Source organism: Bacillus rossius, chromosome 17 (assembly GCF_032445375.1).
Source record: "Bacillus rossius redtenbacheri isolate Brsri chromosome 17, Brsri_v3, whole genome shotgun sequence".
Taxonomy (NCBI): domain Eukaryota; kingdom Metazoa; phylum Arthropoda; class Insecta; order Phasmatodea; family Bacillidae; genus Bacillus; species Bacillus rossius.
The window spans coordinates 1,236,513-1,302,989 of NC_086344.1; the positions used below are offsets into that span (position 1 = coordinate 1,236,513).

A 66,477-nucleotide genomic window follows, 5' to 3' on the forward strand; every position below is an offset into this window, starting at 1 on the left:
CGAAGGCGCAGACGTTTTGTGTGCCTGGTTGCGTGTATCCAGGGGCCTGTTGTCGGAAGGAGGGGAGGTTGATGGGGGGGGGGGGGGGGGAGCAGATAGCAGGAGGCGGTGGAAGTCAAGGTGAAGGTGAGAGGGTTTGGCCCCGCCCAGTGGGCGGGGTGCAGAGGGGAAGTGTGTGGTCTTGTGGAGGAGGGGCGGCGAAGGGGGAGGGGGCCGAGGTCGCTCGCATACCAATCAGCTGGGGTAAAACCAGAGCAACTCGACTCCAACACTTGCTGCCCCCGAGGCGGCGTCGGCGCGGCTGCCTGACCCGGGCGTTGGCGTCCGTGTACGGCGGCGCTCCCGCGGGATGCGCCCGCGAGCTCCAGTGCGGTGCTCACGCGAGAAGGTCCACGCGCATTAAGGCCCCCGCCCACCCGGGAATACACACGGTGCGCAGAGCTTCAGTTGAAACAACAGCGATTTGAAAACTACTTGAGATATCCGAGTGGGGGTCTGCTTACGAAAAGCATTTAAGAGTTCGCTGAGGGCCGAAAAGTACTTTTGATTTTGGATTAAGTTTTCAAACTGTATTTTTAGAAGAGTTAAAATGGCTAAAACGCATGTTTTCAGAGTAATTTTTAGGCGTTAAACAAACAGTACAGATTCTTGAAAGCACTTAAGGGACTTTGCATTACACCTTTATCTTCATTTCTCGGCCATGTAATGTTACGGTCACCGCTCAAATTCCACAGTTGTCCTGTGACGACGAGAAGACTGCGCGCCGGTCCAGAGGAGACACCGCGCTAGAAGCACCAGCGAGTGTCGCGCTTATCATCCCGCCTCGCTGACACACATACACCCCTGACGAGGCAGGTCCCTTAAGGTTCGGTCTCACGCATAATGTTTAATTTTTCATTTCCTCGTCATTACCTTTGTATTAAGTTCCAAAACTGAAATTCTCATCACGATACCTCGCTTGCATTTGCTGAATTGTAAGAAATATTTCCATTAACTGTGTAACATAAAGGGTATAAAAATGTTGCGTAAGTATTCTTGAATATTATTGAAATTGTTTATACTTCTTTAGGATCGTTATGAAAAATTGTGAGAGAGAACATTCACGATGCGCGCGCACCATGGAACGAAATTTTAACATTATGGAAAAAAAGGTTACATACAAATTAAAATTATATATATATATATGTGGTTTTAAATCTTAGACTTTAGTAATTGGTATTGAATACTGGCCCAGACTATTAAATACATGTGTTTATTGTAAATATTACTGATTTAAATTTCGTTTGAAAACATTTGAAGTATATTTTCAATTGTTTTTATGTTAGTGATATTATATTTACGTATTAAGAATTAATTTGCATTATACATTATAAATTATTACATTATTATTTTGGATTAAGTTTAATTATTAATTAAATTTACTATATTACCAAAATAATAATTTATTTATACACGTGTTAATATTAATGTTAAAGGAGTATTTACTAAATTACTTAATTTGTTTAAATTTTTACTTTACAAAGTGTATTTAAAATATCACTCCAATAATGTTATTATTTTATTTATATTTATGATTTATATATAAAATTAAGGATAGTTTTAAATACTACGCCAAGATACTATAAATTCTAACGCGTCTGCATAAATACACGTAACTATTTAATTGTTGTTACTTGCACTACCTGTTACACCCATTATCTTGCACTTCGTGAATATCTATTGAAAGTATTAGTGAAAGAATATTAAATGCAGTGGAGGAATCAAGGTCAGTTTTCCGATTTAGTCTTCAAATAACGGCAATGATGAGAAAATAAAATTTTGGCAATATAGTATGTGAGACTGTCTCGACAAATTTTTCAAACACTATTCACAGACGTGATACACGTTAATCAATCATAGGTATCGGATGATCAAAATGGTTTATCCCTTAGTTTTGAATCCAATTGACAGGAAAATATGTTTACATAACACATAATTAAAACTAAGAAATTTTCAAACTTTAAAATCTTAATTCCGTTTTCAAGTCTTAGTGATTTTATTTATGTTACTTTTGAAAGCCTGCGAAATAACGACATATAAAACTCGTGGTTACATTGTCGTTCGTAATGTTTATGATACGGTGGCGCTCTCAATACATACGTTAGCTGAGGATACATTTGGCCTTTGATTAGAAGAAAGGTTGAAGACCAATGGTTTTAAACACGGGCGCAACAACATGAGGGGGGGGGGGGGCAAAGGGTATTTTGCCCCCCCCCCCCCCCCTCTGAAACCTTAAATTGGGGGCAGACGGGGGCAAAGAAAGTGCTGTGTAATCAATTTTTAGATAACAAAACTGCTTAAATAGCACCATTTTCCACCTTGAAATACAAATTTTCCCGGGGGAGGGCCTCCGGACCCCCCGCTTCATTAAGGGGGCCTTTGGAAATTTAGTTGTTGTGCCCCTGGTTTTAAATGATTTGCTACTCTGTGTTGCAATAAAAAAAACATTTCGTACTTTTACAAAGAAATTGCTTGGCAACGCAAAGTTTTCAACGAGATCACGTGTTAAACTAGAAGCCACAGCATTGAAACTAAATTACAAATACTACTCTGACGGGTGATAGCGGCCATCTTTATGTACATGTTACATATGTAATATAGCAATGGCGTATGTCCAAAAACTTACATCAAGTCATGCACTCCCATTGCACAAATCTTTCAAAGATAACTGTAATATAAAAGTTTCAAATTTTAAGCTACTAGACTAAACGATCATCCAAGAAGGAAGGTTAAAAATAAGAAATATGTTATTTAAAAGCCTGCTTTAAACCTCCGGGTAGATATAGTACTAGGATTATGCGAAAATAAGGTTTTTCACCTTTGTGACATAGCACGACATGCTACTGTTGCGACCTTTAGCGACTGTCTGTAACCAAGGTTCATAAAAGAGTTCATTTTGTGGCGTTAAAAGCATTTATTTTATAATTGTGTAAGTAATTGTTTTTACATGACACAACTGTTGTAAATTAATAAGGGCTCTTGAAAGCAGAAACAAATTTCGTATAAATTTTTGATTTTTGTGTTAGTGTATCGTTCACCTGTGTCGCTCTCCCACGGCCAGCAGCGAAAAGCAGGGAACGTGGATGGAGGAAGCGAAGGAATAAAAAAAACACAGAACAGAAACGACGTGAAACGATAGCGGATCAGAAAGACGGGACACGGAAAGATAAGGAAGCTAGCGGCTACACACGGGTATGACCATTGTACAGGCGATGACGCCGTACACAATGTCCTGACCGCTGGGAGCCTATGTGGAGCAAGTAATGGAGGAGGCTCAGAGAGAGAGTGAGAGAGAGAGAGAAGAGTAGAGAAGGTAGCCGGTGTAATGAAGGAGAGAGAGAGAGAGAGAGAGAGAGAGAAACTTCAAGCCGGCAGGCATAAAACATCTCTTCGTCTCTATCTTGAGGTCACATCGATAAAAACCCGCGGAGGAGATCATGTATAAAAGAAAAACGTCCTTTCCTTTCCTCTCGCCACCGGGGTCTACGGGTTTGTGTGTGTCTGTGTGTGTGTGTGTACACAAAACAAGAGCAGATAAAATGGCGGAATGACTTGTGGTTCTGTTGTCGTGCCTTCGTGTACCTCTTTTGTCTTCCCTTTTCACTCGGGCCTTCCTCCGGCCAGGGGCTGAGGTCCTTTGCAAGCCATCGCCTTTTGCCCTGCTGCCGTTCCCCGCGTGACTTAACGACCCCTCAAGGTCAGGCGTTGCACTTGTGTCGGTGGAGGCGAAATGATAAGCCTCTTTTTGAAGTAAAAACTTCTTTAGCCGCGTTGAGCGATTTTCGGTAGGGGCAAAACTTATGGGTAGAGACCGGAAAAATTCGCGGATTCATTCGGCGAAAGGCTAGAATTCAAATACATATACCTCTTAGATGATTTTGCTATTGGCTTACTGTTAATCTGGACGCATCTCAACCAATCTGAACCAGTCATAAACCTTGAACCAAAGAAGGATCGAATCACAGACGAACCAGCCGAGACGACTCACAGTCGGCAGCCAATGAACTTGCGTTTTTTGCCCGAGTGTACAGGGGAATGTGCAGTCTATCCTGAAGGCCATCGAAACCGCGAATTTTTCCGGTCTCTACTTCTGGGTTCGCGTCACCGACATGCTAGTGACGTGTTGCGCCAGACTGGCGACGCGCAGCGGCCTGTGTACATGTATACGCATACATAAACTAATACATTGTATAGAATCGACTGTATCATGTGCGTGTTGGACTCTTTTTTGGATGAGGAGAAATCTTGTGAGTTCGCGTCACCGACATGCTGTAGTAGCAGTAAGTGAAGTTAAATTAACCTCATTCAACGATTTTCTTTTTTTTATTTATTTACGTAGGGAATGTTGATTATTTGTGGATTTAAGTTCACAGTTTTTATTTTTTATTTTTCAAGGATAAAACTTAATTTATTCTATTTTTAAAGATACAAGTTTTTAATTTTATCTTTATTTTCCAAGGAAATTTTTAACGTTATTGTGTGGTGCATATTGCGTTTATTGGATGTTTTTTTAGTAGGTAGTTAAGTTGAGGTTATGTTTTTTTCTTTTGTTTAATTATTTACGATGTGAATTTTTTCAAATGTCAGGTTATTGATTTATTAAAAATAATGTTGAATATTTGTAGATTTAAGTTTATAATTTTATAATTTCTTTCAATGAAAAAATTTAATTTCTTGTAGTTTTAAAGTTACGTATTATTGGTAGGGGCAAAACTTATGGGTTCGCCTCACCGACATGCTACTGACATAATACCAAAATAATTTTCTTGAGTACATTTGACGTAGAAATGATGTCATATTACAACATTTAAAAAATAAAGTTTTAAGTTTTCACTTCTGTTGACAGTTCCCATGACTGGCTATTTTTTTTTAGAACACGTGTCAGGCATGAAACAACTGGTGAAGTATCTTGAAAGCACTCAAGGGACTCGCATTTACCTTTGTTTCTCCACCATTTAATTTTATGGATAATGCTCCAATATCATAGTTGCCCTTAGGGTTTCCGGTCATGAAGGTACCGCGAATTCCCGGTACTTTTGATACAGTAAAAAGAAATTGGGAATTTAAAATAGATTCCAGGTTCTTTTGTACCTTCGGGACTTGACATCGACACATTATTAGGTTCACACCTCATGAATACACCAAAACTCCACCAGGCAACTGATCCCGATTAGGGCGTAGTCCTGGTTAGAAGAAAGATGGGTCTTTTACACGCCAGACACTGTTGCCAGTGCCCAACATGGGTTCCAAGAACCGGGAAATGGATTCGCCATTTCCATTCGCGGCATGTTCTTGACATCGACAGCATGATATTTCGTTGTTACTGCGCGCTAAGGTTGCTTCACTCGCTGCTCTGCTGTGGCGAGGCGACCATAGGGCGCTCCTCAGCCAGTCTGTGTCAGCTCTGCTGCCAGTCTGTGTCAGCTCTGCTGCCAGTCTGTGTCAGCTCTGCTGCCAGTCTGTGTCAGCTCTGCTGCCAGTCTGTGTCAGCTCTGCTGCCAGTCTGTGTCAGCTCTGCTGCCAGTCTGTGTCAGCTCTGTTGCCAATGCTCCTACATCACCGTTGTCTCTCTTCAAGTTTGTTATTTGAAGTTATTTTAAGTTAATAATTCTATGTTTTTGCATGTGTTAAAACAATCAGTCGTTTAAAAATGTTCTTTTTTTTTCAAAGTTAAAGACTGAGAGCAAGGCTAAGAAAATTTTTTTTTTCACATTAGTATATTTTTATTTTTTTAAATTAAAAAATTGTTAAAACAAATATGTATTTCATTTTTACTTTTAGTAACTAAAACTTATTTAATCTTCCAAAACTACTTCAATCACAGACTACTGTACCATTAATAACAAAATAAAATAAACTACCTAGTACCGAATGTACCGGGAATTCCCGGTTCCGTTTGGGACTGGTACCGAAATTCCCGGTTCTGAACATCGGTTCTGTAGTTGCCCTGTACGCAGTTCCGAAGAGAACTTTCGTCCAGATAAGCAATGGTGATCGGCTAAGGGACATGCAGATTTCGCGAAAAGATTTAGAGACTAGATAAAAGTTAAAACACTATAGCACCTTCTGTGTTTTGTGATCGGGTGAGTTTCTCCCAGGTACATATCGATTGTAACAACACCAATCACAGTGATTCAGTGCAGAAGTAAACGCGTCCTGAGTGGCTCGTACCTAATAAGTCAACGACTTCCCTCGCTAGACGGCCGCCTATCACAAGAAAGAAACCGGTGGTGCGGGTGTACCTTGTTGCAGTCTAATAAGTGTTGAAATCTTTTCGTGAAAAATGCCTGCCCCTAGTGATCGCGGATGCAAAGGGAATAAGTAGAGACCCGGAAATTTCGCGAATTATTCTGGCCTCAGGATAGAATTCAAAGTTATAGGTGTGCTCGACCCATGTTTTATTTCCCATTGGTTGAATTCTCAGCGAGAACATTTATATTCTTGTTATTTGGCACTACCTGATTCGCTTACTTCTCTCCTAGCTGGACATCGTTGGCTCACGGTCGTAGACGGGCGTGTCCAAATAACTGCGGTCCAATCATGAACACAGTGCGACAGTGTGGAGGTTTGCATTCTAGCTTGCGACTAAATGAATCCGCGAAATTTCCGGGTCTCTAGGAATAAGCGAAACATTCGCGGCTCTGATCACAAATAAGCACTGGTGAAGGGGGCTGGTCGGTGACGGAGCCGGTGCGGCGCGTGTTGCAGAACTTCAGGGAGCAGCGCATCGACGGCTCGGCGCTGCCGCTGCTGACCGAGGACCACCTGACGACCACGCTCGGCATGAAGCTCGGGCCCGCGCTGAAGCTGAAGGCGACGCTGGCCCGCCGCCTGGGCCACTGCGCCGTGTGCCAGCACTGCGTGCACTGCCACTCGGCCGCGCCGCCCCCGCCGCCCCCGAGCCCCGCCGCCGCCGCCGCCGCCGCGCTCGGCCGCCCCAGCAGCACCGGCAACTGAGCCCGACTCGGCCAGCTTCCATACGAGACTTCAGTCGCTCTCCCACCCCCGTCTAAGACGTCCCATCTAGACTCGGCCAACTACCGCTCAGACTTCAGTCGGTCCCCTGCCTTGACTCGGCCAGCACCGCTCGCACTTCAGACGGTCTCCCGTCCTCGTGCTAGACTCGGCCAGCTTCCATACGAGACTTCAGTCGCTCTCCCACCCCCGTCTAAGACGTCCCATCTAGACTCGGCCAACTACCGCTCAGACTTCAGTCGGTCCCCTGCCTTGACTCGGCCAGCACCGCTCGCACTTCAGACGGTCTCCCGTCCTCGTGCTAGACTCGGCCAGCTTCCATACGAGACTTCAGTCGCTCTCCCACCCCCGTCTAAGACGTCCCATCTAGACTCGGCCAACTACCGCTCAGACTTCAGTCGGTCCCCTGCCTTGACTCGGCCAACACCGCTCGCACTTCAGTCGGTCTCCCACCCCGTCTCAGACATCTCACATATAGTCGGTATAACTTCCACCCAGACTTCAGTTGGTCTCCTGTCTTGACTCTGTTTAACTTTACGCAGACTTCAGTTGGTCTATCGCCTAAACTCGTCAAGCATTCAGTAGTACATCTACCCAAACTCTATGCTGGTTGATCTCCCACTCGTATTTAGAGCAATTTTTTTTTTCCTGTCGTCACATCCAGAACTCTGGCAACATTTGCTTGAACTTCAGTTGGTTTCTGCTGGCGTGCTATGCTGGCATCTACCAAAAATTAAGTTGGTCCACCGCCCAGCCTGCAACTGGGTTTTTACGAAAACACGCCCGATTTCCACTTAGACTCTGTTTATATCGCTCCTCAAACTTCAGTTGATTTTCTGCTTAAAACTCCGCCAGTTTTCGGGTGACGTAATTTCAGACTGAGCCAACCATTCCTGATATTTAACGAGACCTCTGCCAAGAGTGTATACAGAATTCTCCTGAACTTTGCCTGGTCTCGATTTATCTCAACCGAAACTTCAGCTGTCCTCTTCTCTGTGTTTGACTAAGTCTACCACCCTGGAGCTTAATTAGGTTTACGCTTCATAATACATGTTTTTACTCGGACATGTCCCAACATGTGTCCAAATTTAAATTGTTATCTGGCCGAGTCTTTGTCAACCGTGGCTTTTACATGCGCACTTTATTGGATCTCTTGCCAGAACTCAGAATAACATATCCACATTAGCTTGGCTTCTCTTCGTGCGTAGCTCGCGATCGCACAAACCCTCATGTATAAAAAAACAATTAAGTACATTCATGAAGAATAACAAGCCCATTTTATTGCATTACTGCTTCACATTTCATAGCGTGTAAGTAACAACGTCTGAGAGCGATTGTGGTTCACATTGAGTCTGGTTTTGTATCTAAACACCAATGAGAAACCAACTATGATATGAGATTTTACATCGTTTTGAAATATATTTGCTTTTAAATTTTAAACATCTAGCCTCCAAACATGATCCTGGAAAAAAAAATACTCTTGTTCTTGAATGTGTTACATTTAAACTGACTGAGCGTACATATCTTACGTAAAAAGTAAAACATTAAAACTTGCCGTACAAAAAAAAAAGGAGGTACGATGATCATTTCCAATATAAATATCAAAAAATTATAAATTATGGGAAATAATTTTAAATAATTAAACTTTTATATTAACATACCATTTGGTTTTCTGTTTACGGTTGCTCAAATTATTTTTAGACACATTTAGTTACATTTTGGGCTCTTTAAAGGCTTACATTCTGCACTGACTATTATTTTAACGTTACCTTAGGGATCTTCAACTTTATCATTAATTTTTTTTCACACAAGTTCATGACCCAATGTTTTATCAGTATAATGAATGGTGGAGCTAGATTTCTAATAGAATTGTTTCTTTCTCACTTAGTTTACATTTAAAACTCATTTAACATAAGTCTTCCTTTATTTGACGTGAAGGAAAAAATTTCTAGTGTTAAATTTTTCAAGACAACGAACATTTTCGCATTTGAAATATTTGACTGGGGGTGTTTGTGGTATTTGGTGTATTGAAAGTTCATAGAACATCATTTGCTTAACAATAATATTCAGTGATTAAACGTGTGCAATGTGTAATTTTTTTAATATGGATAGTATTTATTTGTTAAAACGTGCAGTCTCTAACACTTGATGCGTGCAAATTTGTAGTCTTTAGCAGTATTGAAGACTGGGCGAAGAACACATGATGTGGTGTCGAAAAACAAGTGACACGTGTAAATAAAAGTAACGCTGTGATAAAATGTTCGAGAAAACGCATGTATGTGAGTGCCTTAAAAAAAATCAGAGTATGAATTTAATGTTTCACACGTGAGTGAAATGTGTGTTTTTTTTTTTGTCACCGCAAAACGTTCAGTATTGTATTACTTAATTTAATGTGACCTGAAGATTTTCGTGTTATGTACTTTGTAAGCTATGTACTGGAGGTTCATCTGTGTAATCGTAATGTGCCTCTTACAACTGCAGTAATACCACACGGAAAAAACCAACTCTTTCAAACAGTTTGCAGTTTAAATGCACGAGACTTGCATTTGTCAATTTGTAGGCATGGGTAAATCGTCAAAGCTGAAATGTTCCAGTAACGAATAACGAAATGAATCAACTATTTCTTGAACCTGTGTTAGTCATGTTTGCTATGTTAATTCTTCTCTGCTTAGTATTTTTCATAAAACTGAAACAAAATCAACTGTTATTTATCTTCACAAATCTACTGTACAAAATATGTACAAGTGAGAAGATTTGTTACTTCAAAGTAATAGTTTTGACCGAAAAGAACTCATTATGAACAGAATTTTTTTTACTGTGGTTTGTGAATTAGGTAGATTCACAAATTTAACAACAAAAAAAAAACGTGCGCTCAGTAAAGAAATATTTGTTATACAGATAATTGAAAATATTATTTTTATTGGAAACATTTTGTGCACATTTAATATTATTTTTTTACTATCTTCGTTGGTTTTAAAGTTATCAGAAATGTGAAAATAATTATATTCAGTATTGGCTGGTTTTCATATCCTGTCGTCACCATAAAACACGTTTAGTAATATGGTGATACATATTTTAAGTACTCAAAATAACCCAGCATTAAAGTGTTCTCCCCAGCAATGGAAAAAGCAGATCATTTTTTCTAACATTTTTTACGTCATTAAATATCTGAAGTACTTAATATCATCGGATGTGTCTTTTCAACAATGTTTCGTTATAAAATGTTCTGGAAACCTAAACAAATATAAGGGAAATAAAAAGTCTATTAAAACAGAAAATTAGTCAAATACAATAAACCGAAATTAAACTTTTTGGTTTAAAATACAATGATAAGATGGAATTTAAATTTCCATTACAGTTTCTAAACATTCTACCAAATTAATTTCTGAAAATTTAATAGTACGTACCATTAAATAATCCAAAGTGCCTTTCTGATACACAGTTACTTAATATGTTTATTGTGATGGGCAGTTGTCTGAAAGTATTAACAAATAATTATTCAGGCAGTATCTGTTCAGTTCAAACGAACTGATTTAGTGAAATACCTAATTTTTACTTTCTAAATAATAGCCAGTAATTAAAATATAACCTATGCAAAAAGTAAATCGTGCCTTATCAAGTTTTCCAGAACATTTTTCGCCGAGGTCATAGAAGCGTTAATGTGTAGGTAAATATAAAAAAAATGCTTAAAAAATGTAATGATAATGTAAATTAATGTGTTAGTTTATAACGGCGTTATTTATTGTTCAAACGAAATCTATTTTTTATGTATGACTGATTATGGATCCACTATCACCTTGTGATAAAGGTAGGATTGAGGGTGTTAATTTTTTTATATTTGTGTATTTGCAAATGTAGTCACGTATTTTGTATTTGTATAGTTTTTGATATAGTGAAGGGAAATGTGCAAATGAACTCTTCTACCCTTTGTTTTTGCTCAGAGAGCAGATAAAAATGGTATATTTTGTAATGTATAATTTTTAAAGTGGTGTTGAGCTCTCGTTTTTGTAGTATTTTTAAGTGTGTTGTTAAAATATAATTTATAAGCTGTATTGGCATTTTTTCTTGAACTCAGCCAATCTTATACCTACTCCTATGATTTAATGAATATGTTTTGACATGTCCCACGGTGGTAAAGATTCTTGCGTGGATTTTTCTTTTAAGTAAAATCTTTCAGTCGTTTTCATAAATTTGTAGTTTACATATTGGATTCTAAAATCCTTCAGCTGTGGTTAAGTTAGGACATATGACAAAGATTTTCTATGCATTTTTTAAATTCGTAAAATATGTTTTTCCATAGGTTTTTTTCTAATTAAGTACAATCAATATGAATTTCAATGCTTTTTTAAGAAAATATTATTTTATTGCGATTTTTAACATCCTACCTTTTATGACGTTTGGCTATTACAAGCATTCCTCAAACTCAACTGAACATATATTTACCACTAGCTTTACCCACGAATTCGTTCACGTGGGTAGAATAATTAGCACAGGATATTAAGGCAGATAAATATAGACAGTACTGTATTATTAATGAATTCATTAAAGTTAATATTACATTTAGGCTTCTCTGTTAAGAATCGATCTCACACGCCATAATTTAATGTTTTCTGTTTTTTAGTCATTAATTTTATTAAATGTTTATTAATGAAATTTTAACTCGATACCTCTCTTGCGTCCGTTGTTCTGCCACAAATATTTTAAAGAGATAAACACTTAGTGTAATTAATGGGTGTATAAACGCGTGCAAGTCTGCGTAATTATCATAATTAGAGTGACCATGATATTTCATTAAGTGAATATTTGTTGAAAATATTTGTGGCTGATCAAATGTAAGAGATGTATCGAGGTAAACTTTTAGAAATATCCCTTGGAAGAAAGTCATACAGTAAAAACAAAAAACAAAAAATAAATCAACGAAGCGTGTGAGACAAAGTCCCTGACTACAATTTTATTTCCACTTTAAGGTTTAAGCTCAAATAATTTAGTTGAGTCACTTGCTCGAGAATATGTGAAGTATAGTTGGCTATGGCTGAAAAAACCTTTACTGAAACCTTTTTCTATTTTGGAAAAAGTAATACAGAAATATACTTTTGATATAAAATCATATTTTTAGAAAAGGTTTTTTGAATTCACAATAAATAATAAATAATTATAGGGACTAATTTTGTTTCAGAATAAGTCAATAGAATCCAGCCATTTTAAAATTAAATAAATTAGTACGGAGAGAAAGAAAGACATTTTTACTACTTTAAATTTGGTTTAGTTATATAATTTACGAACGGGATTATATATTTAATACGTAGTGGTTATAAATTCACAGACACAACCAGTTTACTATTTTTATTGACTACATCATCACACACAATTTGTTTTATCTGGATTACGAACCCATAACCCCTGGTACTAAAATCGAATATCCAAATAGCTCTGCTTCAAAGTGTATCACTGCTATTTTATTATTAAAAATGTGGAACATTAGCATGGGCTAGTTATATTACGCGTCCTTTAAGCTATATATTACGCCTATGAGATAATTAAAAAAAATTATAATAAGAAGAAAGATGAACAACTGGAGACCTGTTGAAAATTATTTGTTTTTATTGAGAATTATATTATTGCTTTGTAATTATTTCTTGTAAGTAGCAACTGTCTTCGTTTAGACTAATAAATAAAATGTAAAGTGATTTTCTGCGATATTTTAACAATCAAAAATTTAACATTTTTCTGCAAATGGTAAATCTAAAACAAATCAAAAGTAATTTTTTGTCTGCCTGTACTACATGGTTTACCTTAAACGGTTTCTGCTTTTGACCTAAAATTCATACATATATGTTTCAGATAGTAACCCTTAAAAACTATTTTGTTTTGATATTTTAAATTTTTTTTAAAGTTATGATAATAAACACCAAAAATAAATTTCAGTATACCATTACAACATAGAGGTATAAATTTAATTGTTTTTAACATCTTGTGTCAATTGACGCATATTTAATATTTTATTTTTATTTTTAATTGACACAAAACACTACTAATATATAACCGCTCTGAAGCGAAAACGGAACCTTAATACAATCATTTCATTTGTTTTTCTTTGCAGAATTAGAGAAAGGGTGAGCTCAATTTTTAATTTTAACAACTGTGTTTCAAGTTATGACTAATTACATTATTTATTAAAATAGATTTATGAAGATAACAAGTGGCTAAGATGTTGACCTTAAAAAAATAAAGTAAAATGCTAATATCTTATTAACGTGTGTGGACTGTTGATCCTTGCTGACAGCTATTGCTTCCAAACCTCACGAAAAAAAAAAAACAACTGTACTGTAATATAGGGTAATTCCAGGAGAGATGCCGCACATTATGAAAAAAATCTATAGAAAAAAATATATTGAATTAAATTTTACATACACAATGTTACATAGACTACATTTTGTGCTTTATCAGAAAAAAAACATATAGTTATTGTAATTACAAGATGTCTCGAAATAAGTGAATGTTTTCTGGGGCTTGTTTTTTCTCAGCATAACACTTCCTACAGGAGAGATGCCGCACCAATGAGGATAGATGCCGCACTTTATTTTTTTTGTTGTAAGTTAAGTTTACTCTTTTCTTCTCTTCCGCATTCATTACATAATGTGTTGTACAAAGTACACGTCTCATGAAGCCACTTTGCACACATGCTGCACTGAATCCAGTCCACCTTGGAAGTAGTTTTGTAATAGTTCTCCCAACATTCACAACAAATATTATCAATGTCATTACCAGTTTGAGTAACAGAAACACTTTCATTTTTCTTGTTAAATTCTTTACGAGATGTTTTCTTTCTCTTCAATCCTTTAGCTGAAGTCACAGGTTGGGTTATCTCGAGTGATGCTGGCATGGGTTTGTTTTTCTTTTTCTCTTTCAATCTTTCTAAATTTTCTCTTGAGGTAAGAATTTGTGCACATTGATTGAATCTTCTTTTCTGAAGAGGAGGTAGTTGTGGGAGTGGACTAATATCATGGAGATGCTTTGTTGGAGTTTCTTTAGATGTGGATGGTGTAGGATCTGTTTTACTTTGATTTGTACTGTGGAATGAGATTTCAATTGGAACTGTAGATGACTCCTGTGACTGAATAATCTTATTTTGGTACATATGAGCATTAGTAGGCCTATGTCCCACAAGTACTTCAAAATTCTCAGGAGAAGCATGACTACATCCCGTTTTCACATAAGCCGAAGATGCATCAGAAATTGAATAGAAATGGTCAGGAATTGCATCAGGATTAAAAGGAAAGATCCCAGTTGCCTCAAATCCTGAAACAGCATTACCAACACTGGCCGCTTTTCTCCATGCATTACCAATGAGCTGCCCAGCTTGGTATCTGGTTATATTCCGGTTTGGGTGCTCTCGCATCCACATACTAGCCTCTTTGTTGTACATAAAGGCCCAAAAAACGAACGATCTTGTGGTTGGAGTGCTTGAGTTGTATGGCTGGGCAAACACATAACAACATCTTCCTTTTCAGCGATTTCCAACTGCTCCCTGATGATGACGACTGCAATGTCAACCTAACATCGGTGAATTATTTGCCAAAGGACTCTAATAGGTACCAGCTCCCAGATAATGGCGACTGCAACGTCGAACGAAATGTCGGTGAATTATTCGCCGAGGACGCGGGAACAACCCAGAAGCCAAGCTACTTCAAATATACTGCTTGATTACGTCACAGCTAGTGGGGGTTTTTGCGTGTCTGATCCTGCTCGCCGGCGGGGAGGGTGCTGATGGTGGGTGCAGGTACCCGTCAAGGCTTGCAGGTACCCGTCAAGGCTTGCAGGTACCCGCCGAGGCTTTTGGTACCCGTCGAGGCTTGCAGGTACCCGTCGAGGCTTGCAAGTACCCGCCAAGGCTTGCAGGTACCCGTCGAGGCTTGCAGGTACCCGCCGAGGCTTGCAGGTACCCGTCGAGGCCTGCAGGTACCCGCCGAGGCTTGCAGGTACCCGTAGAGGCTTGCAGGTACCCGTAGAGGCTTGCAGGTACCCGTAGAGGCTTGCAGGTACCCGCCGAGGCTTGCAGGTACCCGCCAAGGCTTGCAGGTACCCGTCGAGGCTTGCAGGTACCCGCCGAGGCTTGCAGGTACCCGTCGAGGCTTGCAGGTACCCGCCGAGGCTTGCAGGTACCCGTAGAGGCTTGCAGGTACCCGTAGAGGCTTGCAGGTACCCGTAGAGGCTTGCAGGTACCCGTCGAGGCTTGCAGGTACCCGTCGAGGCTCGCAGGTACCCGTCGAGGCTTGCAGGTACCCGTCGAGGCTTGCAGGTACCCGTCGAGGCTTGCAGGTACCCGCCGAGGCTTGCAGGTACCCGCCGAGGCTTGCAGGTACCCGCCGAGGCTTACAGGTACCCGCCGAGGCTTGCAGGTACCCGCCGAGGCTTGCAGGTACCCGTCGAGGCTTGCAGGTACCCGTCGAGGCTTGCAGGTACCCGCCGAGGCTTGCAGGTACCCGTAGAGGCTTGCAGGTACCCGTCGAGGCTTGCAGGTACCCGTCGAGGCTTGCAGGTACCCGCCGAGGCTTGCAGGTACCCGCCGAGGATTGCCGGTACCCGCCGAGGCTTACAGGTACCCGCCGAGGCTTGCAGGTACCCGCCGAGGCTTGCAGGTACCCGTCGAGGCTTGCAGGTACCCGCCGAGGCTTGCAGGTACCCGCCACATCCTCTCCACGCCGGCTGTTGTCGGGTTCCACGACCCGGCCCACACACACACACACACACACTTCGCTCCCGCGGCCGAACTCCACGATGAAGACGTCAACTCCCGCCGTGCCCCCGTCCGCTCCTGGAGGACACTGGACGGGAGACCTAAGATGCACATCAAGTTCTGCCATTCCCGATCACACCCGAACAATTCACCTTCGGCCAACTTCGGGATTTGTTTGATTTTTGCGCAGGAAAAATGAATTCAAAATATTAAAAGTGGTTGTTTAGGTTAGGAACATTAAAACACTTTTAAAACACCATGGACGGTTAGTTAGGTTAGTATAGCTACATTAAAATAAACAGAGAAATATAAATACTTACTAGCTGCCCGACCCGGCTTCGCACGGTTGTATTTATGGGGGGGAAAATGAGACCAAATCTCCTATTTACAGTTATAATAAATGAAATAAAATGAAAATTAATTAATTTTGACAAAAACTTAATACAATGCTTTGTAATGTACCGAAGAAAAAACGAATAGCACCGATGGTTTCCCGACTCTCGAGCACGCAACGTTGTCATGGAGACGAAGAACCCACTGTTTCCTGGGCTTAAACACCAATCAGCATTGATAATCAGTTTATTATTAATTATAAATTATTAAGACTATTAATCGAAATAAAAACTACCCTATCTCTCAAGTTGGAAACAATTACACATAAATGCCAATTTTCATCGAAATCGGTTAAGTGGTTTAGGAGTCCATTGAGGACAAACATTGTGACACGAGATTTATATATATTAAGATATATAAATAAAACCCGAGGTTGGCCGAATGTGAATTGTTCCGGCGTGATCGGGCAGGGAAAGAACTTGATGGACATCGTAGGCTTCCCACGCTGGTTGGCGGGTCCCGTCGCACTTCGCTCCTATTGGCCAGCTGGCGCCGCCAATCACCAGACCGCCCTGCGCCCCTATAGTCCGCTGTGCTCCTGGTCTTGCCTCGATTTTTTAGTTTTTAGTAGATATTTAGTACCTTGTTTTAAAACTCCTGTTTCAGAGTGTTCGAGAATATATATTTCACCTTGATGTTATCAAACTTACCTCTTTTTCATTTCATGTGGTTGACAAATAAAAAAAATACGTATCTAACACGCGCTTATTAAATTTAACTACGTTTATGTAATCGTTAAAACTAACCATTACATTTTAAATGGACGAAGCTATGCTAATATTTAAGGATACTTGATGAAAACGCTTCTTTAAATTTTTTGTACTTTTTCAAGGATAGTCATTAAAAAAACAGTTTCCAACGATATCACTTGTAAAACTACAAGGCAGAGCTTTTTCAAAATTGAGACAATTGTACAAATCTCTGCCTTGAAATTTTACAAGTGATATCTTTGGTTTGGCAACTGCGTTTCCAAGAACTATCCTTGCAAAAGTACAAAAACAATTTTTCCTGGGGTTTGTAGATGGATACATTCCACAGTAGTCAAAATGAGTTTGGCGAGGATTGGCAATCCTCTGTATTCCTGCCCGAATCTTTCCAAGTCATTTTCTGTGAAGTAAGGAACGCTGAGAAACCACCAAATTTCAAAATTCTTGTATGCCACGTTTCTTGACGAGAACTAGTTTTGTTTCAATGGACACCGCCTGCTAAGGCAGGGGGATATTTTTCAAACACAACTACTCCCGCTAAGTTCGTAAAGTATATTGCTATTATCCACATTTCCGTTCATAGGTTTCCGTTCCATTTTCCCGGAAATACTACTACCAAATGCCGTATACCGACCGCTAGGATATTTAAACATTAAAATCCTAAATTTTATTACTAAAGGACCTACATACCTGATGTCCCAGCAGTGCGCCAAGAGATTATAAACAAAGTTAAATGATAAGACCTGTAAAATTCGCGATTTCAAATCCCTAAAGGATAGACTCCATGATCCTCTACGCACTCGTGCAAATTACATCACTGATTGGTTACCGACTCGTAACACCTGTTGACTGGAATGATCGTGATTCGATAATTCTTCTGTTAAAGATTTTTCATTGACCCAGAGTCCTTCAGATAAACTGTGGCCCAATCACTGAAGCAAAATAATGTCAAGAGTATGTGGACTCTATCCTATCGCGAAATGAATACGCGAATTCTACAGGTCTCTAATAATTGGTTATTGAATTCACGAATGAGATTTGAATCTCACTAAACCCATAAAATTCGTGAAACTATTTTGCGCTTCCGTAAGAGTTGCCTATTCATGAAATCTCAATTTTTAACAATTATAAAACATCCGTTCAAGAAACCAGTTCTAAATTTCTTTTTTAAAATTTTTTAACTTGCTTAGACCTGAAAAAAAGTGTTTTTTTATTGCTAATAGAGACGAAAACACTCAACTTCACAGTTCAAGGAAATTCGGAAATGAATCAGCAGTGACTTACATCGAGGAACAGTGTCAGAGGTTTCCTGGTGAGATACAGTGAAAATACGGAAAGAGAAATCAAGACGGCTATACTGACATTCAAACCCTGTCCCTTTGGAATGCTAGCCCAGTGTCCAACCATGGAACCGTATTCTCTAAATAAAAAAAAAAATAAAAAATAAAATAAGTTAAATGAAATCCCGTCTTAAAATTAGTTTTATCTTTTTATACAATAAGCATTATGGCAGCTTTGTTTCATCTGGAATATGAAGTGACTAATTATACATATACACATGAAACTTGAACTGAGTGGAAAAAATAGGATTAAGATGAAGAAAATGCGAAATTGAAATTGTATTAGAAAATCGATGTAAAAACACTCAGTCAAGAGTGTATTTCTACAAACAGTTAAATTATTGGTTGGTAATATTCATACCTTTATTGTTGGATCCCACAATAGTTTGCTAGGCTTTATTTATTTCAGAGATATAATTACTAATCTGAAAACCATACTTACCTATTTTCACCCCTTAGGGGTTACATTTAGCAAAATGGTAAAATTGTGGTTGGTAGATTTCGTATATTTATTATTGGTATCCTGTTTTATTTATTACACTTAATTAAATATGGAGCTATAATTAATATTTCTAAAAACATACTTAACCCATTTTATAATACAGTTTTTTTTATTTCACAAAATATAAAAAATTACTATTGGTTATTTTCATATGTTTATTACTGGTACCCAAAATCATTTTCTGCCCTTAAATAAAATCAGAGGTATATTTAAATATACCCCTTTTACACCCCTTTGGGTTGGAATTTCAAAACATTATAATATATGGTTAGAAAATTTTGTATGTTTATTATTGATACGCAATATAATTTAATACTTTAAAATAAAATGTTAAAAATAATTATTAATCTTAAATCTTTCTAACCATTTTTTCACACCTTAGGGTTTGAAATTCGCAAAGTATAAAATTTGTACTTTTTTGTATTCTTTTTTAAACATTGGCACTCAAAATCATTTGTTATGCTGAGTTAAATTCGGAGGTAAAATTATTATTCTTAAAATCATAACTATTTTTCACACCTTATAGGTTTAATTTCGCATAATATGAAAAAAAATTCATTACTGGTACAGAACATAATTTGTTACCTTTATTAAATTCGGAGATATATAATCATTTATCTTAAAATAATTTATACCCCCTTTTCACCTTTTAGGGGTTAAATTTCGCAAAATAAAAACATTGTGGTCGGCAGTCTTCGTATGTTTATTTCTGGTAGCCATTATCATTTGTTACGCTTAATTAAATTCGGAGATATAATTATTAATCATAAAACTTACCTACCCCTTTTTTTTACCCCTGTTTAATTTCGCAAAGTATAAAATTTGTGGTTATTTTTATCCGTATGTTTATTATTGGTATTCAATATAAATTATTACGCTTTTTTAATTTGGAGACATTATTCTTCTTTGAAACATACTTACCCCTCTTTCATCCTTTAGGGTTAGTTTTTAGCTAAATTTAAAATTGTTGGTGGGTTGTTTTTGTACTTTATTATTGCAACAGAATAAATTTATTTAGCTTAACATCTTATTTACCACCTTCCGACCCTCTTAGAGGTGCATTTTTTTTATTTATATATAGCCTAGTTTTTAAGTTACCAAAAGACCTATTAAAAAAGTTAATTCAATCTGTCAAGTAGTTTTCGACTGATGTTAGAACAAACAGCCAAATATTTTAAAAACTGTTTTTGAATTTTCAATAATGTAAATAACCATTTCCAATAGTTTTTCCATCGTTTCATTTAATGTACATACAGACATTTTGCGTCGAACAGTTGTATTATTAGTATAGGTTATTTCCCCATGAGTAGAACATCTTAGAAAATGTATAAATAAATAGATTTATTTCCTTTAAAAACTTGCTGCACAGCCCGTAAAACAAGGTGCGCCTGTGAAACTTGTGGGTATGCAAGATACTTGACGCGTTTGGTTCGCGGATTGCCTATACAAAAGGCGGTGAACGATTATCAATATTATTTCTTTTCACTGCTAGTGTTGCGTTATAATTATTGCACACGGGGCCAACTCTGATTTTGGCAAGGAGAAGCGATTGTGAGTTTATACAGCAATTAACAGCCCTACAAATTTTTAACCACTCAACAAATGCCTATTGTAGAATGAGCACAACTATTTAGTTAGTATATTTGTATTTAAGATTTTTTACGCGACTCTTTGTGATTTTAATCGGAAATCATTAATTAATCGTGCTCTTATTTTTTTTATAAATTATACTTGGCAGAGGTTAAATTTCTAAATGGGTACTGTTAAAAAATGTATTTTAAAATACTCTATTAAATTTTTTAAAAATTGTGTTATTTAACATTTAAGTAGAGACCTGTAAAATTCGCGATTTCAAATCCCTAAAGGATTGAATCTATGATCCTCTATTCACTCGTGCAAATTACATCTGCTGATTGGTTACCGACTCGTAACACCTGTTGACTGGAATGATTCGCTAATTCTTCTGTTAAAGATTTTTCATTGGCCCAAAGTCCTTCAGATTAACTGTGGCAAAATAATGTCAAAAGTATTTGGACTCTATCCTATCGCGAAATGAATCCGCGAATTCTACAGGTCTCTAACAATGATTATTAAAAAAAACACCTGAATGTTTCCGAGTGTACTTACGTCGCTCGTTCTGGGAGAAGTCATTTACGAATACCAGAAAACAGGAATTTTCCGCGTGTGTGAAGAGAAAAAAGAATCCTAAACTAAAAGTGCTGCACCGAAACGACCACGGCATCATTCAAATGAAGAAATTATTTTTTGGCAGGATACAGAAGTCTAAGCGAAGATGAAAATTTGGGGGGGGGGGGGGGGGGAAGTTAATAAATTCGGCATGAGTTCCGTAATGGGTGTTGTTATTCAGTGGCTAAATTAATTTAAATTTAATTCTATTTTTACATTGTTGAAGTTGCAATATTTTCACCAATATTAATTTATCTTTTCTACATGCAGATGTTAGTTAATGTGATTGTGTTTAATTTTTTAAAAATTTATTTTTGCTTTTAATATTATTATTTGTAACTATTATACAGTATACATTATTTACGTAGAATATTAATACGGAATTTTTTTTACTCTTTATTAACTTAGCTTCCAAAACACAATTAATTATTTTAAAAATTTACTTTCCCCATTTCACCACCATAGCTTTAAAATTCTGTTATTATATTGTTTAAGTTATCCAAATACCTTAACATTAAAATATAATGTTTAATGAGTATCCGTCAACATGTGTTTTAGTGATGCCGGAGAAATTAGACAAAAACTTTCTTAGTACTTATTTATATTTTAAGTTCTAAATAATGTCAGTAGGTTTTAAATTAGTATTTTTTATGATTTTATTTAATGTAGAGAGTTTTTACTTTAACAGTTTTATAGATAGTATAGACTTAGAATGATATTCCAGTTTACGTTTTTGGACATTTTTGTTTCCATCAACTGTTAGTTACATCCCAGTTTTATTTAAATTTTAAATAAAATACACAGTGAATTTGTTAAAGATATTTTTTAGTGTTTTCCTTGAATTATTTAGACTTTTTAATCAAAATTGCATTGCAGTTGAAATTCTTTTCCGGGTTAGTATAACAAAACACACATGTTATATTTTCATTAATTTAAAAAATACTGAGACATAAAACAAAATTAAAATTCTAGCTTTTTGAAGAAATTATTATTTTACATCAATAAATATATAAATGCATAGAATGTTTAGGATGCATTTGAAAAATGATATTATTTCTTTCAAAATATTTAAATGTTTCTGGAGAATAAAACTATGTCAAATTTTAATGTTTTGTTTATACTACGTTACAAATTTGAAAATAATATATTTTACATAAATAAAAATAAAAACATTATTCTAAAGTTTCAAATTGAATGAATTTTTTTAAATTTAATTTGTATACACATATAGTACAATAAAATAACTGATAAACACACGTCAAAAATTTGTAAGTTATAATACATAAAAATTGAAAATAAAAAAAATACCCACTCATTTTAAATGATGTATAAATAGGTTGCAATACAAAATTGCTGAAAAATAAATATGATGAAATATTTTGCAGCAATTTGTAAGTGTCAATTAAAGAAGAAGAAACGTTGTTAGGGCATTAAATAAAAATTTATTTTTATTAAAATAAGTGTACATAAAGAATTTTTTGGAAAAAATTTTCTTGTTTGAAAGGTTCTTCTTTTTCTAGAAAATATCTAGAGTTTAGACTGAAACAGAAAAAAAATTATTAATAGAAAACACAAGATGAAAGAAATTATATCGACTACTATTTATATTAAATTAAGAACTGTTTGGAATAAATCTAGAGCTAAGTTAAATATTTTAAAACACAGTTGATGTTTTATTTTGTGACTAAGTAAATATTTGACTAATTATATTACTCGGAATGATACCATCATTCAGTAATATTTTTGTCATTTTCACTTCAAATTTATTTTACAAACAAATAATTTTATGCATAAATATATTTAAGAACTACAAAAACAGTATGGAAAATATACAAATCTGGAATATATGGTAGCTATGTTAATCTGCAGGATGTTAAAATGTTGAACATATGCAAATCTGAAAGATATTAAATTTTGCAAGATTTTCTAATGTTTAAGATATTTAAATGAGCAAATATGAGAGTTATTTAATTTCTACTATGAGTCGGTATATGTATGATGTATAATTCTGCAAGATAATATTATATATAAATATCCTACATGTAACATTAATCTTAAATATATACATATAGCTACAAAACAAATATATAATTCTGAAATATGTATATAATTCTGAAATGTACATAGTCTTGAAGGTATACCTAATAATATGTACATAAAAAAATTTCTTTGTTAGGATTCACTTAAACGTAATTATTGTAGATCCTTAAAACATTTAGTTGGATTCTTCAAATTAACCAAAAATTATCTTTCTATCATAATTCTAGAAAGCGTATGGAAATAATAAACGTAATGTTTATATAGTATAAGTTTGAACCAAAGATTACGTGCTCAAGTTACGAAATTGAATAAATAAATATTTCTTTCTGTTAGTTGAGCTTTTGTTGTTAAGAATTTGTGCTATTATTAATTTTTTAAAATTTAGTTCAATACTTCAACATTTTATTGAGATATTTGTTTCTTTCAAAATATATTTATTAGTTGATTCAATGAATGTTTAAATTTTTCTTGTGTTTAGGTAATTTTTGGACCTTTAATACATATTTGATATTTAATTTCTCTATCAATGTGTCAATGGCATATAAATATATATATATATATATATATATATATATATATATCATATTATACCTATATATTAGTTAAGTGAAATTTTAAAAAAGTTTAAAAGTATTTTTTATTACTTTTAAAAATAGTTTCATAACAAATATCTCTTTTCAGTGTCAAAACATAAAATGTTATATACTCTGTTACGGTAAATTATAATCTTATGTAATATTCACAATTTAAAATTTTTTCTGTCAGTTAATGAATTTTTAATGTACGTCATATGGTTTCAAAGTGTAAAAATAAGTGTTATAACTACTTAAAAAAATATTAATTTAAATTTTTCACTTAACAACTCTAATGTGGGAATTGTTTCGCCACAAAATTATACTCCTAACCAGAACCTTACCAAAATGCATTTTTTTCCCCGGATTACCATGCATGGGCATGATGTCCCCCTCCCCTTAAAAAGAGCCAATACTGGCAATTCATAGTATCCTTATGATTTAGATCAGTGTGAGCAGTTAATTTGAACGTAAAAGTAAATATTAAACAAGGAACTAAGATTAAAACAATAAATAAAACTGCTAAGATTTTCATTGTTCATGCAGTTTGTTCTAAATTTCATTCATGAGTATTTTTTTTCCATTTGTCTGTGTGTTGATTCATTTTTAAATGATCTGAGGATTTATTTTCAATAGTATCAAAACAACACCTAAGACTTTCCATTGCGACAACACCAATATCTTATTAAAGCACCAAAAGTATACATAAAAAGCTTTCTACACACATTACTACAACCACATAGCTAATAAGTAGCTTGGCTTCTGGGTTGTAGCCGCGTCCTTGGCGAATAATTCACCGAAGTTTCGGTCGACATTGCAGTCGCCATCATCAGGGAGCAGTTACCTACTGAGGTTCTTACCAGTTGTCCTGCCTTATGCAAGGACACAGCTACAACCGAAAGTATGTACCAGGCTTTATGGATGATGATAGTGGATCTGCTATCGGGCTTAAATGATGGTGGCAGTACATCCACCATCAAGCTTCGTGGACCTTGTCAGTATGTACGTCCGCCATCAGGCTTTATGGATGATGATGGACCTGCTATCGGGCCTAAATGATGTTGGCAGTAGATCCACCATCAAGATTCAAGGACCTTGGCAGTACATCCGCCATCAGGCTTTATGGATAATGATAGTGGATCTGCTATCGGGCTTAAATGATATTGGCAGTAGATCCGTCATCAAGATTCAAGGACCTTGGCAGTACATCCACCATCAGGTTTTATGGATGATTATGGTGGATCTGCTATGGGGTTAAATGATGGTGGCAGTACATCCACCATCAAGCTTCATGGACCTTGGCAGTAGGTACGTCCGCCATCAGGCTTTATGGATGATGATAGCGGATCTGCCATCGGGCTTCCGAGGATGGTCAGGAGCTCTGAAGCCATTATCTCGAGGACGGCGCCATTACACCTGCCGTCGTGCTACAATTGTGGACACCCGAGATACGTCAGCACGACGCAGAAGACTCTCACCCCCGCGTGGATGGCGATGAAGCCGTCGTCCGCGCTGGTGAGTATCTCGACGTAGGCCTTGCTGCTGCTGTCCACGGTCACGGTCTTGCCCGTGCAGCTGCTGCCGGACTTGGAGCCGGAGACCACGTCGCAGTAAGTCCCCGCCGGGAGGCTCGTCTGCAGCACGGCAACACGTCATCAGCTCAGCGGGAGGTGGCCTTCAAAACACTCGGTCTCTACGTGTTATTTTGAACCGTGAGAAACACCAAGTAACTCAGTCTGTCTGGTGAAGGTGGAAATCGCCCTCGGACACAAGGTTAATGATGATGATGATTATGATGTTGATGATGGACTATGTATGGACAATGGACTATGAACGATGTAATGGACGATGAAGATCCATCATTATAATCATTCTTAATATGTTAAGCCCTGTGATAAAATTGTGTTCGTCCATGTCGTACGAGTTACTTTGAGATGTGTACGAAATTTACATTCTTTATGACGTGATAACGTCTTATGAATCGATTAACGCCGGCTGCACGCACGAAAAAAGCATGACTCGTTGTCACGTTCCGCCTGAGCCGAGCGTGCAAGAACCGGCCAACCTCCGTGCGAGAAAATCTTCTATAATATCAAACAGGTTAAGGCGGGCTTTTTAATTAATTTTTCGTGATTATATTTAAACAAATAAATTAAATTAAATTTTACAAAAACTGTAAATAATATTTGAAAATTTAAAAGTATGCAATTTTCATCAATGTTTTCTTATGACGTTATCACGTAAAATTATCGTCCGTAAACAGACTTTACAGACAATCCCCCCCTTTTTTTCTTTCATTTTTTTAGCTTTTGGTAAAGCTAAAAGCTTTAGAGCAGCTCATTACAACTTGTTTTAAATTACCACTGAAATGTATATTATTTATTATTTGGTATATTCTTTACAACTTTATTGACGATCGATAGTCCGGCAAAATCGCTAAACCAGCAGGTCCTGGTCACAGACCTTCAACCAGGTGTCTCCCTCTCGCCACTTGTTCTGTTCACTTACCTAGCGGCCGATCCTTTGAATAATATTGCTAATGCTATCGTACATGTTATGTTTGGTCCCAAAATTTTCACAGCTAATATAAAATGAGCATTACACAAATACGGCAAAATATAAAATGGTTCATGTGCGTGAAATTGTACAGCTCCTTAATAACTTTAATAAACGAATTGTACATAATAACTTTACCTAACAACATTTTCAATACATATTTTTGAAATAAATTTACAAGATATACCTACCCCTTGACAATTGTAATGAAAAGAAAAAATAAACTACATTAGCGTTGCGAGTCCGAACGTTAAGAATATGTTAATGAGGTTCCAGGTTAAGTTAGGTATATACTTATTGCGTAGATCCCCGAGACAAATTAACCAATACATTAATTTATTGTAAACATAATTTTTGCTCCAAACACCACACTTTTTAAACTTAGTTTGGCAAAGAGAATGTTGTAATTATATTTAAAAGATTTCTGAGGTATTTGATTTCGAACAAATTGAAAATAAAATGCAAATTTGAATGTTTGTCATTAAAAAAATTAAGCATTGTTTAAATAAAAAATAAAAAAAATGTTTAGTTACTAATTTTTTCTCCTATAAACGTGGAGGGAGTTGCCATTTCACATCAGGCAACTGGGCCATATGTGACTAAAGAATGAACTTCCACTTTCAACCCTAGAAAGGTGTAACACGCTCCCATTCCCCATCAGGCAATGGGACGATATGGAGCTTGAGAATGCACTTTCACTCCTAGAAAGGTGGGGAGCGTTGTAAATGCCCATCAGGAAACTGGGTAATATGGGCAGTTGGGTATAAAGAATACAATACTCCCAGAAAAGATGGAGGGGTTTGCCAAAAATGCCCATCAGTAAACTGACCATCTCCATACTGAGGGTCAGTTTCAGGTTAAGATAGTAATTTATTCAGCTAAAATTAGCATCAATTACTAATTATACTGAGCATTAGACTAACGCCACTGGTTTTCTATACCTACTCTGTACATTGAATCAGTATATTAGCTACAATGTGGTCTCTTAATTTAAATACGATGTCTGCCATTTATCTTGTAAAATAGTTTAATTACGTTATATATTTATAAATTTGATGTCAATATATTGTCTATATATAAGCCATTTTATAATTTTTTCATTTCATTATATAAATTAAATTTTTGGTTTTGCTTAGAAAGTGTAGTCTCTATATCAAAAAAAGTTTAAAGTAATTTATTATGTAGACTTTCTTATGCAAGAGTTAATAGGGCACAATAAATGTTGAGCGATAGTTATGAATGAACAGATATTTAAAAGGTTTTACTGGCTTCGTCCTGAGCACGTTTGGTTTTCATGCTTTATTATTTTGTATCCAAAACCAAAATAAATAAAATTATAATTGAAAATTTTTTTTAAAATATTTGTGTAAAGAAATTTTTTAGTATTCACCATGAATTAATAAGATGGGTATACCTACTTAAAACTGTTTCAAAATGATTTAAGAGGTAATGTTGAATTTTTTTCAAAAACCTAGTAATATATATTTTTTATTTTTAACATTTCTTATTCTCTTATCCCTAGTAATAAGTTTCCTGCTAAAAAATTTTAGGTAAAATTTTATTGTGAAAGCGCTGTATGCAATAATAAATGTGTGGCAAATTACTTTTAATATTTGTAATATTTGATAAACTATATAATTCCATAAAATAACGAAAGCGGACAGTATTAGGAAGTTAAGAAATTGGTGCAACCATAAAAAATTTATATAATGTACAATGTTCATAACTGTAGTTTAGGTTTGTTAACTATTTTTGAATCTGATATGTAAAGAAATGATTGATTCTAAAGATAAGGGTTTATCATACAATGCATTTTAAGGGAATCCTATAGTGCAATGGATTTAAAAATTTTAAATGATTTAAAAACATATGTAATTAATTAATTAAAAATATATTTGGTGCGATACAAACGGACGCTGACAGCATACGAATATAAATGTATAAACTGTCCTAATGTATAACTATTAACAAATGACCAGTTCAAACACAGCCAGAGAACCATGTCCGACATTTAAAACGCGAAAGGCTTAATGAGTAGAGACCGGAAAAATTCGCGGGTTCAATGACCTCCAGAATAGACTCCTATATCCTCTACACACTCGGGCAAATGCCAACTGTTCATTGGCTGCTGACTTGCGAGTCGTCTCGACTGGGTGGCCTGTGATTCGACACTTCTATGAGTGAGGGTCTCTAATTGGCCCTCAGTCCTCCAGATTAACAGTGAACCAATGACAGATGCAACAGTAAGGTATAATTATTTGAATTTTAGCATAACACGAAATGAACCAGCGAATTTTTTAGGTCTCTATTAATGAGATATAGTTCGATACCGGAAAAATTCGCGGATTCATTTCGCGATATGCTAGAATGCAAATAATTGTATTTTTATGCAACTTCTGCCATTGGTTCGCTGTTTACCTGGAGGACTGTGGGCCAATTATAGACCCTCAGTCAAAGCAGTGTCGAATCACAAGTCTCCCAATTGAGACGCCTCACAAGTCAGCAGCCAAATGAACAGGCGACGTTTGCCCGAGTGTGCACAGGATCGTGGAGTCTAGCCTGGAGGTCATTGAACCCACGATTTTTACAGGCCCTAGACATAGTGTTTGTGGGGTTTTCTCTCACCTGGATGGTCTGCTTCATGTCGGAAGTGTCGTCGTTGAATGCCACAAAGCCTTTGCTGCCGCGGCTGAAGGCTATCTGCTTGTTATCGTTGTCCCACCAGTTCTCGACCTGCGTGTCTGGAACACAAAAACAGCAGCATGTTAACAACAACAACAACAACAACTGTGAAAACATTGACCATTGCTAGAGACCTGCAAAATCCGCGGATTCATTTCGTGTTATGCTAACATTCAAATAATTATACCTTAGTGCTGCTTCTGCCATGGTTCACTGTTAATCTGGAGGACTGAGGGCCAATTAGAGACCCTCACTCAATAGAAGTGTCGAATCACAGGCCACCCAGTCGAGACGACTCACAAGTCAGCAGCCAATGAACAGTTGGCATTTGCCCGAGTGTGTAGAGGATATTGGAGTCTATCCTGAAGGTTATTGAACCCGCGAATTTTTCCGGTCTCTAACCATTGCTCTGTGTGGATCCATGCTACATGGGCTCGTCATACACAAAACAAATTATTTCTGTAAATTAAGTTAATTTAAATTACCGGAAATTTAATAAGACTACTAGTGTCATTGAAAGTTGAAATACTTTCTAGAGTTCTATTAAATAAATTTTAACACCATATATTTTTAATTTTAAAAGTTTGCATGATGTGCTTCATTTGTAATATTTGCCTGATTACCACCAAAGGGTGAGTAATTGTGCGTAAATACATTGTTGCTTTTAAAGCGGAATTTCTTATTTATTCAATTTGTAATTATAATTTCGTAAGTTTTAAAAGCTAGTAAGAAGACCAAAGGGAATAATTAAAAAACTATTAATGCATTAGTTTAAGAAAATGATGGAAAACGCTTACGAGCGCACAATGATCACTCTCTCCTGAATAACGTTATGTTCCCAATGTAATATCATTAAAAACGCTGATGTTCTAAAAATTCTTACTCCTTACGCATCAAAAACCTTAAACTTAAATTATCAATTGAACACTTACAAAATTCAACTTACTTCAACAAAATCTGAGACGTTTTATTGTAACTTACATTAGGCCAAATCATGATCTTAATAATTACTGAAATACTGTCTCAATTGGTAACCATGTTTATTTTTAAGCAAAAAACAATTTATACATGAAGTTAAGTATACTTAATTTAAAAACAAAATGAAAAGATTTACTTGCACATTTTTAGTTAAAGTATTGCGTTATTGCTTAAACGATAACACTATAAACAGGCTGGATATAAAAAATAATTATAGTGTATTTTTGCTTCTCCAGCAATATTTTTGGGTCACTAGAAAGTTAATATTCACAAAATATTTTTTAGTGATACATAAAATGAAGGTTACTGGGCACAACAGTTGCCTATTAGATTGTAACGGGATGCGTTGATGAGAAAGAAACATCACCTTAAACGTTACAAGTTTTAAAATTTATTGCAATGAGATATAATTGTTCGTTGCAAAATTAAGAAAAAATTAATTCAGGACATGAAGCGTCAAATAGTGCAAATCTATTAATTAAATGCAAGCTCGTGTTTGTTTTTAACGTGAAAAGAGTACTAATTATCGCCTTACTTAAAAACCAGTCTTGCAAAACATGATGGTTACGTCATTTAATACAAATGTTTTCAGCAGATATTTACTTTATTTTATGTTCGGGAAGTATAACGCCATGCCAGTTACATATAATATTATTTGAAGTAATTAATTTTAAAAGGCACGAGAGTCATAGTGATGAATTAACAGGTTAAGTCCTGAAATAATATTAAAGACAAAACAATTAATGATTATGTAAGCAATATAGCATTGAAACGAAACCTTTGATATAAATAAAATATTGATGGCATGCCATGAAGTCATCCACTCAGTGGAGGACGGCCACGAATAAAAATGTTGCACATGATACGATAGAAAAACACACTGCAAAAGAATATATATATTTTTTAATTTATTGATTGATTGTTACACATGAGATTGGGCTTACGCCTGTTGGCAATAAGTCCTCCCCGTCAACAAACTTTTTTAAAGCCTGTTCCTGAAGTCCTTTCCTCTTCTCACATCCAGCATTTTTCACTCAATCCTATTCCACTCCCTCCCCGTCCACACGTCTCAGAATCTTCCACCCATGATACCTCCTCCTTCTATACACCCCTTTGTTCAACCTGTCTTCCATTGTCCTCACTCCACCTCGCACCTTGTCACTCTAAAAATACTTCACCAATATCTCTACTTTCTTCCTGAGTAGTGTGAAATGCTTAATTTCTGCATGTGGCAGTCTTGGACTGATGGACACCTCTGCTGTTGCCGATAGAAAAGAGTGCAATAGAATGGATACAAAGACGCGGAGATCGATACGACCACCATGACACAGTCTCGACTACGGTGTCGACTCACCGGCCACCTGGTTGCCGACAGACAGAGTGCAATAGAATCGATACAAAGACGCGGAGATCGATACGACCACCATGACACAGTCTCGACTGCGGTGTCGACTCACCGGCCACCTGGTTGCCGACAGACAGAGTGCAATAGAATCGATACAAAGACGCGGAGATCGATACGACCACCATGACACAGTCTCGACTGCGGTGTCGACTCACCGGCCACCTGGTTGCCGACAGACAGAGTGCAATAGAATCGATACAAAGACGCGGAGATCGATACGACCACCATGACACAGTCTCGACTGCGGTGTTGACTCACCGGCCACCTGGTTGCCGACAGACAGAGTGCAATAGAATCGATACAAAGACGCGGAGATCGATACGACCACCATGACACAGTCTCGACTGCGGTGTTGACTCACCGGCCACCTGGTTGCCGACAGACAGAGTGCAATAGAATCGATACAAAGACGCGGAGATCGATACGACCACCACGACACAGTCTCGACTACGGTGTCGACTCACCGGCCACCTGGTTGCTGACAGACAGAGTGCAATAGAATCGATACAAAGACGCGGAGATCGATACGACCACCATGACACAGTCTCGACTGCGGTGTCGACTCACCGGCCACCTGGTTGCCGACAGACAGAGTGCAATAGAATCGATACAAAGACGCGGAGATCGATACGACCACCATGACACAGTCTCGACTGCGGTGTCGACTCACCGGCCACCTGGTTGCCGACAGACAGAGTGCAATAGAATCGATACAAAGACGCGGAGATCGATACGACCACCATGACACAGTCTCGACTGCGGTGTCGACTCACCGGCCACCTGGTTGCCGACAGACAGAGTGCAATATAATCGATATAAAGACGCGGAGATCGATATGACCACCACGACACAGTCTCGACTGCGGTGTCGACACACCGGTCACCTGGTTGCCGACAGACAGAGTGCAATAGAATCGATACAAAGACGCGGAGATCGATACGACCACCACGACACAGTCTCGACTGCGGTGTCGACACACCGGTCACCTGGTTGCCGACAGACAGAATGCAATATAATCGATATAAAGACGCGGAGATCGATATGACCACCACGACACAGTCTCGACTGCGGTGTCGACTCACCGGCCACCTGGTTGCCGATAGACAGAGTGCAATAGAATCGATACAAAGACGCGGAGATCGATACGGCACCACGACAAGTCTCGACTGTGGCGTCGACTCACCGGCCACCTGAATGCAGATAGTGCGCAATAGAATCGATACCAAAACGTGGAGATCGAGGGTGTCGACTCACCGGCCACCTGGTTGCGGAAGTCCACCATGTTGTAGATCTGCCTCCAGCGGTGCTCGCACACCCAGCCGTTGCCGCACGTGCCGTCGGCGTTAATGGACGCGCCCACGATGTTGCCGTTGCCGTCCTGCGGCGGGCCCACGTCGTTGTCCGTGAAGGAGTAGCTGGACATGATGCGCGGCGCGCCGAACGGCCACGACAGCATGAAGCCCACCGCCATCTGCGCGAGTCACACGAGTCACACGAGTCACACCCAGTGTCACACCTCACCCGATGTGCTAACTCAACCATGTTTATAACTTACCCAACACACCCCAGTGTCACACCTCACCCGATGTGCTAACTCAACCATGTTTATAACTTACCCAACACACCCCAGTGTCACACCTCACCCGATGTGCTAACTCAACCATGTTTATAACTTACCCAACACACCCCAGTGTCACACCTCACCCGATGTGCTAACTCAACCATGTTTATAACTTACCCAACACACCCCAGTGTCACACCTCACCCGATGTGCTAACTCAACCATGTTTATAACTTACCCAACACACCCCAGTGTCACACCTCACCCGATGTGCTAACTCAACCATGTTTATAACTTACCCAACACACCCCAGTGTCACACCTCACCCGATGTGCTAACTCAACCATGTTTATAACTTACCCAACACACCCCAGTGTCACACCTCACCCGATGTGCTAACTCAACCATGTTTATAACTTACCCAACACACCCCAGTGTCACACCTCACCCGATGTGCTAACTCAACCATGTTTATAACTTACCCAACACACCCCAGTGTCACACCTCACCCGATGTGCTAACTCAACCATGTTTATAACTTACCCAACACACCCCAGTGTCACACCTCACCCGATGTGCTAACTCAACCATGTTTATAACTTACCCAACACACCCCAGTGTCACACCTCACCCGATGTGCTAACTCAACCATATTTATAACTTACCCAACGTACCCCAGTGTCACACCTTACCCAATGTGCTAACTCAACCATATTTATAACTTACCCAACGTACCCCAGTGTCACACCTTACCCAATGTGCTAACTCAACCATGTTTCTAACTTACCCAACATACCCCAGTGTCACACCTCACCCGATGTGCTAACTCAACCATGTTTATAACTTACCCAACACACCCCAGTGTCACACCTCACCCGATGTGCTAACTCAACCATGTTTATAACTTACCCAACACACCCCAGTGTCACACCTCACCCGATGTGCTAACTCAACCATGTTTATAACTTACCCAACGTACCCCAGTGTCACACCTTACCCAATGTGCTAACTCAACCATGTTTCTAACTTACCCAACATACCCCAGTGTCACACCTCACCCGATGTGCTAACTCAACCATGTTTATAACTTACCCAACACACCCCAGTGTCACACCTCACCCGATGTGCTAACTCAACCATGTTTATAACTTACCCAACACACCCCAGTGTCACACCTCACCCGATGTGCTAACTCAACCATGTTTATAACTTACCCAACATACCCCAGTGTCACACCTCACCCAATGTGCTAACTCAACCATGTTTATAACTTACCCAACATACCCCAGTGTCACACCTCACCCAATGTGCTAACTCAACCATTTTATAACTTACCCAACGTACCCCAGTGTCACACCTCACCCGATGTGCTAACTCAACCATGTTTATAACTTACCCAACATACCCCAGTGTCACACCTCACCCGATGTGCTAACTCAACCATGTTTATAACTTACCCAACATACCCCAGTGTCACACCTCACCCGATGTGCTAACTCAACCATGTTTATAACTTACCCAACATACCCCAGTGTCACACCTTACCCAATGTGCTAACTCAACCATGTTTATAACTTACCCAACATACCCCAGTGTCACACCTTACCCAATGTGCTAACTCAACCATATTTATAACTTACCCAACGTACCCCAGTGTCACACCTTACCCAATGTGCTAACTCAACCATGTTTATAACTTACCCAACATACCCCAGTGTCACACCTTACCCAATGTGCTAACTCAACCATATTTATAACTTACCCAACGTACCCCAGTGTCACACCTCACCCGATGTGCTAACTCAACCATGTTTATAACTTACCCAACATACCCCAGTGTCACACCTTACCCAATGTGCTAACTCAACCATGTTTATAACTTACCCAACATACCCCAGTGTCACACCTCACCCGATGTGCTAACTCAACCATGTTTATAACTTACCCAACATACCCCAGTGTCACACCTTACCCAATGTGCTAACTCAACCATATTTATAACTTACCCAACGTACCCCAGTGTCACACCTTACCCAATGTGCTAACTCAACCATGTTTATAACTTACCCAACATACCCCAGTGTCACACCTTACCCAATGTGCTAACTCAACCATGTTTATAACTTACCCAACGTACCCCAGTGTCACACCTTACCCAATGTGCTAACTCAACCATGTTTATAACTTACCCAACATACCCCAGTGTCACACCTTACCCAATGTGCTAACTCAACCATATTTATAACTTACCCAACGTACCCCAGTGTCACACCTTACCCAGTGTGCTAACTCAACCATGTTTATAACTTACCCAATGTACCCCAGTGTCACACCTTACCCAATGTGCTAACTCAACCATGTTTCTAACTTACCCAACATACCCCAGTGTCACACCTTACCCAATGTGCAAACTCAACCATGTTTATAACTTACCCAATGTACCCCAGTGTCACACCTCACCCAGTGTACTAACTCAACCATGTTTATAACTTACCCAACATACCCCAGTGTCACACCTTACCCAATGTGCTAACTCAACCATGTTTATAACTTACCCAACACACCCCAGTGTCACACCTTACCCAATGTGCTAACTCAGCCATATTTCTAACTTACCCAACGTACCCCAGTGTCACACCTCACCCAATGTGCTAACTCAACCATTTTATAACTTACCCAACGTACCCCAGTGTCACACCTCACCCAATGTGCTAACTCATCCATATTTATAACTTACCCAATGTACCCCAGTGTCACACCTTACCCAATGTGCTAACTCAACCATATTTATAACTCACCCAATGTACCCCAGCGGCATACCTTATCAAATTTGCTACCTTATCCATCGTTAAAACGTACAGAATGGGCTCTCTGACCCAGTGTCATACCTTACCCAATATGATACCTTACTCAATGAGCTAGTATACCCAATGTGCTACCTTACCAATCGTTATTATAAACTAACCAATATGCTCCCTAACCTAGTGTTATAACTTACCTAGTGAGCTAACTTACTCACTGTACTACCTTACCCATTGCGTTAACTTACCTAATGTGCTATCTTACCTATTTTTTGACTATAATGGACATGCTCGCCTATTTATTTCCATACCATACCCAAAGTTATACCTGACTCAGTTTTTATCTTACCTAATATGTTAATTTTTCTTCACATATCTTTCCTTCATAGACAATTTAATCCACTGAGAAGTAGAGACCTGCAAAATTCGCGGATTCATTGACCTCTAGAATAGACTCCACAGTCCTTTAAATACTCGCGGAAATGACACCTATTTATTGGCTACTGACCCGTGAGACGTCTCAACTAGGCTGTCCGTAATTCGGCACTTTCTTGGTTTAGTTTTTCCCATTGGCTCACAGTTCCCCGGAAAAAATGAGGGCCAATCGCAGAAGCGGTACGAAGGTATAGTTGTTTTGAAGGTAACCTATCGCGAAACGAATCCGCGAATATTGCATGTCTCTACGTGATAAGGCTATATTAAGCTAAGTGAGGTTTTAGCTTGAAAACTCGGGTTAGTTATACTCTTAACAAGGAAAATAATGGAGGTTACAAATTAGGCAGAGTTAAAATAAATTGTAACAATAGAATAGCATGTAAAGAGAATATTAGGTAACGACATTCTTAGGCAAGTTAGCTCAATGTGTAAAGTAGAAAAGGTAACTTGCAACTAACAGGCTTATCACTGGCAGAATTCGATTGGCTGACATGAACGGAAAGGGAGGTTCATATTTCCGTAGCGTATCGGGAATTCAGTTCTGCTCTTTTTTCCTGAGAATTAGCTTAAGAGTAAATTGGAACAGAATGTATGAGGCACAACGTGTACACTTCACCAGCAACGGACTCCGACCTCATTGAAGCGGGACAAAATCGCCCCTCCCCCCCCCCCCAAAAAAGTAAGATTACGTTGAGAGTTTAAAGTCATGCGGTTTTTCGCAGAGGTTTAAGATGAATTTCAAGATTTTTGTAGGACATTGCAGTTTTGCGCTCTTTGCCATGGAAAAAAATGCAAAATAAAAATAATCAAAAATAAACCCACAGAAACCTTGCCAAAATCAGCTGATGTCAAACAGATAGACCTAACGACGAACATAAACAAGTATTATGGACAACACAACATAAACAGCATAGACTAACATATTCAAACTTAAATAACAGACAGCACAAGAATTCCGTGGAAGAAATTTAGCCATGAAAAAAAATAATAGCACAGGCGAACACGGTGTGCTAAAAATGACGGTAAAGTTTCAACAATAACAGTAAATGCAAGGCAGACATCAAAACCTGAACAACGCAGCAAATATGCGAACCACAACGATGAAGACAAACAGATGATGATGGACAACTAAACGACAAACAGAGTATGTTTCCTGTGACAAAAACAGTTGCGACATTTCGGGAAATGGTGTCTGTCAAGTGTCCTCAGGACCGGGAAACACTGAAGGTATTCCTGCCGGGGAAGCGTGTGTTGGTGGAGGGGGGGAGGAGAGGGAAGGAATCAGGGACAGTACAGTCGTGCCCAGAACACTGTAGCCGGGCACGTACCGGGACTCGCTGGCAGATGACGTCAGGGGTGTATGTGTGTCAGCGAGGCGGGATGATAAGCGCGACGCTCGCTGGTGCTTCTAGCGCGGTGTCTCCTCTGAACCGGCGCGCAGTCTTCTCGTCGTGCACAGGACAACTGTGAGATTTGAGCGGTGACCGTAACATTATATGGCGGAGAAATGAAGATAAAGGAGTAACACAAGTCCCTTAAGTGCTTTTAAGAATCTCTACCGGTTGTTTCACGCCTAAAAATTACTCTGAAAACATGAGTTTTTAGCCATTTCAACTCTTCTAAAAATACAGTTTAAAACCTTAATCCGAATCCAAAAGTACTTTTCGGTCCTCAGCGAACTCTTGAATGCTTTTCGAAGTGCAGACCCTCACTCGGATATCTGGAAAAGTTTCGAAACTGCTGTGGTTTTTCCTGAAGCTCTGCGCACCGCGTGGCGCCCGGGTGGGTCGGGGGGCCTTAAGGGCCAATGTCCGTGCGCCAGGAAGCGGGAACTGACCTTGTAGAGACGGGGACTCTTGTACGTGATGATCTCCGAGCCGCCGGTCCTCTGTGTGTCGTGGTTGTCCACAAACACCAGGGAGTCGTCGCTGGCGGCGAAGCCCCAAGCCGTCCCTTAGGGCACAGGGAGGTCACAGAGGTCACCGACATTCACTTTCCAAATGTCAACGACTTTAATGTTGTCAGGTTGCCTGTAAATACCGAACAGTTCCCGGATTCCCCCAAAAAGTAAGAGCGTTGAAATTACAGCATTGAGGTGCCACTCTTTATCTTACTTGCTTTGTGGTAAGATGTAATTAAATGCGTATTTGATTTTATCATCTGATATTAATTTGAATTTATTTGAAAAAAAAGCTTCCTTGCTTTTCTATTCATTTTATAAATATTATGTACATCTTAAGTTCCAGATATTGTACGAGACTCTGTATCGATAAGTTTAAGAAGTTGTGCTTAACTGATAGTAGAGGATATGGACTAGAGTCATTTTGATTTGTACTTGTCTAGTTGTGTTCCATCACCTTCTTATGCATGTGAACGAATTTGTAAACACCCTGATCACACTGCGTTAAATGTTAAAAAAATATTCAAATATTTTTTAAAAACATTAAAAATTATATAAATTAAGATTATATGGACGGCTTGCTCATAAAGATAAGTTATAATACCTTATGATCTAAAGGGATGTTTTTGTCAAAAAAAAAGATAAAAATTTGCACATCACTTATGCACCTTGACTGATCCACGGGGAGACAGAAATGATGTTTTCTGACGGACTCACCGAAGTTCTTGAAGTACTTTATGGGGTTGTTGCCTTGGAAGGCGTTCCCCACCTCCTTGCCGTAGCGGAACTCGCACACTCGCCCGAAGCCAGTGTACTCGCTCTTCTTCACCGCCTCGGTGCCGGCTGCAAGGAGACACCACCATAACCAGCCGTCTTCACCTCCCAAGACAGCGACCACATCTTTCCCTACTTGTAATAATGCAACGTTTTCGTGACGAGAAAATTGTTGACGGTGCAATTTGCAGTAACATGCCTGAGACCACTAAATACTTACTGTTCCTTTTATTTCACACGTAAATACTATTGACACGCTACATTCGTAGCAGGGCATAGGTTTTTTTTAAAAGAAAAATTCAGATCAGAACTTATTAAATTTGTTTAAATTGTATTAATGTCATTTTATTAACATGAAATATTCCATATATTGTTTGAACTTGCACACACTAGAAATATTTCATGGATGTAATCAACAAAACTTATTCCTACTATATTTACTAAAAAAACTTTCAAGGCAATAATAAAATTATTTAAAAAAGAATTGAGTAAATTTGAAAGGTTGTCATTGCAATATAATTACTTTGTTCCACTATGTAAATTTGATATTTTTATTGAATTATTTTTCTCTATAACTTTTATATATTTTAATATTTAAATCTAAATGGGAATGAAATAATAACCAACTATATATTTTTTTTCTTATAATGTTTATTTTTTATTTTTCAAGAATAAAAACAGATAAAAAAGACTATGTCGTACCTCAGTTCTCAAAATTAATACAAATGGTCTAAGCATCCTTCTGCAACTGTTTTTTTCGGTCATTGCTTGTAAACAACTTCATGTGACTTCCAGTGTTTGAAAACACAAATTATGTGATGATTTTCCAGTGACAGTTGGGAAATAGCTACCACTGATACTTCTTTTAAGAATTCTAAAACTTAGACAAATTACGGAACTTAAGACTATATCCGATTTTTTTGTGTATACACCATTTAGGGTATATACTGTTTGTCGTAGAGAAAAAGCAAAAATAAAATTGGCAAGAAACATGAATACAAAAACACACAGAACACACAGAAAACCAGCCAAATTGGGCCGCTGTCAAAAAGCAAATCTATAGACAGCAAAAAAAAAATCCGTTGAAGGGATTAGTCGGAAAAAAATATTACAGCTCGGACGAAAACAGTGAGTTGATAACGACAAGACAGTCGTTAAAAGAACATTAAAAAAGTAACCTTGGACAACACACACATACCCAGCGATGATACTTATCAGTAAAGACCGAAAAAATTCGCGAATTCTTTTTGCGATATGCTAGAATGCAAATAATTCTATTTTTATGCAACTTCTGCCATTGGTTCTCTATTAACCTGAATGACTGTGGGCCAATTATAGACCCTCAGTCAAAGCATTATCGAATCACGAGTCTCCTAATTGAGACACCTCACAAGTCAGCAGCCAATGAACAGGCGACGTTTGCCCGAGTGTGCACAGGAACGATGAGTCTATCCTGGAGGTCATTGAAACCGCGAATTTTTCCAGTCCCTACTTATCAGATAGTCTCGACAATACAAAGACGACAGCATATACGAACACAGGAGGATTCCTGCGAACAGCAGCGAAGTTTGGGAAACATCAAACACAAACAGACCTAGGAAGTCTACTTTGCTCGTCCACGCGATCATAATTGTGTTTTACAGACTATCTGTTTAGTTTCTTCGTCGTCGTGTTCATCTGGTTGACTCTGTGTTGTTCAGAGTTGTTGTTTGTCAGTATTTTTTGTCTCGTTTTAGCTGTCTAGTCATCATTTGTCTGTTTTGTAAATTGTTTTCGACTAATTCCTTCTACAGAATTCTTTGAGCCATTTAGGAATTAAATGTTTGACATCGCCTGATATTGGCTTGTATTCAGCGTGTTTGCGTATTCATCTCTATGTCCAGTAATGAGGTTACTTAATGACATACAGTGTTTACCAGTAAAAGCGCAATCCAAAAAAATTTGGTTGTCTGTAAAGTCGGTTTACGGACGATAGTTTAACGTGACAACGTCATAACAAAACATTGATGAAATGATTTCATACGTTTATGAATAAAATTGAATAATTTTTATTGAATTATCAATATTTTGTATGGATACAAAGAAGGAGTGAAATGAAATCTACAATTTAATTGATATATTTACTTTTTTTCACTCATTAATTCAAATATGTTTATTACTTAAACGAAGATATTATTTTAACTATAACTTTTATACATGTTTGCTATTTAACTTCTTTCAATCTGTGATATTCTGTTAGGGATAAGACGATGATAGGAAAAGTAGGAAACGAATGGGAGTGTTTCAAGGATGATGTGAAGGAAAATGGCTTACCCAACACCAAGATGCAGTCAAAAATAATATATTTGCGCCACGGACTCTGCAGCAATGCTAGGAGGAACGGGTTAGCAAAGAGAAATGAAAATGTTACATTGAAATGCATGAAAACAAGAATTACGCCACGGACTCGGTCGCAATGCTAGGAGGTTCAGGTTAGCAAAGAGCAATATAAAATGAGCATAACGGGACACAGCGAAACGGGACAATGTGCGTAACGGGACACTTTTCCGTGCGTGCAGCCGGCGTTTATCGATTTGTTAGACGTTGTCACGTCAAAAAGTGGCGTTAGTTTTTCAGTACTCATCAAAGACGTACAAAATATAATCTCAGTAAAGCGAAAATTCATGCGTTCTTATGTTGCAAACACACTTAAAATACGAAACTCAGACACGAAATTTAACGTAGAATTCTTTAAAACAATGCCGAGCGTGATAAATATACTGAAACTGTGGTTTCATCTACATTCCTGGACGAAAATCACACTAAGTTTTCGCACCTGCCACTAGAATTCGTTGCCGGAGCAGCTGGTGACTATTGAATTGTTCGATTTGAAGAGCGAAGGGTTAAACTTTATAATGCAACGGCTCCGCTAAAAGCGAAAAAGCCTAGAATAAGTACTAATCCTTGGCTTTGGAGCTGATTTTCGACAAATAATTTTACGTCAACATCATTGAACAGTTAAAAATTTAAAGTTTCCCTTTGGCTTTGTGAAATTTTGTACGCACCACCTGCCACAGATGGCAGTATTGTGGTTACATATTTCCGTTTCGTGTGACTTACGTTTCATTCATAAAATTATTCCTACCAAATACCGTATACCAAGAACTAAGATGTTACACAATTGCAATCTTCGAGAACTTCAATGTCAGTACGTTACGGCCGGGGCCAATACTGTTTTCTACCCTAATTTGTTTTCCATTTCAAGTGAATATTGAAGAGTTGTGAACAAAAATTACAAATATTCTTGTTAAAACTATATTTATGTTTAAAAATCCAGCGAAATTGCCAGATTTTACTGTACTTACTTTGCATGAAACATATTTATTTCCTGTGTGAAGAGTAAACATTAAATTAATCTTCTAAATTTCAACACTCATTCGAATAAAGGAATATATTATACACAGAGACCGGAAAATTTCGCGAATTCATTTCGCGATAGGCTAAAACACAAATCGTTATACCTCAGTGCTGACTCTGCTATTGGTTCACAATTCACCTGGATGACTCTGGGCCAATGAGAAACACCCAACCAAAGATTTATCGAATCACGGGCTGCTACGCTGGAACGTATCACAAGACAGCAGGCAATGAGTGGGTGGCATTTGACTGAGTGTACGTAGAACTACGGAGTTCATCCTACAGGTCATTGAACCCGCGAATTTTTCCGGTCCCTAATTATTAGAGACCTGCAAAATTCGCGGGTTCAATGACCTCCAGGATAGACTCCAATATCCACTACACACTCGGGCGAATGCCAACTGTTCAATGGCTGCTGACTTGTGAGTCATCTCGACTGGGTGGCTTGTGATTCGACACTTCTATGAGTGAGGGGGTCTAGTTGGCCCTCAGTCCTCCAGATTAACAGTGAACCAATGACAGAAGCAGCACTAAGGTGTAATTATTTGAATTTTAGCATAAAACGAAATGAACCCGCGAATTTTTCAGGTCTCTAATTATACGCCTGACGACGCGAAAAAAAAAAATTGGGCACCCCCACGGATTTTATTTTTCTGGCGCGCGCCCGAGTAGGTCTACTCACTGTAGTCGATGACCTCCTGGTAGACGAACGGCCTTCCTCCGCCGCTGATGTCGTTCACCTTGCCGTAGATGTACTGCAGGTCGCTGGGCCACATGTGCTTGGCCGCGTCCACCCTGCAAGGTCAGAGGTCAAGGTCATCCGAGATGGCCGCCGTGACGTTGCACTCCAATATGGCGGATCGGCTCCAGACTCCACACCTTGAACCCTGCCGCCGGATTCTATTTTATTCACTACTCTTGTATACATTGCATTCTAAGAAAAACTAAGAAAATATAAAATTCTTACTATATTTAAAAAACATTGATTAGCCATATAAATTTATATCATAAGAACTGTTGGGACACCAACCCAAGCACTTATGATGTAAAATGGCAAAAAAACTATTTTAAAAAAAGTCAAAAATTAACGCATCACGTTAGCAGGATTCTGGTTTGACTTTTTGGACACAGATAGTATCTACTTACACCTTGATTGATTCAGCACATATCACACCTTTAACCTTTACTGATCTGGCACTTATCGGACCTGTCTGTGCCTTGACTTCCTACGTTGACCGAGTCTAGTGTTTTCTGATGCGCTCCGTTCGCGTATAGCCTTCGTTTGCCAACTTTTTATTTTAAAATATTTTATTCCTTAAATCAATAAAATAAAATAGTTTTCCAAGAACCACACACAGCACTTGAGTTTTTCATGGCTTTAAGAAAAGATTTTAACTTATAAAGGATACACTACATATTAAGAGCTTGAAGACGAAAGCTATAAAGTAACGGTTAATCGAAAATGGTTTACCACACGGTTTTATGCAAATCGATTAACATTAAATTTTCCTTTAAGTTATAAAAACAATAAAAATGTATATACTTACTTGTTTTGTAGAAAAAAATTTCAAATAATTTTGATTACATTAAGAGTTTAATTAAAATCAGGTACAAAAACTTGAAATATAAGAAGATAATTTAAGATACAATCACGTTAAGGAGGCAGTCGGGGAAAAATGTTCGTGCAACTTAGTATACGTGATAAAAGAGAAAATTCGTTGGCAATTTAAACTTCGACACTTAAGTAGGCTATGTCATTAGGGGTAAAGTGGCAGAAAGAGTGATAGAAAAAGAGATAGAAGACAGTTTTCTAAATTATTATTACTTGCTGTTCAAAAACTCACATCAAGAAAAACTTTGCATGTTACAGTTTTTTAAAACAACTCTGCCACTTGGAACACGCCTAATCTCTGAACGAAATATGAAACTCATAACAGGCAGCGCTATCTGTGCGGGAAATGTAGGGCCTGTCTCTACAGCGCTCTCTACGCTGCTGGTTGAACAAGGAGGGACGCGAGCGTGACAGTAGCAAATATAAAATTCAAGGTACTCACAACCGACTTATAGGATACATATATTATATATTTAATAAAAATAAGCGCGTGCGCAAACTCTCCGTTTTATTATTTCGTTCATCTATCTCTATTAGCTCTATTTTTTTGCACATGGGATGAATCATCGCACAAATAGGAGAACGAAAATGAGCCCAGCAACGTATATGTCACAGTGCTCTCTTCATATCTCTTAGGCCGAGTACCTATTCTCGGTCCTTGTCATTTTACAACAATGTTTCACGAAAAGGTTGCATTAAAATTAGGTCTTTTAAATTGTACTCTCATCGCGGCCAAAGAAGTTTCACTTGAAAAAAGCGCGGGATGCGTGCAACATCGCCTCACCTGAAGCCAGTGACTCCGTCCGCCACGAGGTTGTTGAGGAAGTCGATGATCTTGCCCCTGACGTAGTCTTGGCTCTGGTCCAGATCGTGCAGTCCCGTGAGCTCGCAGTTCCGCACCTCAACATCGACATTTAAAACTGATTTAAAAAAAAAATGGTTGTCTGTAAAGTCAATTTACGGACGATATTTTAACGTGACAACGTCATAACAAAACATTGATGAAATGATTTCATACTTTTATGAATAAAATTGAATAATTTTTATTGAATTATCACTATTTTTTTATGGATACAAAGAAGGAGTGAAATGTAATCTACAATTTAATTGATAAGTTTACTTTTATTTGCACTCATTAATTCAAATATGTTTTATTACTTTAACGAAGAGATTATTTTAACTATAACTTCTAGGTATACATGTTTGCTATTTAACTTCTTCCTATCTGTGTTATTCTGTTAAGGATAGGACGATGATTGGAAAAGTAGGAAACGAATGGGAGTGTTTCAAGTTTAATGTTCCTCGAAAAAGTAAAATCGATGGTTGTTCCAATCGAGTGGAAGAAAGATGCGGCGTAAGCGTACAATGAGCGTAACGGGACACAGAGTAACGGAACAATGTGCGTAACGGGACAATGAGTCATCTTTTTTCGTGCGTGCAGCCAGCGTTTATTGATTTATTAAACCTTATCACATCAAAAGAATACACGGCTCTTTTGTACTGTTTGTCGAATTGTGAGTGCCCCGGTATCACAGAGAGATCTGAAAAATCTCTTGAGGCATAAATACGTTTGGTGAAAGCTTTTTCGTTCGAACATTAGTCATTCCTCCTTCAGTACATAGGTACAAGATTATGCGAGTCTCAACACTAACTCATAAAACTGGAAATATTTCTTACGTAAACTTTCAGCTGTATGTGGAAGAAATTATAATTTGTAGGTAACAGACCTACCTGATACTTGCATGCAGTATTTTTTGGTGTAGCAAATACGGACCATTGTTTAAGAAAAGAGCGACTCATGTCGTAGGCATGAGTTGTTGATTGTGTAGTTGGTGATGAAACAGGTGTACAATCCGGGTGAACAGTATTTTATATGTTTTTCTTAATATTATGTTACCAATACCGATTTACATGGGTAAAATAATTAAAGCTAGTAATGAAACAGGCGTACTACATCGTTAGTATGTTTTAGTCTCGTATTAGTCTACAGATACTGAAACCAACCGACATTGATGGCATCGTAACTGGTACTGATTGAAAAGTTGGTGTAGAGGATAAATGAGGTAAGTGCATGTTAGGGTAGTTCATGTTGTAGGTGTCAATAGTATATTCATACTCAAACCGACTCACATTATGGCAACATAGTATTTAATTATGGAGTAAGTGGCATTGAGGTTGGGGGAGGTGTATGGCAAGGTAAGGTGGTTCATGTCTACGTGTAATTATTCTAATCTTACTTAAGCCTACTCACATTAGTGAAATTGTAGTGTTTACTAATGGAACAGGTGAATTGGAAGTTGGAGGAGGTGTATGCCATTGTAAGGTAGTTATTGTTGTAGGTGTCACTAGACTAAAGTTCTAATAAACCAACTTAACTTTGCTGCATAGTTTTATTTGGTAGATTTTTGATGTGTATAACTAATAAAGTAGTTTAATATTGAAGGTGTCGTCAGGATAATGTTTGCATAAAACGAACAACACGAGGACATCATTTTAGATGGTGATGGAGCAGGTATGTGCGGACGTTGTTGGGTGTAAGATGATAGGGTAGCTAACCCGACAATGGACTTTGCGTCATTGAAGTATTTGCTGATGTATCAGGTGGTGTAAAATTTGGAGGAGATATATGGCATTGTAGGAAAATTCACGCTGTTTGTGTCCTTAGTTTAAGGTTTTTAAAACCAACTCACATAGTTGGTGATAGGGTAGGTTGTGTGAAAGTTGGAGAAGGTGTATGGCATGGTAGCGTAGTTCATGTTGAATGTGTCACCAGCCTATGGTTTTTAAAACCAACACCATTGGTGGCATCATAGTATTTACTGATGGCGTGGAGTTTTGAGGTGTACTGCATAATAGGGTAGTTAATGTTTTGGGCGTAATTATTTTAATCTTACTTAAATCAATACAAAGGTGGCATCGTTGTATTTTTATTGATGAGAAAGGTGGCGCGGAAGTAAGATAAGGTGTACGGCGTTGTAGGGTCGTTAATGTTTTTGTTTAAGGTTTCTATAACCCATTCTCATAGGAGGCATTTGATCTGGTGCTAGAAGCAGGTGGCGTGAAAGTTAGAAGAGGTGTATGGCATGGGTAGGGTAAATTATTTTGTAGGTGTCAGTCGCTTGTTTCTATAAACCGACTCACGTTGGAGGCATCGTTGTAGTTGGTGATGGAGCAGGTGGAGTGAAAGTTTTCGGAGGAGTACGGCACAGTTGGGTAGTTCTTGTTGTTGCAGTCGCATGAGCTTCCACCGACACCAGACAAGCCGTCCCAGTTGCCTGTCATGTGGTTGAACACCACGTCGACGTAGATCCTGCAAATACGGGGGCATTATTTTGTGGCGATGCTTATACGTAGGGGCATGCAGATTTCGCGAAAAGATTTCGAGACTAGCTGAAAGTTAAAACACTGTAGCATCGTCTGTGTTTCGTGATTGGGTGAGTTTCTTCCAGATACATATCGATTGTAACAACACCAATCACTAGAGACCTGCAAAATTCGCGGATTCGATGGCCTTCAGGATAGACTGTACATACCCCTGTACACTAGGGCAAATAATGCAAGTTCATTGGCTGCCGACTTGTAAGTCGTCTCAGCTGGTTTGTCTGTGATTCGAACCTTCTTTGGTTGAGGGTTTATAACTGGTTGAGATTCGTCCAGATGAACAGTAAGCCAATACCAAAATTATCTAAGAGTTATATGAGTTTTAATTCTAGCCTATCACCGAATGAAACCGCGAATTTTGCAGATCTCTATAATCACAGTAATTCAGTGCGAAAGTTAACGCGTCCTGAGTGGCTCGATCAAATAAGGCAACAACTTCTCTCGCAGACGGCTGCCAATCACAAGGAAGAAACCACAGTTTCGGTTATACCTTGTTGCAGTCTATTAAGCGTTCAGATATTTTCGCGAAAAACGCCTGCCCCTACTTATACGTAACAAACCAGGGGTAGTAAAACTCAATACTAAAAAATTCTGAATGAGATAGAGACAAACACGTAAATATAAACTAAAATAGCAATATGTAAAATTTAATATTTGGTAAACATTTGAGTGTTATTGAAAATGACAATGAAAAATAAACGTACCGAAAACAATTTTTACCCTTTGTAAAATTTCTCATGTATGCGGCCAATATCTTCAGTGTATATTTTTCAACTTAGAGTAATCGTCTGATGCACACGATCAGAAACTGGGAATTTACATCCGAATTAAACTTTTTGCTGTTTTTAAATAATTGGTATGTGAAAAAAATATTAAAAATCTATATATAACTAAACAATAATATATAATATTAAATATGAGTTGAATGAGAAATCAGAAACTACAAATAAAATTAAAACATAACATTAATTTTAACAATTTACAGAAGGTAATGATAACATTGCATTTAATAAAACTGAGTTTGGAGTATCGATTATAATTAGGTTCTTCTTAATTGCTTGACATACAGAAGTAAAATATTATTTTATCTCTCTTTTTACGTCATTTAATATCTTATATGTCGTGAAGGGAAACAGTGCTTGTAAATTTATATCAGAATTTCGGGCACCTTAAACGAGTTTTTATTTCTCGTGTTGTGATTGGAACGGGACTGAATCTAACCGCATCTAATATAATTTGTGGACCTTTTATGTATTTTTGTATTCAACTCCTTTGAAATAAGATGTTAAAATGAGATAGCGTTCCATTTTTCATCTTTATGTATCTGGTTGTACTTAGAGTTATATGGCTACGCTTCCTTAAATGAAAATTATATTTGATACTTTCGTTCTGGATTTCTTATGTGATTCGGCTAAGAAGTTACTTTACAGTAACAAATAACTAGTGTAGTAATTAAAAACTGATAAATTAAGGCATCGAAAAAGCTTTGCTTGATTGGTGTGGTTAAAATACATGTTTCAGTTTGTAAAGGCTTTTCTAGCTTAAATGAGTGTAATATGTAACTAATGATATTTCATTGTAACACGATAGATGTTTATAAAAAAAATCGTATTCCTAGGCGTGTTAAATTTTTTTTTCTGGTAGTGTTTGATCAATCTATAATTAAATAGTTTTAGATTTTAATAAACTGCACAATTGCTTGAGTAGAAATAATTTCATGGATACATTTTTTTAGTTAGGTCTAAGACAATTAGTTTCCCACAAATCTAGTATATTTTACAAATTACCATTTAATTTTGAAATACATTTCGTCTTTATTTACGTCGTAACAGGACGGTCTGTGTGTTAGTTGCATACTAAGAACGTGTTATATTTGAAGAATAGTACTAACACCATGCAAAGTAAAAATAAAAAAGATCTAAAAATTGTCCATTAGGGAACCCCATTACACACATGCTATCAGAGCATAACTTACATTATTAAGTAACTCATTTAAAGGTCTAAAAAATGAAAACCCTAGAAACGAAATAATATAGTATGTAACAGACATAAATTTAATTTTCGATATGTTAAATGCAAGATGATAAAATTTGTGCAGAAATATATTTTATTAGTTAATCATAATGTCAAACAAATTCATTAAAAAATAACTGCACACACAAATTCATTAAATTAGAACTTATTGACACCAAATTTAATTTCAATTTAGACTAAGCAAGGAGAAAGACTTGCTTCAAATAAAAATTTTTATTTCTCACTTTTAATTGCCAACACTATAAAAATAATCAAGCACTAAACTGTTGACTCAGTAAACGGAACAGTATTAAATAAATTACGCAAAAGAAATGAGTTTAGTTTTGCTGAGCCAATGCGGAAATGAGTTGCTTTAGTAATAGAATAGATGAGAGTAGAAAAATGAGGATTAGAAGTAGTAGACTTGGGTTGATAAGAAGGAAGAGAGGGAGAATGAGAGGGAAGAAGAGAGGTTAAATGAGAGTGTGGAGGAGATGGGGGTGAGGAAGGAGTATATTACGAAGGAGAGGGAAGAAAATACAGATAGAGAGACTTGAGAAGAGTAAGATGGTGAGCAAGGGGGTGAGGGAGAAGGGCGGGTAGAAGTATACTAAGAAAAAGTGGGAGGAGGTAGATGAGTAAACTAAGTAGGAGAGGGATGACGAAAGAGAGGAGTAGACTAGGGTGGCAAGGAAGTAAGAGGTGGAAAATAAGAGGGAGAAGGGAAAGAAACAGACTGAGTAGAGGGAGGAGGAAAGGAGGAGTAGAGGTAGTAGTAAAGTCAAGAGAGTGGAGGAGAGGGAGAAAGCGAGCAAGAAAAGGAAGGAGTATAATAAGAAGGAAAGGGAGAAGGAAAGGGATGATGAGTGGGGAAAAAAGTGGTGGAGAGTAGAGGGAGGAGTATACTTAGGTGGTGAGGTAGGAGGAAAAGGAGGCGTAGACTAAGGTAAAAATATAGGAGGGGAGGGAGAAAGTGAGTGAAGAGTATTGGGAATAGGTGAGGAAGGCCTATACTAAGGGGAGAGATATGGTGAAGAGGGTGGACATGTTGGCGGCAGGAGTCAAATGGGGAAGTGGTTGAGGAGTAAACTAGGGAGGAGTAAACTAAGGAGGAGTAAACTAAGGAGGAGCCAACTAAGGAGGAGTCAACTAAGGAGGAGTAAACTAAGGAGGAGTCAACTAAGGAGGAGTCAACTAAGGAGGAGTCAACTAAGGAGGAGTAAACTAAGGAGGAGTCAACTAAGGAGGAGTCAACTAAGGAGGAGTAAACTAAGGAGGAGTCAACTAAGGAGGAGTAAACTAAGGAGGACTAAACTAAGGATAACTAAACTAAGGAGGAGTCAACTAAGGAGGAGTCAACTAAGGAGGAGTCAACTAAGGAGAAGTAAACTAAGGAGGACTAAACTAAGGAGGAGTAAACTAAGGAGGAGTCAACTAAGGAGGAGTCAACTAAGGAGGAGTAAACTAAGGAGGAGTAAACTAAGGAGGAGTCAACTAAGGAGGAGTCAACTAAGGAGGAGTAAACTAAGGAGGAGTCAACTAAGGAGGAGTAAACTAAGGAGGAGTCAACTAAGGAGGAGTAAACTAAGGAGGAGTCAACTAAGGAGGAGTAAACTAAGGAGGACTAAACTAAGGATAACTAAACTAAGGAGGAGTCAACTAAGGAGGAGTCAACTAAGGAGGAGTCAACTAAGGAGAAGTAAACTAAGGAGGACTAAACTAAGGAGGAGTAAACTAAGGAGGAGTCAACTAAGGAGGAGTCAACTAAGGAGGAGTAAACTAAGGAGGAGTAAACTAAGGAGGAGTCAACTAAGGAGGAGTCAACTAAGGAGGAGTAAACTAAGGAGGAGTCAACTAAGGAGGAGTAAACTAAGGAGGACTAAACTAAGGATTAGTCAACTAAGGAGGAGTCAACTAAGGAGGAGTAAACTAAGGAGGAGTAAACTAAGGAGGACTAAACTAAGGATTAGTCAACTAAGGAGGAGTCAACTAAGGAGGAGTAAACTAAGGAGGAGTCAACTAAGGAGGAGTAAACTAAGGAGGAGTCAACTAAGGAGGAGTCAACTAAGGATGAGTCAACTAAGAAGGAGTAAACTAAGGAGGACTAAACTAAGGATAACTAAACTAAGGAGGAGTCAACTAAGGAGGAGAGAGAGGAAGGAGGAGAGGGAGGAGTAGACCAGGGCGGAGGAGGTAGACCCGACTCACTTGACGCCGACTGCCCTGCAGCGGGACACCATGTCCTTGAAGGCGGCCTCGTCCCCGGACCGGGACACGATCTTGTAGGACATGGGCTGGTAGCGCTCCCACCACGGCCTGTTCCTCGACGTGACGGCCAGGTACTCGTTCACCGGCGACGTCTACAGCACGTACACAGCAACACCACGTCTGTACTTGAATACTTGGCAAGGAGGCGAGTGCAATCAGTAGACCAATAGACACTAATTTATTCTTCAACAATGACAGTAAATACCAAAGGATCGTTAATTTTTGAATTCAAGAAGTTCCCAAGATGACAAAATTAAAACGTTCACACTATTGCATTTTATGCTCACACGTGTTCAACGTTAGTGTTGAACTTATAAAGTATGTGTCAGCAAGTTCCTCGAAAGTCATATTTTGCAAAATAATTGACTTTTATTTTTTTGGAAAGACAAGTTGTTTCCATTTAGATGAAAACAATACTGTCCATCTACTGCATGGTACTGAACACGCGTGATTCCCGTTTAGGATTAGACATACAAATGAAGGTTCAGCAAGTTCCTAAACCAAGTTCTTAAATTATGAAAACAAATGCGTATAATCTATGAAAATTCATACATTTTAGAAGTAAAATGCAATAATTTTTTTTTTTTTAGAAGTCGTTAGCTGAACTGATATTCCACTCTGTATTGCAGCAGTTATTTTCATAATTTTAAAATTGACTGTGAGATAGGAGGGTAAGGCTAAAATATTCTTAGCTTTGGGTCTCCTTGAAATGGCCAGGTGTCTGACAATCAGGGGTAACTTCCGCAATGTGTGCTTATACTTTTAGAAACGTATTAAACATAGGTAAATAGTTGTGCCAACCAATATTTAATTTTGAAAATGTGTGTTAGCAGTTATCTTAATAATAATTTATAAGAAAAACTAAAATACATGTCAAATTCTATAGCTGTTTATTAAAATAATAATATGCAAAAAAGGGTGCTAACAAAATAATTTATTCAAGAAATATTGAAACAAAAACCACGTTTACCTTCAGAATGGGCAATTTTCTAAACTATATATATAGTTCAGTTACGAAATATCACTTTTGTGCTATACTGTGTCGTCAAAGAGACCTCGATACAATTTTTGAATTTTTATTACCAGACATCTCTTGAAAATAGTTTTTTTAAATTTATTACTGCATATAAAATTACGCTGTCGCAACAGCAGATATGGCATATTTTTCTTAAAATTTTTGTAAAAAAATATCTTATTTTCGAAATACGTATGTGCAGTTACTAGGTGTCACTTCTTGACCACCGAATGTTAAAAAGCCGTACCCCAAGTTACCCATTTTAAAAAAAGCTAACTTACTAATATAATACATTGCCACATCTTATGCTGCCTTATCTTTATGTCCATCACTAAAAATATTATGGGCATCAATTATTTGGCATTATCAAAATTTTAAAGGAGAATCAAGTAAAAGGTTCAATTCTGATACAAAACCGTGAAATTTTTTTCCTTTGGGGCTTTATAAATAATATCGTATACATTCTGCCAATACCTAATGATTTTCCAGAGTTGATACACACAATTTAAGAGGCTATTGCTTCCATTACTCTGGACTTGTTAACCAAAGTGTGGGAAGAATTGTACTTCAGGTACACACATTGAACATTTGTAAGGTAATCAAGGTCAGTTAACCTTCAATTCGACGTATAATTTGTAGTTAATTGTCTAAATTAAACTGCTATACCTACATATTGAAACTGGGACATTATTTTATGGACATCCGTAGCACTCCGAAGTGTCGCGTCATCAAGGTACCTCCAACTAACACTCGAAGCTGCGAGAACAAAGGTGTCCTAGTTACGCCACTCCACGCCACGATGCTCTCGGGTCCCGCAGAACCCTCCAGGCGAGACAGAGAGGCGCCGGACTCCACGGGCACAGAAATATGGCCACTAATGGGGGGTTCGTGTACTTGTAGTGGAAGAGGTACGGGTTTGCCCATGTGTTGGACGAGGTATCCCCAGAGTATAGCACGACCAGTGCGCGGCTCCAGCCATCTCTGGCATCCTCGCAACAGTATTTTAAACGTAGCTAGCCTAACCTGATCAACCATTCAGGAGGTAACTAGTAGTACTCCCCGAACTGAAACCTCGCAATATTACAGGGTTGGCCATGTCTGTATTTTTACAGGGTAGGTGTTTGAAGCTTTTTTTTCCTTCGGCTAAATGTTGTGCTATTTTTGTCAGATGCCCGAAACATTGGCTGAATTGCAGTGTTTGCATTATTAGAATCAGTTTTAAATGACTTTTTTTAAATGACTGTTTTTACAGACGGATATTCTGATGCATACTAACTGACCATTATCTGACGGTATCAAGCACCATTTCCGCATTGTTTTTGGCGGAAAAATATGATGATCGCGGGGCTAAAAAGTGAAAACTACATCAAAGCATGCTGTATCCTTACAATTCATAACTCCATAAGTTACAATATGTAATTATCAAAGTTAATAGTACCCACTTACTTAATATCGTGATCTATAGGGACATTTATTATGTTTGGATTCCAAGCCATACATTAAATTTATTAACATTTAATTGCTTGCTATTTTATTTAGAATGCTTTTCAGCATGTAGTATTATGATGTACATGGAAAATATTCTCTTTGGATTCCAAGACGAAAACTAATTTAGTGCATGTGATTTTAAAAGTTATTTGTGTATTTATTAAACATATGAAACACCCTTCGAATGACTTTGCTCAAGCACGAACTTGAAAAGTCCATTGGCCATACCTAAATACCTACCAAATTTCATGAATATTAAATCAATTTTTTAACAGATATCGTCAGATATATACAAACCATCTCTATATCCCTCTCTAATTCTTTATCCCTCTGTCTCTGTATTTATATGTATATAGATATGTCTATTTTATATCTACCTCTATATTTATTATACGTCTATCTATATTTTCTCTCTATATCTTTATAAAAAATGAAAATATTAATAAAAAATATGTTAATACCTATAAATAATTGTATCTATCTTTTTGCCACTCACAGGTTACATATTATGTATATTATATATAATAAACGCGCATTAATGCAATATTGTGTTAAAATTACAAAGCGATAGGTAAAGAACTATCTGTTATTTAAGATTTTGAACAAACGAACATTTACATTTTTTATTATTTACAGATTGCAAAAAAATTAAAAAAAAAAATTCTTTGTTATTTATGGATGAACCCTGTTCCTCGACAGTTACCAACAGGAGAAACGATGATGGACCACGTGAGGAGGGAGGGGAGGGGTGGGAGAGAGTGGAGATAGGGAAGGGGTGGGAAATAGGGGAAGTAGGGAAGGGGTGGAGAGAGGGGAGGTAGGGAAGGGGACGGAGAGAGTGGAGGTAGGTAAGGGGACGGAGAGAGGGGAGGTAGGGAAGGGGATGGAGAGAGGGGAGGTACGGAAGGGGACGGAGAGAGGGGAGGTAGGGAAGGAGTGGGAGAGAGGGGAGGTAGGGAAGGGGACGGAAGAGAGGGGAGGTAGGGAAGGGGATGGAGAGAGGGGAGGTAGGGAAGGGGACGGAGAGAGGGGAGGTAGGGAAGGGGACGGAGAGAGGGGAGGTAGGGAAGGGGTTGGAAAGAGGGGAGGTAGGGAAGGGGTGGAAGAGAGGGGAGGTAGGGAAGGGGATGGAGAGAGGGGAGGTAGGGAAGGGGTGGAAGAGAGGGGAGGTAGGGAAGGGGATGGTGAGAGGGGAGGTAGGGAAGGGGACGGAGAGAGGGGAGGTAGGGAAGGGGACGGAGAGAGGGGATGTAGGGAAGGGGTTGGAAAGAGGGGAGGTAGGGAAGGGGTGGAAGAGAGGGGAGGTAGGGAAGGGGATGGAGAGAGGGGAGGTAGGGAAGGGGTGGAAGAGAGGGGAGGTAGGGAAGGGGATGGAGAGAGGGGAGGTAGGGAAGGAGTGGGAGAGAGGGGAGGTAGGGAAGGGGACGGAAGAGAGGGGAGGTAGGGAAGGGGATGGAGAGAGGGGAGGTAGGGAAGGGGACGGAGAGAGGGGAGGTAGGGAAGGGGACGGAGAGAGGGGAGGTAGGGAAGGGGTTGGAAAGAGGGGAGGTAGGGAAGGGGTGGAAGAGAGGGGAGGTAGGGAAGGGGATGGAGAGAGGGGAGGTAGGGAAGGGGTGGAAGAGAGGGGAGGTAGGGAAGGGGTTGGAAAGAGGGGAGGTAGGGAAGGGGTGGAAGAGAGGGGAGGTAGGGAAGGGGATGGAGAGAGGGGAGGTAGGGAAGGGGTGGAAGAGAGGGGAGGTAGGGAAGGGGATGGAGAGAGGGGAGGTAGGGAAGGGGTGGAAGAGAGGGGAGGTAGGGAAGGGGATGGAGAGAGGGGAGGTAGGGAAGGGGACGGAGAGAGGGGAGGTAGGGAAGGGGACGGAGAGAGGGGAGGTAGGGAAGGGGACGGAAAGAGGGGAGGTAGGGAAGGGGTTGGAAAGAGGGGAGGTAGGGAAGGGATGGAAAGAGGGGAGGTAGGGAAGGGGTTGGAAAGAGGGGAGGTAGGTAAGGGGACGGAGAGAGGGGAGGTAGGGAAGGGGACGGAGAGAGGGGAGGTACGGAAGGGGACGGAGAGAGGGGAGGTAGGGAAGGGCTGGAAGAGAGGGGAGGTAGGGAAGGGGACGGAGAGAGGGGAGGTAGGGAAGGAGTGGGAGAGAGGGGAGGTAGGGAAGGGCTGGAAGAGAGGGGAGGTAGGGAAGGGGACGGAGAGAGGGGAGGTAGGGAAGGGGACGGAGAGAGGGGAGGTAGGGAAGGGGACGGAAAGAGGGGAGGTAGGGAAGGGGATGGAGAGAGGGGAGGTAGGGAAGGGGACGGAAAGAGGGGAGGTAGGGAAGGGGATGGAGAGAGGGGAGGTAGGGAAGGGCTGGAAGAGAGGGGAGGTAGGGAAGGGGACGGAGAGAGGGGAGGTAGGGAAGGAGTGGGAGAGAGGGGAGGTAGGGAAGGGCTGGAAGAGAGGGGAGGTAGGGAAGGGGACGGAGAGAGGGGTGGTAGGGAAGGGGTGGAAGAGAGGGGAGGTAGGGTAAGGGTGGAGAGAGGGGAGGTAGGGAAGGGGATGGAGAGAGGGGAGGTAGGGAAGGGGACGGAGAGAGGGGAGGTAGGGAAGGGGACGGAAAGAGGGGAGGTAGGGAAGGAGTGGGAGAGAGGGGAGGTAGGGAAGGGGACGGAGAGAGGGGAGGTAGGGAAGGGGACGGAAAGAGGGGAGGTAGGGAAGGGGTTGGAAAGAGGGGAGGTAGGGAAGGGGACGGAGAGAGGGGAGGTAGGGAAGGGATAGGAAAGAGGGGAGGTAGGGAAGGGGTTGGAAAGAGGGGAGGCACCCACCTGCACGCCGGCGAACCCCTTCGGCCCGAGGAAGCGCTCGCACTCGAGCGCTATGTCGCTGAACTTCCACTCGAAGAGGTGCACGATGGCGCTGCGGCCGCTGTCCCAGTGCGGGTCCTTCTGCGCATGCGCGCACGACAGCAGCAGCGACAGCAGCGCGGCGGCGGCGGCGACGGGCCTCATGGTGTTGCTTCCCTCGGTGCCGGCCGGACGTCGAGTGAGCCCGAGCACCCCCGCGCGCCGCTATTTATCCGCGCGGCCGGAGAGAGGAGGGGGAAAGAACCCCTCCCCCCTTGCATATCTGTCCCGAACATACCCGAACATCCCCGAAGTTCGCGAGCTCGCTCCCGCAACCACGCCGATCGCCCGGGCGACTTTGGGACGGTTTCTTTAAACTTATTACTCTTAAAAATCAGATAGCACCATAGTTTCGATCATGAATTTTCAAAATTCCAATAGTTACAGAAAAAGGTGTGTTGTACATGAATACGTGTACGTAACAGGTAATATTTTTTATACAAAATATAAAATACACTATTTTTTTATGTTAACAGAATATATTTTCACTGTAACAATTTCACACTAATGTTATATACATGTAATCGATAGATTTTGACGAGAGCTCACGACTGAAAATCAAACGAACGTCGTAGCTTCTCCGAGTCAAATGTTATACTAAATGGAAATCTGGGAAAGCAGCAAAATTACCTCAAAAGGGCAGCTCTTCCCCCTCCTCCGCACGCGTAGCTTCACAGTCCTCACTTAGCGTAACGAATTCTGTGATCCTTTAGCTATCCAGTGGTGTAAATAAATTTTGGTTGGAGTAGATAGATATGTAGCTGTAACACCAAACTGTATCCCTGGATTTTGTTATCAATCGTTTTTCGAATTGCTTCCCACTATGGAAGCAATTTTAAAGACGTATTCACGTCAAAATAGCTGTCAAAGGAATATTTACTTTTATGAAACTTTTTTATTCCGAAACTGCTTGGTCATTCGCTACGACCGCCATTGTTCTTCTGTTCTCGTGTATTAACTCAAACTTAATGCATGCTAATTGCACCCGGCCTTTTTGCGACCAGGGTATTCGCTGTGTATCTGCAGGTTTCAACTGGGCCTAACTAAACGCAGTTTTAATCCAGGTAAAAGCGTTTGTCATGGCACCAGTCGCTGTCATGGCTGGCCAATCATCGCACGAATCACGCGATGCATGTGACCCATTCCCCAGCATGAACCAAGAGTATAGGCATCGGCCTGTGACATACCTAGGTCCATCCTTATCCCTGACCCCTCCTACAAAGTACGTTAGGAAATAAATATATATATATATAGTATTTTTTTTACAAGAATTCATACGATTTAGTGATTTATTTTGAGTACACATTTTTAATGTAGCTGACTCAACTTAGCCAACTTTTCATTTTAATTACGATCTTATGAGCGTGGGGAAACCTAACCTCACCGAGAAAAAAAAAATAAAGTACGAATTTTTGCAAGAAGTTTATTTATGCAGGAGACCTAACCTAATATTCATTTCGCATTAACGAAGGAAAAATTAAAATAAAATGACAATCTGAAGTTGAATGAACGTTGAACGAGGAAAGACTAATAACATGTATTTTTGTTCATTGCTAGTAAAAAAAAAATAGTTGTCTGTAAAGTCGGTTTACGGACGATAGTTTAACGTGACAACATCATAACAAAGCATTGATGAAATAATTGCATACTTTTATGAATTAAATTGAATCATTTTTATTGAATTATCACTTTTTTGTATGGATACAAAGAAGGAGTGAAATGAAATCTACAATTTAATTGATAAATTTACTTTTATTTGCACTCATTATTTCAAAAATGTTTATTACTTTAACGAAAAGATTATTTAACGATAACTTTTATACATGTTTGCTATTTAACTTCTTCCAATCTGTGTTATTCTGTTAAGGAAAGGACGATGATAGGATAAGTAGCAAAAGAATGGGACTATTTCAAGTTTAATGTGCCTCGAAAAAGTCAAATCGATGGTTGTTCCAATCGAGTGGAAGAGAGATAGATGCGGCGCAAGCGTACAATGAGAGTAACGGGACACAGCGTAACAGGACAATGTGCGTTACTGGACCCTTTCTCGTGCGTGCAGCCAGCGTTCATCTATTTATTAGACGTCACGTCAAAATATCGCTAAGAAGAATCGTAAAGATGGGATCATGAAGTGAATATTGCTATAAACAAACATGTGTAATACCAATCAAATGAGCGTTGAACTTAATTATAACCACAAATTGTAATTTTGCAATGCCGCTAGGAAAATGAGAATTTTTTTTTTGGGGGGGGGGGGGGGGGAGATGTTATCATTTTGACTTTAAATATTTTAACCAGGCAAATATATTACACACCAACTCCCTTCTTACCGCCACGTATTCGCGAGCGTCTGACTTGTGATCAGTGAATCTCTGGTGTCTCGATACCGGCCAATGGCGAAGCGTCATAGGATAACGTTCCCCCACCACGTGATCACTGTATTGTCTCAAGAGCCGAAAAGGGGGGGGGGGGGAGGGTCAAGAGCATAATCGTTTGGCGGCGGCTTACAAACAAGCTCTCGAGTTCGGGCAAGATAACAGTTACCAGAAGGATAGCTTCCGAGATGAGTTCTACCGTCGCCGTACTATCTTTTTACGTAAGCATTTTTGAGTTGATGTTTCTTCGGACATACATACGTTATTGCTGGTTACAATGTGTTTCATATGAAACCTCAATAACGGAAAAAAAAAAAATTGGTTGTCTGTAAAGTCGGTTTACGGTTGATAGTTTAACGTGACGTCATAACAAAACATTGATGTAATGATTGCATACATTTATGAATATAATTGAATCATTTTTATGTGATTAATAAAAGAATAAATACTTAAAATTATACTAGTAATCAGATTTTTAAAATGCAAGAATAATTAACCTTTATATCCGAAATTGTTGTAATAAGCAATGAAAACCACATTACCTTTTCAATTAACTTTATAAACAGTCGACGAAACATTTCACATCTAGATGACTTGTAATTAATTTTAAAAACTGGCGTTTAGCTTTTAAGTTTAATTATAATTATGAACAAGTTTTCATATAAATAAAATATAATCAAATATTTATCATTAATTATATGAATCACAATAATTTTTTAAGTCAATTGTAACATAACCTATTATTACTGCACTCGCCGACAGCGTAACGGAACACAACGTAACGGAACAATGAGGGTAACGGGACACAGCGTAACGAAACAATGTGCGTTACGGGACACTTTTTCGTGCGTGCAGCCGGCGTTCATCGAATTTTTAGACGTTGTCACGTCATAAAAGGATAAACATCCAAACACACAGAACAAGCCAAAATCAGCGGATGACAAAAAAAAAAAAAAAAAAAAAAAAACCATAGTCCGTGCAGAAATTTCCGTCGTAGTGTCCAAAATATCTGTTAAGTGTCATAGTTGGGTTTGTCTGTCTGTCACTGAGTTGTCTTTATTCACTGTCCTTTTTGCTACTGTCTGGTAGTTGTTGGCCCAAAGCGTCCTTATGTGCTGTATTTTTTTTCCTAATAATTCCTTACACGGAATTTTCTGTGCTGTCTGTTTTTTTTGACATCCGCTGGTTTTGGCCTTTTTTTGTCCATGTGTTTACATATTCATATTTTTTGGAAGCTATGCTTCTTTAAACGCGTTATGAAAAAACAATTATGGCAATGAATTCTGACGACGCGTGCGCAGATTGCAACAAAAATATTGGACAAAAGTCTACAAGCCAATAAAAATTATATATGTAATTTTTAAATAATATACTTTAATGATTGATATTGAAAGCTTGTCCATACAGTTGAAAGCAATTGTTTATTGTGAATATTAGAAATAGAAATTGTGTTTATAAACTTTTTTAAGTGTATTGATATCTGTGTATTTACCTTCCCATATGTTTAACTGATTTGCTTATAAATTATTACATTTTTTAGCAATGAATTAAAATTAACAAATTAGAAAAAAACATTATGTTAATTTATTTCTATTATTAATACAAATATATCTCCATTATTTATTTAAATAAAAATATTTCACGTGTTTATATTATTATTTAAAACTGAGAAGTTATTTAAATTTTTACTTGACCAATAGTTTTTACAATATCGATCAGTTTTTTTATTATTTTATTTATATTAATAATTTGCATGCAAAATTAAAGTTATTTCTTTATTATGTCAAGTAAGTATACCATCTAACGCGCGTACATTGTTACACAAACCAAATTTTTGTCAGTTATTGAGATTTATTGTGACATATGTACATAGTAACCAGTAATGGCGTAAGTACGACAGAACATCTATGATCAATCTCACAAATATCAAAAACCACTGTAAGAACATGGGAAGCCTTCTTTTCACAGACGAGAAAGCCAAACGCCCGATCGTGCATCTTCGGTTTTTTTTTCTGTTCATTGTAAATAAATATGGCGGTGTTGACAAAAGGATACTAATGGTCAATAAGGTTAGGTAAGCTACAATTTAAATACTTTAAAAGATTGTGTACGGTTGATTTTGATAAGGATAGCTACATCAAAGACACGGAAGAAAAGCATGAACTTCGGGGAACTTCGGGTTTTGGCTCTCTCGTCTGTGAAAAGAAGGCTTCCCGTAAGAACATACGCATTTGTGTATTTACGCGCGGGGTAAAATGGGTTCAACCCGAACTTTGGGAGCAACGGTCATGCCTGATCCAGCGATTTCGCTGGGTCATCGAAAGTTGAAACAGTTTCATCGAGAGAACAATGTGTGAAAGTGTTAAAATGTAACCCTCTAAAAATCCTGTACATAAATGAAAACCGACAGTAACGATATCCCCCATCCTAAACCAAAATGTTTAAGACGCATTCCCTCCAACCCCTTAATCCAACAATCTTCCCACTACCCCCCCCCCCCCCCAAAAAAAAAAACAGTCAATTTACTAGGACTTGAGTTTTAAACCGTCCAACTAGGTGGTGGAGGTTTCCTCACCCAGAAAGTTGTTAAAAATTATGTTATCAAAATGTTTTTTTTTGGTTGAAAATACTAAGTATTAAGTTGCAAGTACTAAGCAAAATATTCCACTTTAGAGGCAAAACATTTTAAATAATTACTTTTTTTCTTTTTTCTAGATTTTGTGCTGGATAATTACTTCACTTTTCCTCACCATCCTTCACTAAGTGTTTGAAATGCTTCACCAAATTGTTTTTTTTCCTCCTCAATGGTGCAACTCGCTCTGTTTATCCACCCACTGGGCAGCCCTGGCGAAGTTAAACTCCGGGCAGTAATAAAAAAAAGATAGCTAAGTAACAACATCTGGAGTGCAAGGTCAACAGCTGTAATCCAAGCGGAGAACCATCGTAGAATGGCCTATTCAAGATCTGTCACTGCTGCAAAAGCCAACATCTGCTGGTCCTAGTTCACCTGCATAGGCTTGGCTAGAGGTGAGGTGAATAAATGATGGTCCTACACAGTGAATAATAAATTGTGTTCTTTAAAAATGTTCATTTGGAAACCAGTTGCCAAGAAATAGTTTCTAATGCTACAAGAATGATATTGTTACCTTTTTCAACAGACAAATATGTTTATTTTTGCATATAAAAATACATTTCTTGAGATAATACTGAGTAATACTTAATAAAGATGGAGCATATATTTAATGCTTCAAAATAATTTTTTTTATAGTTGAAGCATAATTTTATAAACCACGGAAAAGATGGTCAAATAATCCATAATTTAATTTAATTTTGTTATATTATGATTTATTAACGGTTTACAAATAACTTTAACTATTGTAGGTATTGGTGAAGAATCTTAACCCAGTATTTCAGCGAACAATAGTTTGTAGTGATCCAGATGTTTACATGGAAGTGTACAAATTTACATATAACTGTAATCTTACAGGAATGTTTCTGTTACATTTATAAAAAATTACATAGTATTCTTGAAATTCAGATGGCAACCCTAAGATCTATATTAATATATATATACGTATATATATACGTATATATACGTGTATATATATATATATATATATATATATATATCTCATATATAAAATTCTCGTGTCACAGTTTTCGTTGCCATACTCCTCCGAAACGGCTTGACCGATTTTGATGAAATTTTTTGTGCTTATCCGGTATCTATGAGAATCGGCCAACATCTATTTTTCATTCCCTTAAATGTTAGGGGTAGTCCACCCCTAAATTTTTTTTTATTTCCAGTTTTTGGTAGGAAATCACCATGGCAACGGCTGTTGCTTTGTTGATGCTTCATTCGTCTCTATGGCAACGGCTATTTCATTGTTAGTGCAGTCCTCATCACCGTTGAAATTTTGCAAGTGGTAGTGGGAGGGGGAGGTGTGGTGGTAGTGGGAGGTGGAGGTGTGGTGGCAGTGGGGGGTGGAGGGGGAGGTGTGGTGGTAGTGGGAAGGGGAGGTGTGGCGGGAGTGGGAGGGGGAGGTGTTGTGGGAATTGGTGGGTGGAGGGGGAGGTGTGGTGGTAGTGGGAAGGGGAGGTGTGGCGGGAGTGGGAGGGGGAGGTGGGGCGGTAAGGGGCAGGGGTAGGGGGAGGGTGGCTTAATTTTTTTCCATTAGTACCTATAGCCGTGCGAAGCCGGGTCGGGCAGCTAGTATATATATATATATATATATATATATATATATATATAGTGTATCAGGCTTCACCGTTTTCTTTTTCGACACAGATCCTTGATGCTGATCAGTCAATGGCTTTTATCATGTGTTTGTGGGCATGGCAGTTGTTAGCTACGATAATTCGCTACTGCGCAGCTTCGTCCGACAGCTCTATTTCTATATCCACTTTATGGGAATTGTAAACTTCCGGAGATGAGACATTTGTCACCAGTCAGACGTGATTTGCAAGTCCTGTGCATTTCTCTACTATCTCGTGGTCAAACGTGTGTGCACCAATAGCATGCACCAGAAGAAAAATATTAAAATACATGCAATTACGCAGATAATATACTTGAATATATTTACGTAACATAACAACGATAATATTTAATCCACAATTTACAAGTCAGTACACAATAAATATCATAAAAAAACAAAACAACAGTACCAAGTGTTGAAAACAATGCAAAAGAATATTCATACATTCAAAATAAAATAATAAAAAATATTTAAAAAATAACCCAAACATCAAACTACCACACACTACTTTCCATTAGTACTTAATAAACACAATGAAATATACCAATCAGCTCATAGTTAAGAATCTGACCAGCACATATTTATCTACAGTCAAGCACAAAATTTCGGCACTCAAGAAACGCAGAAATAAGTTTGGCAAGCATAGGAATAAAACCTGATATTATTTCATTAGCTACAAATCTGTTGAGAGATATAACTTAATTATTAATTAGCGAAATCGTTAAAACGTCTGTGTCATGTATCGAAAAGATGTTAGTAAAAGGTTTAGAAATTAATGAGGGGGGGGGGGAATTAAAGTACAGGGTATAAAAATATATTCCCCCCCCCCCACACACAAATAAAAAATTATAAAATGACTTAGATTTTTGTTTATCAGTAAGTATACCTGGCGAAAGATTTGCTTTTATATTTTATAAATTCTCTGCTTTTCAGCTATAGTATAGTTTATGTGTTATTTTTCTGTTAAACATTTTTATTTTAATTGGTAGTGAGTTCAGTTTTACAAAAGGAAAAATAAAGGCTACAATCGTAGGAATTTTTTTTCTGAAACAAAACAATGGTATTGTGGGTTTGTGTGTGATAAGGGCAGAGGCCATCTGGCTCATGTATATTGTTACAGCTACCATTTTATGGTTAGATATAGGACACTGATGATAAAACATGACATTCGCAAACAGCTATGTTTCTGTGTTTTATATGTAGCAGCTCTTTGAAAATAGCATTTAACAAACAACTGATGTTGGAATAGTTATAGAAAGTATTCTCTCGTTTTATATTTAAAAAATAAATTTTGATTAAAATCCCTAGTGAAATATTCAAACACGGATAGAAAAATTTTGGTACAACAACAAAGAAAATTGTAAAACAATAGATAAAACTTGCTTTATGATGCATTACCTCAACAAACAGAGTTAAGTAATATTTTGACACAATTAATATTTAACAATAGCAAACTCTTAATCAATTCACGGAATATTTAAAAGCAAACCTTTTCTAAGATATGAAATTAGCCAAAACTGTTTTAGTTTTTCTATCAAACGGTTTTTGGATTTATATAAATGTACCTGAGAGTGAAATATTTAAAAATGAATTAATACTAGATAATTTTTGTCTCCAATCTTCGTCAAACATTATTAATTTTTTAAGAAATACATTTATTAAATTTATTTTTCAAAATTGGTAATTTAGAATTAAAATATAAAAAAATTATCAATATATAAAAATAAAAAATTTTCATGGTGATATATATCAAACATTTTGCAAAGATTTTTATGATTTGATATCGAAATTTGAAAAAAATAAAACATTAAAAGCATAAGTGACAGAAATCTAAAGGAATGCATTTCAATACTTTCTTTTCTTATTTTAAACAGCGAATTCATATATATATATATATATATCTTTGTGTATGTTCATCAAATTAGTGTGTTATCCAAAACGAAGAGTTTCTAAATAACATTTATTTTAAGACTGTGTATAGGATGAGAAAAATATTTTCTAGAAGATTTAGAGTGTTCGCTCTTTCGACCGAACAGAAACAACAGACAACCAGACAACCCAAAAACTAGAAATTATACGTTCAACTAACATTTTATATGGCCAGAACAACGAACTGCGTGCAATTATGTCAAACCCCGCTCTCTCTAGCAAATAAACTTGGATTCATTCTAAAAAACGGTTTCAAATAAAAAAAAATGTAGTCTATACACGTCAAACAACAGAATTTAGTTTCTGTAACATATTCCTCGGAATGTGTTTTTGGTTTCGTTATAGAATTTAATGCCAATTTCAGTACTTATTCTAAATAAATGTGTTTTGTTGTTATTTTAAACATATCACAAACATTTAATTTCATAATGTAATATTCAATTTTATTCAGATAACTAGCTGAAGTACTCGGCGTTGCCCGGGCTAAACACATCATAATATAAGGAACATCACTACCGAGTTTCAAATTTATATGACATAAACTTTAAAAACTGGAAATTTTGATTTTAAAGTCCCATTGATTGCACAATCTCGGTGCATCAAAACTACGCATCAGCAAAACCGGGACACCAATTTTCAGCTTCGTTTTATGTGAAGGCAGGTAATCCCTAGGCAAGACGTAACGGACGCACAAAACGCGTTACAAATTCACGGAAACGCCATCTATGACGAAGTTTTAAACTAAACTGTTATTAGCACCTTTAGTTCGCTAGCAGCCGCGAGATTCACTCGGATGGGTTTAGCCAAGGAGGATAGGACGTATATGACCGTGTGGCGGACATAGAGAAATGACACAAACCCTATGACTTACCTTCTATGATGTGTTATTATAAAACATATTATTTTTGAAAGATTTGTGCAATGGGAGTGCATGACTTGATGTAAGTTTTTGGACATACGCCATTGCTAAAAACTTTTTCTGTTGAAGAAAAACTATAAAATAAAAATAAAGAAATATATAAATAAAACCCAAAAAAAGACAAAAAACACAAAATTAAGCAAAAAATTGCTGTTGTCAACAAGGATATAAACACCACAAAATATTCCGTGACAGGAATATGGTCAAGAAAACAAAGAAAAACATAGAAAAATGTACTAAAAAACGAAAAAAAAATCACAAATGATGACGACACAGAAATATTGAACAAAAAAAATTCAGCACAGCGTTCTGTGGTGTTTTGTTTTGTTTCAACCGCTGTGCTGATTTTTTTTTGGGTTTAATATTT

The 66,477-nt window shown here is 38.1% G+C and overlaps 2 protein-coding genes across 2 annotated transcripts in view; one reads left to right on the forward strand and one right to left on the reverse strand.

The window, feature by feature from the left end:
* The window catches only part of LOC134540617 (uncharacterized), a 313,171-nt gene extending 302,105 nt beyond the window's left edge, over positions 1 to 11,066 (forward strand). Inside the window, exon 4 of the mRNA XM_063383457.1 lies at positions 6,748 to 11,066. Within this exon, the coding sequence (XP_063239527.1) occupies positions 6,748 to 6,996 (249 nt within the window). The 3' untranslated portion in view covers positions 6,997 to 11,066. The remainder of the gene's footprint in view (positions 1 to 6,747) is intronic.
* An 11,233-nt stretch (positions 11,067 to 22,299) lies between these two features.
* Positions 22,300 to 56,781, reverse strand: LOC134540746 (alpha-amylase-like). The gene is made up of 11 exons (XM_063383642.1): positions 56,554 to 56,781; positions 51,195 to 51,346; positions 46,734 to 46,902; positions 44,377 to 44,492; positions 42,663 to 42,775; positions 38,528 to 38,653; positions 37,748 to 37,863; positions 32,368 to 32,584; positions 28,674 to 28,789; positions 24,971 to 25,126; positions 22,300 to 22,419 (listed from the first exon to the last, which is right to left on the reverse strand). Exons 1-11 carry the CDS (start codon positions 56,734 to 56,736, stop codon positions 22,408 to 22,410), a joined length of 1,476 nt encoding a protein of 491 aa, XP_063239712.1. The 5' UTR covers positions 56,737 to 56,781; the 3' UTR covers positions 22,300 to 22,407.
* Between the last annotated feature and the right edge of the window lie 9,696 nt (positions 56,782 to 66,477).

Coding starts and splice junctions, on each gene's coding strand:
- LOC134540746 (XM_063383642.1), bottom strand. CDS start 56,736: ATGAGGCCCGTCGCCGCCGCCGCCGCGCTGCTGTCGCTGCTGCTGTCG. Junction 42,776..44,376: donor GACGGAGTCACTGGCTTCAG/GTGAGGCGATGT, acceptor CTGACCTTGCAG/GGTGGACGCGGCCAAGCACA. Junction 38,654..42,662: donor CCAGGAGGTCATCGACTACA/GTGAGTAGACCT, acceptor GTCTCCTTGCAG/CCGGCACCGAGGCGGTGAAG.